Raw genomic sequence first — 72,089 nt, forward strand, 5'->3', positions numbered from 1 at the left:
TCCATTGACCCACACTCCCCATGGGAATGAGATCATGCAGGGGGAAGCACAATTGAAAAAGGAGAAGGTCATAGTCTCCTCTACTTATTTGTGGTTGAGCTGGCTTTTAAGAATTCATCAGTGCATATTTGTTATATAAAGCAAGGTGTTTCTGAGAGACATTCTGTTCAGGTACAACATGTCCTTTACCATGTTCACTTATTACCCTCTTCTGCCCCCATCTGTCTGCCTAGTGCCCCTCTCCTTCCAATTTTCATGCTGTGTGTGTGCGTGTGCATGTGCGTGTGCGTGTGTGTGTGTTCCACATAAGAGAACACATGCACTATTTGTCTGAGTCTGGTTTATTTATTTCCCTTAATTTTGTGACCTCTAGTTCCATCCATTTTCCTGAAGATGGCGAAACTTGGCTCTTCTTTATGGCTCAATGAAACTTCACTGAGTATGTCTGCCACATCTTCTTTATCCATGCATTTGTTATGAACCCGATTTCCATGCCAGACCTCACAGGCAAGGCTTCTTCCAGCACTGAAGGACGCTGTGTTTGGATCAGGAGGCCTACCTGTCGGGCATGCTCTTTGTACTCGGTAGGTCTGGAGGCAGATGTGCCTGCAATTAAACTGACCAAGGCCAGCTGTTTTGCCCTGTATTGGCTTCCTGAACACTAGGACACATGTTGACCTCTGTGACTTAGGAGTGACACCATCCCAGCTGTGTCAGGACACTCAGGACAGACGCAGCACTGCTTTCTCACTGTAGTCACTGGAATCTACATACGCGGGAAACACAGACATGGGGATGGATTATTCCCAGGGAACCCAGGGGTGGTGGCAAGCTAGTATTCTATCTGGCCCATACAACGACAGGTACCCAGTGGCAACAGCAGGGCTGTTCGTGGAGTCTCAGGTAACCATCATCCCACCTTGTGTTCAGCCCTCACTCTCAGGGTGGGTTTCTGTGGCTGCCCACAGTAAGATCTCCTGAACATCTAGAATCTTTAACCAATGCTCTGCTATCTTGACTTGCACTTTGTTTTCCAGAGGAGGAGAAAACTAGTTAAAAGATGTGACCTCAGAGGGTGTTTTTGATGTAACCTCCAGACCCCACTCCCTGGACTCTTGCTGGGCTGGGTGGGCTGGTGTTCTTGACCCTCTGCCATAGAAGCATGCATACAATCCTCACCTCAATGTTCCCACCTATCCTCCACTCAAGCAGTCTCTGAAAACAGCTGTTTCATCTCATAAACAGTGAGCTCTGGGACCTCATTCAGCTCTCAAAACTTGAGTATGACACTATACCCAGACATCATGGTGTGAACACCCAAAGGGTCCCGGTCACCCTCCTGAGAACAGTAGGCAGGTTGGCAACTCTGCCCCTCACTCTGCTGGCCACCTTTCTGGGAGCATCCTTCATGCTTGGTCTGTCAGCAGAATTCAGAGCAACAGACTAGGCTTTTCTGAGGTGTTTAGGAACCCAGAAAAAAACTTAATATAGGTTTCCTGTAAATTGTCACCACATCAGGTTGGTCTGGAAAGGACAGGTATTGTGAGAAAGGGTAGACAGTGGCTAGCCTCGCCACCCTAAGTCAAATGTGGCCCAACACTGCCTCCATGTGTCGCAGCCTCAGGATATAAACAAAGGAATCCTAACTTCAAAGTAAGTGCTTGGGATAAACAGTTCAGTTCCTACCAGCCACAGGAGTCCAACACCAGCCAACTGGAGATGGGATAGGGTCATAGAAGCTGATCACATCTAAGCTAGTTAGAGCAGCCCATGTTCCAGCCAATCACAGTAGTGATCTCTAGCCAGCCATAGCACAGGACTACACCATGCTCTCTCTTAGGGCTGCTTGCTTCATGAATTTGATCCAAGTAAGTTTAATTGACTTGGAGTTTTCTTTTATGGCAGTCTGATGGCTTCTATAACTAACTGCCCCCCCCCATTTGTGGTGGGCAGTTTTCTAAAGCTAATCATGGAAGGTTAAACACAACTGTTTTTCTGTTTGGAAGAAAAGTATTCAAAGAATATGTAAGAACACCTTCCCTGATCATTTCTTTTTTGCTGGTACAGAGATAAAAAATAATAAAGGACCAAGCAGGTCTCAAAGTGCCTGGGAGGCTCTGTCTCATTCTGGTGGTACACATAGCTGACATCTTAGCCAGGCCATGGTTTCCAAGCCCTTTCTACAAAGTTTCCATGGATCAGTTGTCCCAAGACATGCCTCCCAATGTCACTGAAAGCCAGCTGCTGACTCTGCATCTACACAGCTGCCTGTTTCTGTAAGTATGCAGAAATGCTGCTTAATAAACATTCACAAGTTCTCTGAAGCAGCCACCCATCCCTCAGAAAGGTGTACTGGCAGTGACGGCTCCTGAAACACATCTACCTAAGTGTTCCTGGCCATATGGATGAGCCTCCTTCCAACAGGCAGACTTTTAGTGGAGAGGTTGTTTGGCATAGCCAAGCTGCTCACATCAATACCTTTTCAAAAAAAGAGCAGCAATTCCAAACATTGTGGACACACACATATCATTCATATCTACTGTATGTTTTCCAAGTGGGCTCAGAGCAGACTGCCCTCAAAAGGACAAGTCCATCCCCTCCACAAGCAGAGTGATGTCTTTCTTGAATCTCTTCCAGAGATCACCCTGCAGCCCTTGCACATTCTCTAAGGTTGTTTGGTTATCTTTGGCAAACTGTCCCTGGCACAGCAGCTGTGAAGGCTGCTCGGCAGCTTTGGAGAGTAAACACAAATGAATATTGTTCTTGACAAGCTAAGAACATGTCCTTCTCTTGTAACAGCGGTAAACATGGAGCCTTCTGGGCCTCTTTGTGCCCGTCTTCATTTTTAATGACTGCCCCTGAAAAGCAAGAGGGGCATGATGTCACCGCCATATCTCACCCTGGGCAGACAGTGCCCGGTGCTTTTACTCAAGCATCCCAATGCCCATGGGTTGAAGGAGAAGCACGGCTCCTTCTCCTTTGTGGATGGCAGAGCCCAGGTAGGAAAGCCCTGTCTCTATCTGTAAGTGGAAAGGAAGATTCCTCTTACTATTCCCAATCTGTGGAACTACCACAGACACTTGAATGAAACCATCAATGGCCTTTGAAGTCACCTCTATCCTGTAACACCATGGCATAGCCATTCCAGATGCAAGGATGTCTGTCACCAGGCCAACAGTGATCTGAAGAGGGACATCTTTTCCCCTCAGGTCATTGAAGCACACATGGCACAGAACTTTTAGGCCCCTGGGCTGTACCACTGGGTGAAGGAAGGCTGGTACAGATGTAGCCCTGCCATGCTGACTTTCTCCTTGTCATGAGGTTTCAGCTCCATGGGATGTAAGAACATAACAGGTGCATGATCAGGGTCCTGAGGCACCACCTACCCCTCCCAACAGAGCCATCCCTCTACTTCTGGAAGGAAATTTCCTTTCTTTTTTTTTAACAGGTTAACGAAAATGAACATTTTTATCACATAGGTCTTCTTTGTTCAAAAGCCAAATTGTGGTTAATGTCTCCCTATGGGGCCAATCTGTTCTGGGTGTGAAACAAAATTGATATAAACTAAATTAATAACTGAATGTACCAAGTGAAAACTTGCTCCTTTGGGATTCTCTGTTTCTTTTTCTTAAAGTCCTTTCCAAGTGTACAGGTAAGTATAATTTTCATTATTACAAAAAATGTTAATGGCAAAAATATTTAACCAATTACCCAAAAGAGTGATAGATGCAGGTGTGAGTACTGAAGAGGCTGATCATGCTTGCTGGTGTGAGCGCCTGAAAGGACATAGCCCCTGGAGGAGAATGTGTAGCAGGTCTCAGGGTACTAGTGATGGGTGCCCTCTGTGACTAGATCTACAATCAAGCTAATGATCCCAGAAAAGAAAACCTGCAGTCAGATGAGACCCACAAGAAAAAATCAATTCAGCTGGGTCTCAGCAATCCCAAAGTGGAAATGACCCAGATTATCTCCAATGGCCAGATATAAACTGCTCCTTATGGCACACTGGGGAAGGAGGGAACCAGGTATCACTCAGAATGGTCCCAGAACATCTGACAGCCAGACCCACCTGCCATTCAGAATGTCCACAGGACATTCATAAAATGATGGGCACGATGCAGGAGCATTAATGCTGCCCAAGGCCAGGATGGGGAATAAGGGTGAGAGTGTACACTGAATACCACAGGTCATTCTTTTCCATGGAATGAGGTAGGAGCTACATGTGTGAGTCAGCTGCTCAGACTAACTACACATAGTCACATGTGCCCACACGTAACCACACATACATATACTTACCTGCGCATGTGAACTTTACACATACCTGCATGTTGCATGCCACACACACACATGTATAAGAGCAAACACAGTGAGCTGGCTCAATAGGTAGAGGGGATGGCTGCCAAGTCTGCCCACCTGAGTTCAATCCTGGGACCCACATGGTAGAAGAAAAGAACCAACTCCCACAAACTGTCATCTGACTCCCCCACATCTATGCCAAAGCACATGTGCACCATCTCCCTCCCCCACAAAATGAGTAAACACACAACAAAAAATTAAAAAGAGCACATGCTGTAAGCCTACAGAAGTGCTGTAAACTAAGGATATCTAAAATCCTGTGCGGATTGTGGAAATTGTAGACCCAATTACACTCTCTGGATATGACATGTCCTGTTATTGTGTCACCACTGGGGACCCTGTGTGAGACATGCAGAAGGACCATTGATTTAAAACTGTATCATAATCTACAGTTACTCAAAGACAATTCTTCTATATTCTGGGGGGTAGCTATGCACACACATTGTACAAATAGTACACATATGCACAGATGTGGTGTGTGCCCATGCCTTAAGTGGCTCTTCCTCTGTCTCACTGAGTTGTGTGTCCAGAGGAGTAGAGGTGACAGGGGGTTCCAGGGAAAGTAAACCCAGGCAGGGCTTCCCATGGTGTTGCTTCTCACTCCCTACAGTTCTACATCTATTGAGCAGGTGGGGCATGTGGGTAAGAGCAAGATTTAGGTGTAGGCAAGCTCCAACACTGAACCCCTAGACCCTAAGCCGTAGTCACCTGCAAACTCTTCAGTTAGCCTCATTCCATCCTGTCCTATCGGACCTGAGCCACCAGCACACTCCACAAGCAACAGAGCATTGGAACCATATGTCTAAGCCTAAGCTTTTAAGACTGTGTTTGAAGCATAGATCCATGCCGAGTTTAGAGACATTGGGTCTCAAGTGTGGTGTTGGATTCTTCTATCTACCTAATCATGAAGTGAGAGTATCCATCTTGCTCCAGATAGCTCAACCCAAACCCATATGTTCATGTGCCTCCTCCCATCTCTTTCTTCTAATTGAGGCCTCTCTAAAGACAACACTGGGCTCTTCTCCTCTGTAAGCAAAGTACCCACAGCTCAGTCTGTAGATGTCTCTTTTCTTGGGAAGCTCCCTTCTCTGGACTTCCATCTCTGTGTGGCTCCTCCAAACTCCAGGCAGAGACGTCCCTTGCTGGATCCATTTGTCATAAATGAGTGTCCCCCCCCCCAACAAACTGCCAGCACCCTAAGGCAGCTAGTGCTATCATTATTACTGAAATCTTATTCAAGGCCCACAAAGTGGCTTCCAGAGTCACAGGGTGGAAGAAGTGGGCAGTGTGGACATCTCTCAGCATGTTGCTCTTAAAAGGGGCATTTGATCCCATGACCATTCCTACTGCGTGTAAGCCAGATGGATATCTTAGAACAGGCACTTCCATGGCCATCCTGTACTTGCTGTTGGCCAGTCTCTCAGCTTGGGCCTCAGTCACAGGAGTATATGCCACTGTCCCACACTGCTCTCGCTGGTAGGACCTAAACAGACTAGGAATATAAAGAATATGACATTTTGAGACATCATTGCTGTGTCTTGATCCAGATATGCAGAAGGGCTGTGGCATGGGTGCTGTGACTCCCCTGTCTTTCTGCCACTGAGGGGTTCTCACTGTGATAGCATCACGCCCATATTTCTGCCCTTTGCCGGCTGACCTGCTCAATCACATCCCACCCTCAGCTAACCCCAACTGAGGAAAGTACCTCATCATGCAAGGTCAATTCTTAGGGATCATAAGGACGATAAAATAAATGAAGTAAGCTCAGTGACATGACGGAGCAAGGGCCTTCTCTTCAGCAAAGATCAGTAAGCAGGAGACCTTCCAAAGTATGGCTCCTCTCTCTCCACATACTGCACCCCCAGCTCTGTCTTTGCTGTGTAAATTACAAACCAAAGTCCAGGTAACAATGCACTCAGCGTGTCAGGACAGTGAAGGGTCCCATGACTCCCTGTAAGAGCACAGGGATTCTCAGCTCTTAGGGTTTTTGTCATTACCCCACAGAGGGTAAAAAGATATTACCGACCTTGAGATTAGGGAACATGCCCCAAGATGAATCTAAAATTAAGGGAAATAAACCTGAGTGTAGTCAGAGAACTCCTCACCCATGCGGCAGGGGAAGGAACACCCAAGACAAATAAATAAACTGGTGATTGGAAACAGCTACATTCTGTAAGGTTGTTTATGGCATTTTCACATCGAGCGTGTCCAGAGAAGACACACAACAGGGACCAAAACCCTGCAGGGAGTTGAGGATGTTTGTAGAGAGTTCATGGTCAGCACAGGAGACACGCCAGACCACTCTCTGGTTGCATCATACTCAACTGTCTCCACAGCTCCTGAATAGAACCACCCAGAGACCAGCTCCATAATAGCCCTGCTGGCCTTTAGCATGTCTGAGTTCACCATTCTCTCAGGGGCAGCCACCAAACTACACACCACCCTGGGTATCTTCTCTGCATGAACTACCCTTGCTCTGTCACACAAGTCTACACCAGATGGCTTACCTTGTAACTCACAATTTCTTCAGTTCAAGCGCATGTTAGGGTGTTGGAGAGCCCCAAACTCCCAGGAGGAGAATAAATGTTGGATTGCCCACTATGGAATGTGGGCAGGGGATGTTGGTCACCTGACCAATAGCACTTCCTGTGAAGAGATATTTATCCTTTTTAGACTCTACATTGTATGCGTCAGGTGTACACCTGACTTATGCCCAGCTACTCAATGAAGTACAGGCATATTTTCTTGTATTCTGTGGTGATAACATGAATGAACTAAAACAGATGTTATTCTACAGTTATATTCTAAGGGAATATGCTTCTCTCTTGGCTTTCTGGAGTCAAAGAAAAACTTCATATTCCTGGGTAACATGTCACCCTATCAACTCCTTGCTAGCTGAAGCATTACTCCATGGTTCGTATGACCAAGGATGCTGGACCAAGCCCCCCAAACCTGGTAGAGTTTGTTTATCTACCATACTCTCGCCCATTTTTCTCCCTCCATCCATTTACTCATCCATCCTTCCTCCCTTCTATCCATCTACTCAATTATCTATACATTCACCCACCCATCCACCCATCACTTATCCTTTCTTTCTTTTATCCATCAACTCATCCACCTTTCCATCCACATGCCCTTCCATCCTTCTTTCTGTCTACTCACTCATTCATCAACTGGTTCATCCGTCCACTCTTGCCTTTCCACCTACCAACTTCTAATCATTCATCCATACAACTTTTGCATCCACACATCAATCTGTCTATTCACCCAGCCACCATTCTAGTCATCTGTCCATTCATCCATCCATCCATTGGACCACTCATTCTTCCCCTCTCTCACTCAGGAACTTCCACAGAATTTTTGATTGCTCTGAGACACATCTGTACCTGTATTCCAGAGGGAGGCTGGCACCTTGCACTCAGAGGAGAATCCTAACCTCAGTGTGACCAGACAGGAGGAATAAACCCTGTGCCCAGGAACATAGAAGGGTCTGTGCCTCCAGGATCCTGGGCTATCCAGGACTCTTGGGCACAGAATTCATGGTCAGAGTTAAGAGTAAGGCGGCATTCTTCTGTTTAGTAGCACAGGCAAAGTCTTGGAGGTGCAACATCACAGTGAAGGAGGACCACAGGAGTCCGCCTATTGACCCTTAATGAACACACCAAGTCCCCAAGCCCATCTTGGACCCAGCGCCTTTGTGTATAATGAGATGCAGACAAGCAGTGACATGGCCCTTGACCTCTCTATAATGAATGTGATGATGTTCCCTGTTCCTTCTGCCCGCGAGGTTCAATGAGACTCTAAGTAAATACATAAACAAATAACCCACCGAGGAGGCCAATTACTCCGTAGCTCTACTGAGCTGCATAGGAACACGGAAGCCAGATGCTACCACCAGAGAATCTCAGTGGATGCTGGGGTCTTCACTGGTCCAAGCTGCAGACAGTGGGCCTCAAACCTGTGCCCCATGCATGATCTCAGCCTCAATATGTATGATTCTTCAGTGAAGGGCAGCTTCTGGTCACTTTGGGGAGAGCAGGAAGAAGGCCCAGTGAGTAATCTAATTGCTTCTCCTCCACCCTCAGGTCTGCATATTATATTATATTGAAAAGTAATTATGCAGTAAAAGTAAAATGTCAGCGGTACTGTCTGGCAAGCGGCGGCACAGATGTGAATTATTCTCTTCCCTGCGTCTTGCAGACATCTCTATACCTCTCTCGTCACACACCACGGTGTGTGCTCATGGGCCCGAGTATTTATGCACACAAGATGAGATTTTCGTTTTTTTTTTTTTTCCTTTCTTTTCTCCTTGCAGCATCAAGATCCCAAGCTGAGTGGCCTCGTTGGCAATGATTGATCACCCAATATCTAATTAAACCTGATCCAATCACTTATTATGCAGAGTGGAACAAACAAACTGAAGGCAACTGTCAGGCCGGTGATTGATGATGCGGCCAACCCGGCTTTTGTGGCTTCTAATGTCCCGACGCTTGTTACAACCAGGCAGAGCCACCACGCTGGACCAAGCGCCTGTCACCTCCTCCCCATCTGAACTTTAAGATGTGTGCTGGATGGGAGGGGAGCGGGGGGCCTGGCTGGTCCCGAGGACAGGCAAGGTTCTGTTGGTGAGTCCCATAATGGGGTCAACACAGCCTGGAGAGGGTCCCCAAGCAACCACCAGTTGGGAGAGGTTCACAGGCGCACAGTGGGGTGTGTCTATGCTTCTGTGTGGAGCATGGTTGTGGAAAGCAAGTGTATCCACTGGGTTGTGTACTCTGTGAACCGATTTGTGCACCCAGAAGCTTAAGGGACCAGCTGTACCAGCGGCTGCCCCTCAGGGAGAGTGACAAATAAGACATTAGTTTGACCCTAGTGGGGTAAAAATTTCTTTCCTATTGTCTGCCAGGCAGGATTCTCTTAGCGACACTCATTTATAAATTTTTCAGTTTTAATGTTTTAATTATTTAAAATGCAAATAGGCTCAAGAAGAAAGCAGAAAAAGTATAGCTTCCCTTGTGGAGGCCTCTGAGTGGTGTGGGCTCCAGCCTGTTCCACCCAGTCATTCTCACACACTGTCCTGAGATGCAAGGTCCCTTTGGGAAGTTGATCAGCTTGAATGGTTGGGGAAAAGACAGATAGATGCCCAGGAGTAAGCCACACAAGCTGGGAGACTGAATGCATCTGAAATTAATTCCATATTGTAAGCCAGCAGATCCTTGGACCCTCTGGGTTACACAAGGCTCCTTGTCCCACCCAAATATGATCAGAACGACACACACAGTGAGATTCCTCACCTCAGAGCTGCTCCTGGGGAATGTGGGACTCTTCGACTCAGCGCCGGCCGAAAGTGTTTGTCCTCAGACCAGAGTGAGAGAGGGATTGGTGTGCTTCAGAGGCAGGCTGCTGCCTGGGAAGCTGGCTCTCAACCCTTCTGATGTCCCCAGGGTGAAGCCTCAGAGACACAGGACCCTCAGACTCAGCCAGCTCTGTCTCACCAGGGGGCAGCTTGGAAAAGAACAGTTAGAGTCACCCAGAGATAGCTAGCTCCATCACGTCCCCTGTCCCTACATCAAGGCCATGGGGTGGGGGGCAGGGACTCCCAAGCCCATTCAGCATCCCTAGGAGACTTGATTCCAGGGCTACCTGCTCAGTCCTCAAAACATGTGTGAAAAGGAATCACAGTTGTGATTCTTCTGGGAAGAATTGGTTTTTGGGGTTTTGTTGGTTTGTCTATCAAATTATAAATGTTCATGTTTGATGCTGGTAGTGTACCCAGGGCCTCTTCGGACCTCACCAGGACAGCTTGCAGGTCCTGGCTCGTCATGTGGCTCCTCTGAATGAAAAAAGCATGGCTCTGGCACCAAAGACCCAGTTCACACCCTGACATCTTGAATTTGGGGCATTCTCATCATCCCTTAGAGTAGTTTCTTCATCTGTAAAATGGATGCATTTACCCAGAACCAAATGGAGAGAAGATGCTGTGAGCATAGCTGCTCCTTTCAGGGTTGAGGCTGAGGTGAGGAAGGTATACTTCAGCAAAGCATAGCTAGAGGCAGAGCTATGATGGAGCAGCTGTGAGAACAGGCATTTGTGTGAGCATGCAGAAAGAACTGCCTTAACTCAGTCAGTGAGCCTCACATCATCCTTTGCGGGGGAAGACAAAAAGCCACCCTGCATGACTGGCCTCAAAGTTCTGTTGAATGTTGGAAAGACACACTCTGCACAGCAAACTGTCATGGCTGTGCCCTGGCAGTGTGTGTCAGAGCTAGGTGGACTGCAGCATACGGTCATCTCACCTCCAGAAGCCCCACATGCTCCCCCTCCATCAGCCATTTTCCTTTGTGGGATCCCACTTTCCAGACTTGGGCTAAAACTCCTGATCTGGATTTGATGCTACCTATGTACAGTCTATTGCAGACCCACTTCTAAATTTCTTTTATTTACATCTTTTCTCTTTCCTTTTCCTCCCTTCAAACCCTCCAACATACCCCCCTGCTCTTTTTCATATTCACGTCCATAAATATAAGTCTGTCTAGTGCTACTTATGTGTACGTATGTTTTCAGGACTTCCATTTGGCATTGAATAACCAGTTGGTGTGCTCTTCCTGGAGAAAACTGTGTGTACCATTCTCAGATTTCCTTAGTTGCTTGTAGTTCTTTGTCTATGGTTGAAGCCTTGTGAGTCTCCCCACTTCTATGTTAGCAGGCCTGTTGGTTTCGTCCACATTCAGGTCATATTTAGGCAGCATGTTGGTAAGACTCGTGGGTGTAACTTCTGATATTTTCAGAATATGTAATTTCACAGCAAACTCCCTGCTTCTCTGGCTCTTGCAATCTTTAGGCCCCTTCCTTCATGATGATCCCTGAGCTTTAGGCAAAGTCGCACTGAAGATGTCTCACTTGGGACCAGGCTCCATAACTCTGAATTTTGATTAATTGTAGTTTTCTGTAAAGGTCTTTGTCTCTCTTGCAAAGAGACATTTCTTTGGTGAGAGGTAAGAACTACACTTATCTGAGGATATAAGACTAATATTTAGAGTGTAATTAGGAGTTATGCTACTTTAGTAAAATGATGCTGTAGATTCTCCTCCAAGATCCATGACTTGGTAGTTGGCTAAGTTTCTAATACCGAGTATGATTTCACTTTTGTTGAGCAGGTTTTGTTTTGTTTTGTTTTTGTTTTTCAAGCCAAGTTTTCTCTGTGTAGCTTTGGAACCTATCCTGGAACTTTCTCTGTAGACCAGGCTGGCCTGGAACTCACAAAGATCTGTCTGCCTCTGCCTCTGCCTCTGCCTCTGCCTCTGCCTCTGCCTCTGCCTCCTGAGTGCTGAGATTAAAGGCATGTGCCACTACCATCCGGCTAATTGAGCATGTCTTAAGTTCAATCAGAGAGCTGTTGGTTATCACCAAGGTGTGTGTGCCACTACGGTTGCCTTACAGTTATCATGTCATGCTGGTGGTTGCTGTGGTTCATAGATGGCATTGCTGGGTAGGATCATTGGTTGTTTCCTTCCTTTGGAAGATTGATCAGTTCCTTTTGGTGCTAGGAAAGCTGGTTGTCAAGGAGGAAGCTTTTAGGTCAGATGCAGTCCAAGACCTCTGGGCCCTGTGTCTGAAGTACATGTCTTCAGAAAAAGGGATTTACCGTCTGCCTCTGAGGAGCAACCAAGGACAATAGCAATCTCAAGGCTTATGTTTTTAACAACCCATTTTTTATATAGACGTGGGACAATTGGCTATATCCACCAATGTGCTGTAATCTGGACAGCCTGGGCAAGAGGAAACAACTAATTCAAACTCATATACAGATTTCCACAATACTTAGACTAAACAGAATCAGATGACTGGGTGAATTTGTTCAGAATGGCCCATCTTGGGCCCTGAGAAAACAGCCTTATCATCAGCGCCCCTCCTGAGAGGACCACACCCCATATGGCACAGGTGGCAGCTCAGCCGAGGGCCCTGGTCTGTCTGTCTGTCCTGCTCTGAAGAATCTTACCTGTGAGTTTCTGGCACATCAGATGGGGAACTCAGGAGTAGCAGCTTCTGATGAGTATGCTAAACACCTAGAGGCTTTGGAGTACATTCCCATGGGATGAGAATTGGAGGCATCTGGGAAATGCAGTGCTTCTGCACAGGGAACTTGTGAGCTGATTCAGGAACAAACACACCTGGCTTTCCCCTAATCTCCCCACAGGCTTGCTCTCCCTGGCCCAACAGGTGGCCCCTTCTTTTCATAATCAATAAATTAAGAGAGAAAATGAGTGTCAGAGAAACAATTTGGGGCTGAGAGGAAATAGAGATCCAGAGACAAAAGGCAGGTAGGAAGCTGAAAACAACTGCTTCTGTCTTTACTCGGAGCACTGGGAAGTGGGCTCCACTGGGCAGGTGAAGGTCAGAATGTTATTTCTATAATAAGTTGGGATCAGGAAGGACTTGTCTAAACTCTACAGAGCAAATCCTCTGAACGGAGGCCCTGTGGCCATAACAGAATCTGCCTTGAGAGAGATCCTGCCTCGAGAAACAAGGTGGGTGGTAGCCAATGAATGACAGCCAAAGATGTATTCTGACCTCTACATGGGTACACACACACACACACACACACACACACGCACACACACACACACACACACACACACACACTCATATACACACATGCACACACACTCGTATACACACATGCTCACACAAACATACACACACTCATATACACACACATACACATGTATGCATACACACAAACGCACTCATACATGCACACACACATATACATACATGCATACACACACACTCATATACACACATGCACACACACTCATACACACACATATACACACACACTCATATACACACATACACACTCACTCACATATACACACGCACATACACACACTCATATACACACATGCACACACACAAACATACACACACTCATATACACACACACGCGCACACACACACTCATATACACACATGCACACACACACAAACACACACACAAACATACACACACTCATATACACACACACACACACACACACACACACACACACACACACAAACATGCACACACACACACCCCTTATTGACACCAGTATTTAATGTGACACGTGGTTACTGACCAAAACCTACCAACCAAAGTATTTCATTCTGGTCAACCTGGGGGTAAGAGGAAAAAAAAACTGGAGCCTAAAGTGGGTTTTCCCAGCACTGCTTTGTACTAGGGCGGAGTGAGGCCAGCACCCAAGGATCACCATTTAACCCAGAAAGGTTACCTCAGGCTCGACTTCTGGTGACTCTCTCTAAATTTTCATTTCAATTAATCTCTTGCAATTTGGTGTCTGAGCCCCGTGACAGTTGCCTCTGGCTCCTTCAGAGTGACTGCCAAGGAAAAATTATCTGACACACATCAAACAAGCAAAGAACGACACTGGACAGCATTAATCAAAACTTTCTCATTTCCCGAAGAATTAACCATTAAATAATTAATCCCAGCACTACAGGCGGCTGTAAAAGAGGTCTGATGCCTCCCTGCTGCTAAGAATTTGTCCTTGTCTAAAGGACTAGATTGATATATTTATTATTTATCAGATTAATCATGGCCGGGAACATTATAGATTGGCAGCCGGACCCAGCCCACGATGATGGTGTCGGGTGCTTTCTGAAAGGGAGGATTATACCGTGGTGGTGGCAGAAGACTAGGGAGACCACTAGTCCCCAGCTCCCCTGTCCAAAGGAAGACATCCACAAAACATAATCCTTTAAGAAAAGGAAAAAGAAAGTGGAGAAAGAGGTGACATGGGGCTGCCACTCCCTAACACGAGCTGCCTCCAGGACTAAAGGGGTGAGGGGAGAGAAACATCTCCTGATGTGTTCAGAGTCCATGGAAGCAGGTGCAGGGCCGGAGAGCTGAGACGGGGGGCAGATGCCCAGATTCCTGGGACCCCTGCCATGTCCCCTCCACGGCCACCAGGCAGCTTCTTCCCTCCCTTAGGGAGTGGCACATGTCTGACTGAACCCAGGAGTAAGCAGGGCTGAGGGAGAGAAATGTCCAGGAGAAGATAGCTGTGAGACCTGTGTATCCTGCTCATCTGGATCTCACAGAAATGGCACCAGCTTCATCGTCCACTCCAGAGAACGGCTGTGATGGACTTCCAGCTACCTCTGCTTGACTCTGAAATGAGCACGGTTCACGCAGACAGGAATGCAGGGTCTGGGGTGTCCTGTGGGAGAAGGGATTGAAGCCTTAAGGTCTCAGGGCCTATTCATAGATTTTTAAAGCAATTAAAATCTTGGGCAAACAGATTCAGGGAAAGTAGGAAAACAGGTTTACATGGACTTCTCAAGGCCTTTGACAGCTTAGAGGCTTTGTGGGGCTGTGGCTGGATTGACACACAGCACTTTCTCTGTGGGTCCAAGGACACAGTTTTGGCCTTTGGGATGGATGGTTAATCCCTGTAAAAATTCCAGTCTCTATGCCTCACTTTCCTTCCCCTAGGCCAGGAAGATCAGGCCACATCCTCTACCAATCAGGGGTGACACTGTTGATGAAAGGCGATTTAGGACACTTTACAGTGAAGAAGCCCTGTTTAGATATTTGTTCTCTCAGGAGACCAAATGACTACCTTGGCTAAGTACAGGCAGTACTTCCAGGGTCAGCTACAGTGCTTCTGAGAGACTCCAGGGAGCTCAGACACACTTCAGCCAAGTAGGAAACTACCCTAGGAGGAGTCTGATCAGCACCCTAATTCCCTAAGTAAGAAATACAAATACGGACATATCTATAGCATAACCCTATTGTGCAGCATTTGCACCATATGGGAAATGCTGGGGTATATATTTCATGTTTCTATAATCACCGTCAGGGGGGATGAGTGGGAGCCAGCTGCAAGACATTGCCTTATAGAAGACCCTGCAGTGGCTGCAGGCTGCACAGCCTTTATCCCGGGAACTAGTCTTGCCCCAGCTCTGCAGGGATCAGCAGAAGGCATACACTCCTTTGGAATGGTCTTGGAGAACCCCTGAGAGTAATCCCTGCACTCCGAGTGGGAACTCAGCCTGCTCCTACTGCTCAGCTGTGGGCTCTACACAGTTCTCAGATATTCTTTTTCAAAGGTGAAGGAAGGTCAAATAAAGTATTTAAAAGGTTTATTTTATATTTAATTTTGCATGCAGTGGTGCTTGTGACTATAGATGCCAGAGGCATTGGGTTCCCCTGAAGCTGGAGTTGCATGTGGTTGGGAGTCATCCATTGTGGGTGGTTTGGATCCTCCTTAAGAACAGCATGTGTTCAGAACCATAGAACCACTTCTCCAGCCTCTGTTTTTTGTATTTTATCTTATTTGTCTCTTTATTTCATTTATTTATTTATGTGTACTTGTGTGGTCACATATAGTTGCGCACATGCCACAACATACCTGTGCTGGTCAGAGGACAACTTTCAGGAATTGGTCCTTAACTTCCACCTTGTGAGTTCCAGGTCACCAGACGTGGCAGCAAGTGCCTTTACCTGTGGAGCCATTTCAGGGACGCTAAAGTGTTTTTGTTTTACAGATAGAAAAATCAAGGTATCAACAGCTGAATGTGAGTCTCAGGGCCATGAATTATCCAGGCTTAATTCAACTGGAGGCTCACCCTTGACTCAGTAAAAATGGAATTGATAATTGCCCGTTTCAAAGTTAGATGGAGAGTCCTCCTGTGCCTCTGGGGACTGTGAAGGAATCATAGGTGAATTTAGAAAGGGGTACAGATATGAGCATAGGAACTCCATCACCCAGGGAATTTGAAAATCTTTTTGAGACACCTGTTTTTCTTCTCCTCTAATACAATAATGGTAAAAAAAAAAATAATAATAATACATTTTTACTGGTGTGTAGGTGATACAAACAGGTGAGGAATGTGGCACAAATTTCTGTTGCTGTTTGCCACTGAGCCTGCCAGATGAGAAGGGAAGCTGCAACCCTTGGGAGGGCCAGAGGGCCAGGCCCTGGCCACATGAAAATGAACAGTGAAGGGCACACTGGGTGGAAAGCCATTCAGACAAAATCCAAAGTCCAGAGTCCAAATGCCCTTGAGGAAACCCTGACAGCCAGAACATGAAAACTGACAGAAGTAGGGGCTGTGTCACAAAATCCCTTTGCATCCAGGACCTTATAGAGTGTGCCATTGGGAGAAGCGGGTTGGTTTAGTACCACACCAGAAACCTGCAGGAAGTCAGCTCCCTGGCTCCTTGTGTGTAGAAACAGGTTTAGAGGAACCTACTGAGAACATTTGGGGAACCACCAGGGATGCCAGCTGGACCAGATCTGAGAAGTTAAAGACAATTAAAAAGCTAACAGTTAAAAGTGAAACACACACACACACACACACACACACACACACACACACACACACACGAGACAAAGAAAGAATTAAACATGTGGTCTGCACCTCTAAGATGTAAAGGCATTTGCAAATGTGCAGCTTGAAGAAATGTGAACATGTGCATGTCACACATGTGGCTGTGTAAACAAGGAGCATGTCCACATACTAAGAAATAAAACTACTTAAAAGGCACACTATGAACACATTGCATCCAACATGATTAAAAAATCTTTAGGGGCTGGAGAGATGGCTCAGAGGTTCAGAGTACTGGCTGCTTTTCCAGAGATCCTGAGTTCAATTCCCAGCAACCACATGGTGTCTCACAACCATCCATAATGAGATCTGGAGCCCTCTTCTGGTGTGCAGGCATACCTTCAGTTAGAACACTGTATACATAATAAAAATATAAATTTTAAAAAAAGAAATTTTAGAACACAGAGTAAGAAAAATATTAAGGCTTCTATTGAAGGGAGAATAGACACCAAGAACCAGAACATCTAAGAACATCTAAGAGAGATATCCCACAAGAAGTCAGCAGCACAGACTTACAGATAATAAAGTGGGTAAGATTATGGTCAGAAAAAAAAAAATCATTCTTGGGGTTGGAGATTTAGCTCAGTGGTAGAGCTCTTTCCTAGCAAGCACAAGGCCCTGGGTTTGGTCCTCAGCTCTGGAAAAAAAAAAAACTAAACTAAATAAATAAATAAATGGGCAACATCACTAAGTATTTGGAAAAGAAAAGGCATTCTTAATTACCAGTTGTGTAACTTTTGGGAAAAGAGAGATTCCAGCAGAACCCAGATGACCAAATATACCAGGTTGACCAATGTACACTTGGCTCCCATCTCCACGTTGATATGAATAGCTTTCAGCTAAACAATGAATCTAAACTCAATATAGAAATTCTGTTGTGGAACAGTATAAAAGGAGGAGGGTGAGATCATAAGGACACAGTTCATGTTTACTTTTCAAGTGAGGCATTTTGTATATGTGCCTGTGTCTACAGCCATATTTACTGTCTTTATGTATTTAGGAATTGTATGTATATTTATATACATATATTATGTAACAACAGTTAGTGAAAAAAAGAGGCCATAAATTTGAAATAAAGCAAGGAAAGGGAGATGAGAGGATCTTGAAGGAGATAAGGGACCATGGAAATAGTATAATTATATTTTAATCTAAAAGAAAAGAAATAATTTTTTAGAAACAGATGAAATAAAAATGCACTTTTTTTGGAATCATAAACCTCATGCTTATGCAGATAAATGTGTTTCTACAGAAACTGAGGTCATATCAAATGATGTATTTTTATATTTATCTTTTTGCTGCTATAATTGCCAAGTTTGCCACTCATTCTAAGTAGCCCCCAAAACACAACTGATGGCCTCACACCCCATGTTTGTGTTTCATTTAATTTGTTCTAATGTTGTCTGTTTAGGTTATTCTGCGCGTTTTCTTCTGGTAGGTTGTTCTATACTGAACAGCTTTCAACAAGTGTCCTTTATCACATCTTGGAGCTAGCCTGGTGTTAGGTGGAGACTGAGAGTACCCACTCATGGGAACCAGGAGCCTCCTTTGAAGGCCCCCATGGGCCAGAAGACCAGGGGCCTGAGAGCTCTGCAGAGTTGGGCCCGAGCAAGGCTGGCAGAGACCCCTCACACTCATCACACCCAAAGTGTTTGCTGTGCAAGAGCACTGAGCAAGGGCAGTGAGAGTGGAGCTTGATTCTCCCTAGTAGGTCCTCACAACACAGAACCCCAGGAATCATCACGTTTCCTCAGGAGCTTGCAGCCAGTAGATCCAGACCTTTCTTAGCTCAAGCGATGCTGATGGCCATCTCCATCAGCTCCATTCTCTCAGATGCACATTTCCATGGGAGATGTGGGAAGTCACTCTGTTCTAGCCCCACAATTATTGGCTCTCATAGACACCCTAGGTGGACATAGAGAGATGGCTCCATTGGTAAAGTGGTTACTTTGCAAGCAGGAGGACCTGAGTTTGAACTCAGAACTCAGCTAATTAAAAGCTGGGCTAGTGGCACATTTTTATAATCCCAGCTCAGGGAGTTAGAAATAGGCAGCTATCTAGAGCCCTCTGCTTAATGTAACTACTTGATGAGTTACAGGACAGTGAGACCCTATCTCAAAAAATAAAGCCAAACAACACCTGGAGAAAGATACCATTTGCCCTCTGGCCTCCACATTTACACCTGCCTACACACATACACACACACACACACACACACACACACACACACACACACACACACAATTTCCTAGTTGAGCATATGCACTATAGATTTTACTTCACCTGAACAAAATTCCAGAGCTTTCTTATTGGTACTTATTTAACTTTAAAAAGAACAAAAAGATGAGAAATGGGGCCGCACAAATTAAGATGATAAACCGAGCATTTCCATCCGCATGAAGGGAGCTGGGCAGCTGGTGCCTGCTTTGATAATAGGACTCTGATCTTATTTTAGTTTTAAGAAATAGGACATTCATCTTATTAAAAATAAATATTTTATACATGTTTTCATAATTTCCTTCATAACAGATTGCTGTTGGAATTGTTCCTCGCTTCTGTCTTTTTCCATTTGGCTCTGGTTACGGAGTTTGATTATTTCTTCATTGAAGTTGTTTCATCCCACTGAGCATTAATACTTTGAATTCGTGTCATTAATTTCATACCTGACCCTGAGCTATATTTTTATTACATTAAAGAGTTCTGGAGTAGATTGTATTCATTTAGAAATCAGGATTAGGGGGGAATCCAGCCAAGAATAGAGTGAAGCTTCTCTAGCCTCTGTGCATTGTTCCTCGCAGTGTGGCTGACAAAGGTCTGAGCGAACGTCCTACACAGGGAAGTTAGATGGGATTCCTGTCTCTTTGGACAGACAGATACTTGGCCCCATAAGCAGCCTAGGCTTTCCCCAAGTCTGCACCATCAAAGAACTTGGGTTACAACATATCTCCAAGGTAGACCCCTGTGGCACCACAGACACTAAAGATGCCTTTCTGGCTTCAGAGCTTCTCTTGCTTGGTAAAGACACAAAGAATAGGATGGAGACAGAGATCAGGGTTGAGGTCAGCCCATGAAATAGCTCTACCAACATTTCCAAGGAGGAGCTGAATGTCTGTAGGTCACTTGGGCCATGAACATCAGCCACTGAGCTGTGTCCTTCCACCAGGAAGTTTAATTAGCATTTAATCAGCACATCAAACAAACTTCAGTTGTGTCCAGCATGCATCACAGAATCACTTTTCTTCATCCCACTGTCCCTGGAAGTCAGCCCTTCTAGTGATCTTTTATGTGGCCCTTCAGGACCACGCAGGTGCTTCTGGGTTCTTGGGAGCAAGTGGCACATTTGAATCCAAAGTGCCTTAAATTATTGCCTCAGTGTGGATCAATATTCAAAAATACTCGTGAGTCCATCACCAAGCATGGGACCTCCTTCCTCTTCCTAGCGGTTGGCCTGGTGGATCTGGCTCTCTCTTGCCCCTCCCTACCCTCAACATGGGAGGGAGAGCAGTGTGTATGTAGGACAATGTGCAGCAAAGAGAAGGTGCTGTGAGTAATCCCTGCTAGGCACTGTCACTGCTTCGCAGGGACACTGATCATTCCATACAGAATGCTCAGGACAGGGATAGAAATTACAACCCCCTAAGGAGCCCTCACTGTGGGAACCTCGGCTTTGGCAGTCTGAGGTCTGCCATGCCCCAGTGGAAGCCTCTGCTCCAGGCCATGATTGTCACCACTATTTCCTAGCCTGGGCTCAGGTTCAGTCCACAGCCTGGTCCCCAGAACTTCCCAATGCAGTTAGCCACAGGCCTCCTGAAAGTGCCTTCTCCCCATCTCTGCTCATGGCAGCTGATCTAGGACTCTCAACCTCCCCCATTCTTGGTGCGACCTGCTTCAATTTGGGGGTTCCCCTCTATGCCAGTTTTCCATTTATCTTAAACTGAGTTTTCTGGCCCAGGTCTCCAGAAAGAACAGCTCTGCCTAGAGGAGGCAGCTGTAATATCTGTGCTCCTATGATGACCTCAAAGGTCCTTTCAGCTCCAGAAAAGCAGCCAACATCACAGTCAGTTGTGACCAACATACTTAGCCCCAGGGTGTAGACTCACACCCAGGTATGCACATCACATATACATATACAACACATGCAAGACACTCCTGCATACCACACACACGAACATATGCATACATGTGTACACATGCACACTCACTGTGTGGATTTTCCTGGAGAGATGTGGGTGAACATCTCTCCTTCCAGATAGGATACCAAAGGCAAGCCAGAGAAACAGTGAACCAGTGAGCTTATTGTAGTGAGTTACAAGACTCAAGACGGCCACAACACAGAAAAGCCCATCTTATCCTGGGTAATGACCCCCAGAAGCTCATCACTGGAGCTCCCAGCACAACTGGCAGTCAGCTCTATGGAAAAAGTATCATCTCCCCAGCAATAATTTACAACTTTTATGACCTTAGTGTGGAGTGAATCTGGCGCAGTTTCTCAGCTTCTAGAGCCTTGTAAATTGTGAGTGCCCTGATTATCATGAGTCTCCTTCCTCCCTCCAGGAAGGAGTATTTCACTTCAGAGGAAATCACTACACAATAGTTCATACTTGCCATGAGCATTCTCACATGCTATGCACACTTGTGCACAACATTCACATACACCAGGTGTACAAATGCACACACATTTACATGTGCCTCGTACATCTTCACATGTGTTGTGCGCACACACACACACACACACACACACTCACACACACACACAGTTTCCTTGTCTTTTCTGTCCATAAGAAACCATAGAAGAGCCCTCCTGTTGACATCCTATTCCCAAGAAGGATATGTCACAAATGGCCATTGGTGGTCCCACTCCTCCTCCCAGCTTCTACACAAAGATACCATATTGAAGAGGAGTTCCACCATATCTCCTTGATACATGCATGACCTCTAGTAACCTACCCTGACCTTGAAGTCCAGGATGTAATCTGGAAACTCCACACCCACCTCTCACCGCTCAGGGAACCCTTTTCCCCTCCAAAGATGAGCCTGCTACCCAGGAGCTGGGGATAATAGCTTACAGGAGACCCAGACTGCCCCGCCACCCAGGGTCTGTTGAACATCACAGCTCCTTAAGAAAACTCTGGACCTTCTCCAGTTATTGATATAAAGGCCTGGGTGAGACATTAGTGAGATGAAGACCGGTACAGAGGGCCATGATTGGGGAGATTAGTAATTGTCCCATCCCAGACATGGGGCGCTGGCCATCTGAGCAATGCAGGAGTCCACATGCCCTGTGTCTCCCCTATGTGCCTGAGAGACAGCACATCCTGTCACAGGGTGGGAGACCCTGTGTGTCTGAGAACCTGCTGCTGGTAATTCCTTAGGCAAACAGCAGAGCTCTGCATGAAGCACCAGAGGGGGCACCATCAGACATTCTATTTACAGACATTTAATTACATTTTCCATTAGAATTTGCTCTTCAAAGAATTCAAGCCAGTAGCATGGCACCACCATGCCTCTCTGTGTCCCCAGTAGCCTCATTCTGAGCACCAGGCTCTCCTGGGTTTCTGTGTATCATCTTTGAGCAGTTGAGGGGAAGGCAGGGGGACACCATGAGATTGTCACAGCTCTGCCTTCCAGGGCCACTTCTGTACCACTATCCGACTTTCTACTCCCTGTTGCCAAGTTCTGGATAAATGCTTCACTCGCCAAGACACACACCCATGAATCACACATGTGTACCTACAGACAACTGTGCAGATACACAGGTAGTCTCTCATGCATGCATATGTGAGGATGCAGGTGACTGACTGGTCTACATGGGCATGAGGCTAGTCCTGCAGTCAGGAGCCTATTCCTCCTACCAGCTCCATCCTGGATCCTGAAGAAGTTTCCAGGGCCTCTGCTATGTTTGGCACGGCACTGAAAAGGGAAAAAAAAAAAACACATATACTGTGCACATGTGGTACAAGAGTGCCCACTCCTTGTGTACCCATGCATACACATGAACATGCACACACATGCCCATATGTAAGAATTTGATCCATTGCCTGACAGGGAAAGCCTTTGGCCGCTATTCCTGAGTCTGCTCATCACCACATATCTGTGAATCGAGCAAACTGGGTAAGAGAGTACACTGAAGAGGCTTTTTGTAAGGAAACAGGAACGATGCTTCTGGAAGTCAAACACTTCCCTAAGAACAAGAACTCTACAGTCAGTGCTTGCCTTGAGTATTCTGATCTCTATCCATCAAGGTATGACTGCCACCTATGGAATGAAGTCAGAGCCATGCACTGCCTCCCACACAGTCACATGATGGCGTTGGGAATCAGGGAGGAACTCAGAAAATAAAGTCATTTCGCTTTTACCTCTTAAGCCAATTTTTTTTACCTGTATCATAAGGGCTGCTGTCAAAGTTTTAAATCATACTTCTTAACTTACATCATAAATTAAATTAAATTCTATATAGAATGGTTTCAATATTTTTAAAGAAAATGATGAATAAGCAATGAACAAAATCTTACACAAATGTAAATACTGGAGAGTATAATTATAAAGATGTATTCAAATATGTGAAAGCTTTGTCTTAAAAAACAGCCTTTGAATCTGTTTCAGCCAAAAAGTAATTACACGAAGTCTGATGACTCTATCCTGCTTCCCAAGTGCACAGTAACAGAGAGTCCCCTGTTCATTTCATTTGTTGTCTAATCTTCCCAGCATCCTCCAGTACAAGCCAAGAGGATCTTTCCAGCATCTTCCAGTACAAACCAGGAGGATTTTCCCAGCATCCTCCAGTACAAACCAGGAGGATTTTCCCAGCATCCTCCAGTACAAACCAGGAGGATTTTCCCAGCATCCTCCAGTACAAACCAGGAGGATTTTCCCAGCATCCTCCAGTAGAAGCTGAGAGGACACAATGGCACAGAGAAAGCATCTCCTCACTCTACTCCTCCCTGACTCCCTGAGCAAATGATTTCTACTCATTGCTCAAAGGATTCTGACGGTGGGGAAGAGACATTGGCACCTGACTGAATCCTCTCTGCTGGTCAGAGGCCCTCGGCTTTCTGACGTCTTTCACCCATGATTTTAATCATAACTATTTTTTGTGGGAGGGGATAGCATAGGAAGCAGAGGGCAGCCTACCACACAGGAATACAGACGCGCAGCTGCACACACACAAACATACACAGGTGCACATGCAACAAAAGGAGGGGAAGAAAGGAAGGAGGGAAGGAGGGACCATCAGAAGAGTTTGTGTCATTTTTTTAAAAAAATCCATTTATGATCACAAATGACACACTTCCCGTCTCTTAATGTGTAGCTTGCTTGGTTTTATTACCAGCCACGCAAAGCAAGACCCTGTCAAAAGAAGCGCTGTGTGGAGGTCCCTGCTTTCCATTAAAATAATTTCAAAAAGCTTTTTTTCCCCTCCCCTGAAAGAACCCATTTTGCAAGATGATTTAGCTCAAAATCTGCTGGGAGTAACCCTTGGCATAAAGTCAGATTGTGTTGGAGTTAGGCCTAAATTCATACATCAATTATTTACTGTCGACGCCGATTGTATAAGTGTAGAAAATTACTAGGAATGATATTTTCTCTCAGGCAGAAAAAATGTGATACAGCAGGCCCGCCCCTCCTAATGTGCCGCCCACTGTCCAGGCCCAGAATTATTTATGCATTAGAAAACAGTGCACCGGGGCAAAGGGGAAAAGACAGGGAGAGACAGACACATTATTTTAAACCTTTCATAACACCCATAAATATTTCATAACAAATAAATAAAGAATGTCGGGCCGTGTGGAGACAGCTGTAGAGGCACGGTTCAGTGCTCCGCCAGGCTCCGGGGACCCCGCGCTTAGCCTCGGTTAAGCCCCCATTTCTTTTTAATCATCCACTTAGTGCATTATGGGTAGGGGCTCTGCAGGTGAGCGGGAATGCTGAAGGTTACAGAGAGAGTGCCGCTTTCCACGGGAACCAGTGTTTTCCTTTCCCTTTTAATCTTTCAGACAGACACACAGGAGGGGAGCTTTTTACCATCCGTAGCTCTACCAAGGGATCTGGCTTAGGGTTTTCATACTTCCCCCCGTGGCACTGAGGTTTCCCGCTAATAAAACGTACTGACTTGGCAGTGAACAGCGTCCACTTCAGGGAGCAACAGCAAATGAAGGTTGAGGTTCTGTGCAAGGATGACCATTGGTGAAGGTACCTTCCTGTCTCATGGAGGTTTGAACCTGTGGTGACACTTGGTGACCAAGAAGTAAAGATTAAGAAAAAAGGAGGAAGAAAGGGAAGTACACAGACCTTAGGGGTAGTTCACTCTCCTGTAATGGAGTGCCTAAAGGCTAGCAGAGCATATTGTAGCTAGCCAGTGTGCACTGGCGGTACTGCTCCACACATGAACCATGGGCATTGTTCACCATGAGAAAGAGCCTGGAACACTGGCCACCCTGCTCACACATGTGTGTGCTATGCGCTTTGTTCACCACGGAGCAGAGGCATGGTTTTCAAATGCATAGAGAGGAAGTGCCCTGTGAGTCTGGCATCAAAGATCTTCAAAGGGGCCTTCAGCAGTGAGAAACATGCATGGTTACCCTTAGCAGAAAAATCTGCAGGCTGTGGCCTTACTCTCTCTTTCCACAGTCCAGGGAGTGGTTAGGCAGGCGTTTGCACAGCTCATCTCACAGGTACAGTGTCTGGTAGGGTAGCTCTATTGTGACCACTCAGCATCTGACTGACCAGGACAGGACTCAGGAGTGACTCTCAGGCTTCTCTCCTAGAATGGAGTCTGGATCATAGGAATGAACTAATTTCAGTGATGTACAGCACAGCTCCTTTCTGTTGTGATGTAAGCATGTCAGGATGCAGGAATGCTGGGCCACAGGTGTGCTGAGCCACAGGTGTGTTGGGATGCTGGTACACTGGGATCTAAATGTGCTTGAGTGCCGGTGCTCTGTGTTCCAGGTATGCTAGGCTCCAGGTGGGCTGGGCTGCAGGTGCACTTGGCTGTACTTGACTACATATGCACTGTGCTCTAAGTGTGGTAGGCTTCAGGTGTGCTGGGCTGCAGGTGTGCTAGGCTGTAGGCATGCTGGGCTGTAGGTATGCTAGGCTTCCAGCATGCTAGGCTGCAGGTGTGCTAGACAGCAGGCATGCGGGGCTGAAGGTGTGTTATGCTGCATGTGTGCTAGGCTACAGGTGTGTTATGCTGCATATGTGCTAGGATGCAGGTGTGCTGGGCTGCAGGCATGCTTGGATGAAGGTGTGTTGGACTATAGGTGTGCTGGAATATAGGTGGCTGGCTCCATGTCATGCCTGGTGTCCTGTTCCAATAAGACAGCCTGTACCTTACTAGGACTTTCCCAGGCCCTTAGCTATCAGCTTCCCGTGGTCTCGGGTCTGTGGGAGCTGTGTCTGTACAGGATCTGATCCTAGATCTAGTAGACATGAAGCACAAGGCTAGGGTCATCCTGAAGACCAGGTCATCTCCCCACGGGCCACTGACTTCTTGTTTTCATCTGCATAGAGAAGGCTCCACCAGGCTCTCCTGCTATGCTTTTGTTAGGGATCTCTTAATCCTCTCCTTGAAAGCTGAGTATCTCTATCCCCAGGGGACAACCAGGCAACACTTGTTAGAAGTGAGTCAATCATAAGAATGGGCCTCATGTTATAGACCTGGCACAAGGCTAACCCACCTCTCTGCTCTTTCAGAACACCGGAGATGAACACCAGGAGGAGAGTTGGAAACACATCAGGCTGACATTGACCACGGCCTCCAGAACCCAGTTTGTTCTTTACCCCTGGGCCTACCCTCTGTGGTGTGCTTTTCACTGCAGCCCTGGCTACACAGCAGGCCTGTGTGTGGCTACTCCTGGGAATATGCCCTGCAGTGGTAAGGTGTGTATGTGGGGGCCCTCTGATAGAGGTCTTCAGTTACCAGGATGCTTTCATTGTGTTGAGTCCTTCTCACTGACCAAAGTTCAATGTTCTGTGTTTCCAGGACCAAATTCCAGCTTTGTACAGATTCTTAGAGATGCCAATATTTGGCTGCTGGCACTGCTCGGCATCTTCCCCAGAGATGGCCACCCTCCTTGCAGCATTTGGGTCCCTGCTCTGGGACTTTAAGGAGAAGGGTCCATTGTGAAAACTCCTTTACTGAGTCATAGCTTGAAGTTTTAATAAACCTCTCATTACTTTTTAAACATCAGAGGATGTAATAAAGATCTCAAATAACCTGCTAAATATTTATCTCATTAATACTTTATCACACATTTATTTCTTACTAATTATCACATGTGTTCCTGAGGTTGTTTACCGGGTCTCATCAGCAGTGACATCAGCTTAGGAGAAAGCAGACCATGGGCATGGGGACCTCCTGTCTCCAGCCCTAGGGCAAACACTCTGGCTCTTCCTTCCTCTGCTGTCACCAACATTAGAGACTGCTGTCCCCGTGTGTAGCACATATAGAAAAATTAGATTTAGGGAACTATTGTCAAGGCTCATGACTATTTTGCATACTTGTGGTCCTAGAAAAGAGAATTTATAAAGTGGGAGGATTTGTTGTATGATATTTTGTTTCTGTTCTGACAAATAAAGCTTGCCTGGAGATCAGAGGATGGAAGTAGTCACTAGTTAACCAGGTGTGCAGCACTTGGAAGGAGGACACAGGAAGATCAAGAGTTCAAGGCCACCCTAGGCTACAGGAGATTGAATCAGTCTAAAGGAGAAATAATTGGGCATGCCCTTAATCCCAGTACATGGGAGACTCACACTTTTAATACCAGCACTAGGAAGGTGGAGACAGAAATATGAGGTGAGTAGAAACAGGATCTTGGCCTATTCAGCCTGAGGATTTGTAGGCAGAATTGCCCCCATGTTGGTAAGAAATGACTGTTGGCTGCTCTGCTTCTCTGATCTTTCAGCTTTCACCCTAATATCTGACTCTAGGTGTTAAGACTAACTAGGATCATGCTTCAAGGATCTCCAAATGTTGTAAAAATGAAGGAAGGGAAACATTGGAAGATAAAAAGTAGTGACAGAGAGACCAGGTTCCTAGCCAGCCTGGGAAATGCAGGGTTTGCACATGACCCACATGGTAGAGTCCTTGCAGAGCAGGCCACTGGCTGGCTGCATGCACAATCGCTGCTATTTCCTGACTTCTGTTTCAGAATGCTGCTGTCATTTACAGACCAAGTTTTCCTGAACGACCATTTCAAACACAGAAAGTTGAAGGCAGTGGCTTGAAGTTTGCTGATGTCCAATTCAAACTCTTTCTCTATCAAGAGGCACTATTTACAGAAGAATATTTCAGAGAGACTGAAAATTAGGAAGTGTGGTGGATCAGGATTTGGATTTTTTTCCAAAGCTTTTTGCTATATTAGCAAGATTCGGTGGTGGTTTTGTTGTCCCGGTGTGGCAAGACCCCCAAACAAGACCACCACAGAGCTGCTGATATCCAATGCAAACACACAGAGGTTTATTGATTATAAGCTGGAGCTTGGACCATCGTATGGCACTCTGATGCAGCAGGTGGAGGAGAACAGCCCTGAGCTCTCACAGTAAGGGGGTTTAAAAAGAACTGTAAGAGAAAAACTGTAAGCAGGGTGGTACAAGCCTTGGCGTCTCAGCATTGGGTGAGGGTATGTAACCTCTGAATTCACTGGCTGGGGTCCAGATGAATTTTCAACAATAATGGTTATCAGAAGGCCTTAAGGACATTTGGAGCCCTGCAGATGTTGTTTACCAAAATTACTCATTGGCCAGCCTACCCTGGTGGGATCGCCTTGACCAGGACACTGGCTGTTTGTGATTTTTCTTGGAACTGTTTGAAGTTTTTACCTGAACTAAGTTCAGCTTCTGGCCATGTGCTGTTAGAAAATGGAATTTTCATGCCTGTACTGAATCCACCAGGTTTAAATGAATCCCCAGGGGTGCCTTGATCCTGGAGGACATGGGAATGGAGGGGAGGGGCTGGGGGGAAGGTGGGGATGGGGCGGGAGAGGGGGAGGACAGGGGAACCCATGGCTGATGTATAAAATTTAAAACACATAATAATAAAGAAAAGGAAAAAAAAAGAGTGGATTGGGGTAAGGGAAAGTGGGGAGGGGGAGGGGCCTGGGAGGAGTGGAGGGGAAACTGCAGTTGGGATATTAAATAAATAAAAAGTAAAAATAAAACAATGAAAAAAAAAACAAGCAAATGGAATTTTCTTTACAATGGAGTTTGTCTTGATCACCCATTCCCTCCTCTTCCTATGAGAGGCCAATCATGGGTCTCAATTTTCCTGGTCTCATATTAGTTCTATCCAACCTCTTAGCTGTCTTTCAGTCATGGGCTTTCCCCAAAGCATTTGTTGCCGCTGGCCAGTAACTGGACTGGGCGACCACTAACTAACTGAATAGCCTCAAGTCTCTCTTTCATAAATGGTGCCAGTCTAAGGTGCAAGGACGGACCAAAAGGTAGGAGCAGTGGCAATATAATCATGGGACCCAACAAAGTAGAGATTAGAGCAGTCAGCCAGGGAGAAGCGTCAGACCACGATTGGAGCCATCCTGGTTTGCCTCTCGCTCCCTCTGCGCTTCACCAGCCCCTCCCTCACTTTGGCCCTTGAGGCCTTTATTACTCCTGAGTGGTCTATATAGAACCAGCATTCCTCATCCAGAGCTGCACAAAGTCCTCCTTGCTGAAGAAAGGTCAAACGCAGCCCCACTCTGTTCTGCAATACAACCTCAGCTAAGAATGCCAGAGACCCTTGGGGATGGGAGATGGAGTTATATCCAAATCTATGGCAGGGTGCAATCTGGAATAGTGCTGGCTCTGTATGATCATGAATGCGGTCCTATTTTCTAAACCAGTCAGCCTGGCTCCCAGCAGGATACTCAAGAGTGAGAGCTGCCATGGGCTCTCTCTTTTTTTTTTAAATTTTTTATTTTATCTTATAATTTAATTTAATTTTTCATATCAGCCATGGATTCCCCTGTCTTCCCCTCTCCCACCCCCACCCCTGCCTTCCCCCCCCCAGCCCACCCTCCATTCCCATCTCCTCCAGGGCAAAGACTTCCCTGGAGATTCAGCTCAACCTGGTAGATTCAGTAAAGGCAGGTCCAGTCCCCTCCTTCCAGGCTAAGCAAAGTGTCCCTGCATAAGTCCCAGGTTCCAAACAGCCAGTTCATGCACTAAGGACAGGTCCAGGTCCCACAGCCTGGGTGCCTCCCAAACAGTCCAAGCTATTCAACTGTCTCACTTATCCAGAGGGCCTGATCCAGTTGGGGGCTCCTCAGCTATTGGTTCATAGTTCATGTGTTTCCATTCGTTTGGCTATTTGTCCCTGTGCTTTTTCCAAACTTGGTCTCAATAATTCTCACTCATACAATCCCTCCTCTTCCTTGCCAATTGGGCTCTCTCTTAATACATTTTGGGGATGTAGTTTTTAACTTGTAGAGTAGCTCTTCTTCTGAATGGGAAATCAGCTTCGGAACAAGCCATACCACCACACAGAAGCTTTTTGTACTGTTGAGAACCTGGTTGACCATCCCATTCCCTTATGTTCTCATCCCTCATCCCCTACCCTGCACTGCCCACCCCTCATCCCCAGTTTTATCATAGAGATCTCATCTATTTCCCCTTCCCAGGGCAATCCATATGTTCTTTATTGGGTCCTCCTTGTTAGCTAGCTTCTCTGGAGCTGTAGACTGCAGTCTGGTTATCCTTTGCTTTACATCTAGTATCCACTTATGAGTGAATATATACCATGTTTGTCCTTCTGATTTTGGGTTACCTCACTCAGGATGACCTGGGTATAAATGCAGGGTATAAAACCCATGGAACAGGCCCACTATGTATCACTGTAGGAATCAGATAACTTTGGAAGTTTCAGAGTGCAAGGGTTTGGTTACAGAGGGTTTGTTGCCCCTGGGGGACTGTCTCTATACAGAGGCTCTGGCCTATGACTTGCTGAGAGTCAGCAATGCCTTGGACTGCCGGTGGCATTGGTTAGGATCAGTGACTTTGGTACAGTTACCCACAATGACAATACCTTCATAGCTGGGGTAGGGGGGTGGGGGAGCTGTGTCATAGCAGAGACAACAAGATGTAGCCAAGTTAGGCTTGGTGGAGTTCAGGACCAGGAATGATCAGTCAAGGAGCACCATAAGCGGATCTCCTTCCTTGGTTGCAGCCGGACTGGTTACTGGAGTCCTGGCGGCCAAAAGGACCAACATATCTGATGGTTGTGGGGTGCAGGGGCTTAGGGCACTTTTCAGGGGTGTGGGTTTGGAGGTTGATGGTGGGTTTACTACATGATTGGGCTCTATCGCCACCCTAACTGGGTCTGAGTGTGCCCAATGGTAAATATCTGGTGTGGTAAAGTCTTAGTCCCCAAGTCTTAACAGTTGTCCAGTCTGTTTTCTTTCCCTGGTTAGTGAATTTGATAACTAACAAGTTACAGTGCCCCCTGCTGATGGCCCATGGGTATTCAGGGAAGTGCTCCTTCTCAAAACATAGTCCACAGTTGATGCACTACTGGCCCATGGTACATACTCCCATCCCCAGTGCTCTCATGGCTTCTGATCAGATCCACCCATACTGGATGTCCACGCATCCATCCCATGGACTCGCACCCCCAGTTGGCAGTAGGTGGTGGCCTCAGGGCCTCCTCATTTATGTTGCTGTTCCTTGGTGTGGCAGTGAGCAGGACAAAGAGACTCCTGGTCTTACTTCCTTCTCCAGGGGAATTGCAACTGTACCCCGGAAATGGTTCCTGGTTGGATGGGTCCCAGTTTTCCCCCACTAGGTCACATAAATCCACAAAGAGGTCAGGGAACCATGTGTTGAGGGGGTGCTGTTAGCAATGGCTTCCGTCTCAGCATTCACAATCTGATCATCCAGGTCTGATTTCAAGGTGCATATGGATTTCCCACAGCTCAGGTCCCGGTGGGTAAAGTCATCAGAAGGAGCCACGTTACTACCTGTGTCACATCTAGAGCTTGAGGGGGTTGTCTGGATCCCTTGAACCTTTCCATCCCTCACCCTAGGTTATCTTCCTTGAATGTGAAGGGATCTGCAGGTGTGATGTGGGTGTAGTGGATCCAGGTAGTTACACCATCAATTTTGATGGCAGTGGGTATAGTTAGCAAGATGACAAAGGGCCCCTTCTTTCTGATGTAGACTCAGTCACCCAGCTGGAACCTGTGGGATTCAAGAGTGACACCAGACTCATAAAAGGCCCTAAGCTTTGGCCACACATGATTGTGTGTCCACTGGACTCCTTGTATGGCATCAAAAAGATCCTGATCATCCAGTTCTGCCAAGAGTTCTGTCTGCAGGATGGCGATGATGGGGGTGGGTACCAAACATAATTTCAAAGGGTGTCAGCCCCATTTGGTAGGGAGAGTTTCTAACCTTCTGTAAGGCAAAGGGGAGAAGAGCCATCTAGTATGGGCCAGTCTCTAAGGCCAATTTAGTTAGGGTCTCTTTTAGACTTCTGTTCTTGCATTCTATCTGTCCTGAACTCTGGGGTCTATAAGCACAGAATAATTTCCAATCACTCCCCAGAGCAGTGGCTAAATTCTGACTCACCTGGGACACAAAAGCCATTACATTATCTGACCCTATCAAAGCAGGAAATCCATACCTGGGCAGGATGTCTTCTAGGATTATCTTGGCCATCAGCTGTGCTGTTTTGTGCTTTGTGGGGAATGCTTCTCATGTGGGGCCTCATCAAAGATGGTGGGAGAATTTTTGAATCCTTGTGGCAACCTAGTACATGTCAATTGGCCTCTAACTCCAATTTCTGGGTCATGCCACTCAAGGGAAAAGTACTGTTGACTCTTGGGGGCTAGAGGAAGACTAAAGAAGGCATCTTTCAGATCTAAGACAGTGTACCAGGGTTGATCAGTGGGTAGAGAACTGAGCAAGGTGTTTGGGTTTGGGATGGTTAGATGGATGTCAATGACCCTTTCATTGACTTCCCTCAGGTCTTGAACTGGCCTATAATCATTGGTATGAGTCATACTGTGTGTCCAACTCATGTGTCTATCTAGATTAATGATAAACAGAAAATCAAACTAGTTTTTACAATGAAAAAAATAGAGGAAATAAAAAATCATAAAATGTTTGATTTAAACCACAGAAATCAGAAATAAGAGTCACCAGCAATGAACAGACAATGGTAACAGACACAATTCATTTGACCCCAACTAAGTTGTAATTGCTTTGAATTGAATGCCCCACACATAACAAAGAGAGACCAGCAGAGTTCAGTGAGTTTAGAAAACAAGACAGATAAGACTGAGCTTCATGGGCTGCTTTGTAAAAATCCATGTTGAAAATGGAATCACAGATGGACCACATGGAGGTGGCTGGAGAAAGGCCTTGTATGCCCACATGGATTGAGAAGAGCTGAGAGAGTAGCAGCAAGTTCAGCTGAAGGACAAGGACTACAGGTGAAATCAACTGCATTGCACATAGTGGGAGGAGGCAACTTTCCAAGAAGATGTGACAATTCTATAAGACTTTGCCCAGACAGCCAGTCCAAATATGTGAGCTAGAAATAGCAGAGTGGAGGGATTCTCACTGTCATAGCTAGAGACCTCAGCAACCTGGTAGTCATTGGTAGGTTACCAAGAATGCAGACAATCTATAAAGATACTGTCAACTAAACAGTACTGTCAATGAGCCTAATTGAATGAGAGTTTATAGGACATTCAATCCACCAGTAAGAAGACTGATTCCTCTCAAACTCAGATGGGGCATTCTCTAAGAGTGGCAGCATTCTGGCTCACAGAGCACCTAACCCATCCATAAGAGTGGAATTCCAGGGGTAGGGGGTGTTCTCAGATGGCAGTATAATTGAAAGAGACGCTCATAGCAGAAATAGTTCCAAATACTTAGAAATAATGTCTTAGAATTGTTTTAGCTGGCATACAAAATAATGTGTTTCAATATGACATTTTTATACACACATCATTGTACCTTACTCTGATTTGCTCCACACTTTCCAATCCATCTCCTTGAAGGTGCTTTTCTCCCTCCACAAATAATGGTGTTGGAGTAACGTACAGGCAACAGAACGATCATGATAAATGTAAAGATATTTTGGACCAAATGAAAATGAAAACACAACAACAGCCAAAGATGCAAGCTGTAGAGAATCAGATCTTAGAGAAACATTTATAGCAAAAGACCAGTGTGCTAGAAACACAAGAATAAATGAAAATTAGTGTGCTTAGCTTCCATGTCAAGCATCATAAGCCTAAAAGAAGCTGAAGAAAAGGAGCAATCAGATGAGGGCAGAAACTTATGAGCAAGAAAATAAAAAACTTAAGGACATGAAGCCAATTGGCTCAAAAGACCAGAAGGACTTACACATCATATCACAAACCTCATCTGAGAAACAGAGTAGAGGGGGGAAAAGGCTTGCCAGTGGCTCTGGGTCTATCGAACGAGTGACTGGAGAGTCAATAGGCTTCCAAAAGGAAAGCACAGGATCCGTTCATATCAACAATGAATCTTTCCAAATACGAAGTCATTTCCAAAAATGACTTCAGTGTTTCATATCTTTCCAGAAGCTATGAACAGAAGATAACACTTTCCAGCTTATTTTATGGCACCAAACCACTTAATAAACTTGATCAGAACTTCAGGAAGGGAAACTACAAAATAATATCTACCATGAAATAGATGAAAAAGTCCTAAATTATTAACATATCAGCCAATCAAAACCAACAATGTGTGAAGGCAATTAGACATCAAATCCATGCAGGATTTGTTCCCAGTATGCAAATTTATCTCAAAATTTGAAAATATAAGGTTCTGTATAAGTAGACTAAAAAGATAAAACATGATTATATCAATTGGTACATTGGCAAATTCCAATGCTAATGCAAAGTAGGAAAAAAAGAAAACTGGCAATCCAAGAATAAAGATAATTTTCCACAATATGATTTTTTTTTTATTTATGGAAAGCACACATGTCACACTACCCTAAAACGAATAAAAACTGGACACTTTCCTTCTAAGACCAAAGGAAGCATTGTGTATAATTTTACTGTACATATAAATGTGTTGAAAGAAAGTTTTAGTTGGTAAAATAAGACACTTTTCCCCAAATAAAAACTAACCTAAGTAAAAAGCAAAGCATGCAGACTGGGGGAAACTATTTGTGTTTATTTACCATGATATGATAATTTATTTAGAAAATGTGCAATTAAATATAAATCCTAAAGTTAACAAATGAATTTTACAAAGGTGTAAGCTAGATGGATATTAAACAGAGTCTAACCACACTCTCATATTACAGGAAAAAAATGAAATTTAAGGTTTAAAATAAGGCTGCTTATCATGGATGATCTTATGAGTTTCTTCTCACTTATTCTGTTTTCCAGATGAGATTTGACATAACTCATTACAAACCCAAAGACATATCCAGGGGCCCAGAAAGCTACCTGAGAATGAGTAGAGGCAAACCAGATATAAATAAATGGAGAGGTATTCCATGTTTCTGGACTAGAAAATTCATAATGTTAAGTGTTTATTGCCTGGATGGAGTATTTCTACAACATCCCAGAAAAGGATTTCAGAGAGAACAAAGCTGATACTAATTGTATATATAAAGCAAACATTTTAAACAGCCAAACCACTCTGAAGAAGAACAGAGCAAGGCACAATTTTGGGTGTTATCTAGGGGACAGCAGAGTCCAGAACAGACACAAAAGGGGTTTCCTGGTCTTTGACAAAAAGAAACTCTGTGGAGAACAAATAGCCATTTCTATCAAAGGGGCTAGAAAAATATGTCTGTGTGCACAAAACACACTATAGGCTGTGCTACTTTTAAAATTGTCAGCTTAAGTTGGGACACATTTCTAGACACAAGATGGTGAATTATAGGACTTTTTGACCCTGGTGGTAATTTGTTAAATACACTAATGACCCAGTCCGCAAAATAAAAACATGTATCTTATGCTTTGTTGTGGTTTTCTTTTCTGTTTCTATGTAAATTTCTCTGTCAAAAGCAACTTGAGGAGGAAAGTGTTTATTGGGCTTACACTTTCAGGTCACAGTTCATCCTTGAAGGAAGTCAGAGCAGGTACTCAAGGCAAGAACCTGGAGGCAGAATCCCTTTGGCTCATGTTCACCTAGGTTTCCTATATACCTTAGGCCCTCCTACCTAGGGATGGTATTGCAACGACAGGGAAGAGAAACCCTTTGTCTTTTGTCAGCAGAGAACTGCAGATGTGAACAAGACAGAATGGCATGAGCAGAGCTCACTCATCAGCATGGCTGTGTGAGAAATGCAGGACTGTAGAAGTAGCATTGCAGGAGAGGCGAGCACTGAGCAGGTAAACCACAGAGGTGGGGGTTGCATTTAACTTACTAATAACAGAATTACATTGCCTGTGGTTCCAGGGGTTAGCAGGTCCAAGATCTGGGCACCTGTAGAGTTTCCAGGAAGGTTTTCAGGACACAGGATAGTTACTAATGTTATTGTCATAGTGAATGAGAATCATCATGCATTTGCCAAAACCCACAGAGTATCACAGAGCTCAGTAATTGATTGATTCAAATTTTAAAAACTGCCCAATTGTTGTGATGAGATGGCATTTTACCTCTAAAGGTTTCCAAAAAAAATACTATATAGTTTCATTATGAGAAAGACATTACACAACTCTCAACTGAGGCACAATCTTAGTTAGGGTTTCTCTTGCTATGATAAAACACTGTGACCAAAAGCAAGTTGGGGAGAAAGGGGTTTATTTGGCTTACATTTTCATATTGCTGTTCATCAATGAAGGAAGTCAGGACAGGAACTCAAGTACAGCAGAAGCCTGGAGGCAAGAGCTGATGCAGAGGCCATGGAGGGATGCTGTTTACTGGCTTGCTCCTCTTGGCTTGCTTGGTCTGCATTCTTTTAGAACCTAGGACCACCAGCCCAGGAATAGCCCCACCCACAATGGGTAGGACCCCTCTCTATTAATCACTAATAAAGAAAATACCCTACAAGCTTACTTATCTACAGCCTAATTTTATGGAGGCACTTTCTTGATTGAGGATCCCTCCTCTCTGATGACTATAGTTTGCATTAAGTTGACATGAAACTAGCCAGCACAGGCACATTTTATAAATACCTCAAAAGTGGTTCTCAAAGCTCTGGGCAAAGGCATTAGTTCACTTCTTATGATTATATGAAAATTTTGAGATAATAAATTTTAAAAAATGAACCATTCATTCTGGCCCATCGGTTTGGTGGCTGCTATATCATGGAGAGGTTAGGAAGGGCATGTGTCCGAGGAGAGCCGTTTACCTACTGACTGGGAATGAGAGAAGTGGGATTGGAGTCCCACATTACACCTCAAGAGAATGCCTCCAATGATCTAAGATTCTTAATAGCCACCACCTATCAATGTTCTACTAGCATCACATATGGGTACCAATTATTTGATGCTTTGGACTTCTAGGGCTACCTAATACCTAAAATATAGCAGGAAGGGTAGACAGAAGGCAGGGAAAGTAGAAAAGAGGAAAGAGAGGAGGGAGGAGAAGAGAAGAGAAGGGAAGGATGGTGGAAGGGAGGGAGGAAAGGAGGAAGGATGAAAACTGTCAAAAAAACAAGTGGAGCTAAGCTGAACTCACCCAAATTAAATATCTACTAAGTGAAACAAAGATGTCTGGCTCTCACAGGGGCACATATAAGAATTCACAATCATCCTGATAGAGTCTACATGACTTATTCTATTTAGTCTAGAACACCATAGAGGAAAAACACATGAAATTAAGATCATTCAAGCAATCCTGACAGTTGTCAGGCTAACAATGCCATTTGCCAAAAATAACCAAGCATCTCCACTTGCGTCCCAGCCACTGGTGACTCTCAAGCACCAAGCACCTGACCTCAAATGTGTCCTCAAGCTGGTGTGCAGCCTGGGCCTTGATATTGCCTGTGACAACTTCTGTTTCCTATCCATTGGGCTGTCTTGGTGAGGGACACAACACAAAGTAGCCATTGCTCCACTATAGCTTCAAGGATCACACCAAGGGTACACCAGGACAGATCCATCCTGAGCTCAGCAAACAAGGTGACTTTCTGTAGAGATCCTGAGACCAGTTATCAAGCCAAGTCTTCAGTCCTCCAGCATCCATGTGCATGGAGCTAAAGAGCATAAGACAGCATCTGATTGTCTTGGGAAAAGTCTTTGGATCTAGGGGAAGGTTCAGTAAAGTGCATCCTGTGCAAACAAGAGGACCTAGTTACATATTTTATGTAACTCGTGTTCATGTAAGTATCTAGGCATGGTGGCAAACCTTTGTAAGTTCATCCCTAAGGAGGGCATGATCAACTGGATACCAGGTGCTCATTGGCCAGCTATCCTCACCACTCAGTGAGCTGCAGGTTCAGTGAGAGACCCCAAATTTAAAAAAAAAATCACTGGAAAGTGGGTGACTGATTAAGATAAGATACCCTCTGTCCTCCACATGCATATACATACAAGTGTGTTGGACACTTTTTTACATATATGCATATATCAGATAGATAGATGGATAGATAGATAGGTAGGTAGGTAGGTAGGTAGGTAGGTAGGTAGGTAGGTAAGTAGGTAGATAGATAGATAGATAGATAGATAGATAGATAGATAGATAGATAGATAGATTCAAACAACACAAAAAGGAGGAGGAGTCCTTGTCTGATCTCATTCTTTTCAGAAATTTGAACTTCCACTGAGTTCTAGCCATACATCTAAAGACTGCAGATGGGCACATTAGATTGGCACATGCTGCTAACATCAGGTGCTGCCTGCAGAATGAGCCTCAGAGCCTGTCTCAGAACTGGCTACTATGAGGGCTCAATTTGGAAGTCTAGTTACAGGGTATGGAAACCCTCAGCTCAACTTCAGCAGTTTTTTTTTTTCAGATTCTAGCCTGGGGGTATGACTTAGTGTCCATAGATTTAACCACAGACTGAATCAGTGATCAGGGAAGGATGGAGGTTTACAGAGAACCCGAGTCACCTCGATTCCATCGCACATTCTAGAGCAATGAAAACAAGAAAACTGTCATCTTCCACTCCCCATGCACACACCTCTTACAGGAACAGTTTTTCACTCACACTGAAGATTTTAACACCACTGTGTTTCCAGAACTCAATAGAACTGATGGCTGAAACCTCACTAAGAATATGAGTTGAGAAATACGACTGACATGTATATGGTTCCTGGAAACAGGAGAAATTACACAAAGAACCTCTCAAGCAGAGATAACTCAGCCAGTGGAATAACTACTGGGACTGATGGATTCTAGCACACTTCAGAAGAATGGGAGCCATGTAAGCCTATCACAGTGACACCCCGTTAGAAGTAACACAACAGGAGTTAGATGCCTGCTTTATAAGCTGTCAAATTAAAGCACTTACTTCCAAATCATGGCTGCCTAAAATGGAGTCAACTGGGGTAGCTCTCACACCTTCCCCAAAGTTCAGGGAAAATAATGGCCGACAGGGGGTGGGAAGAATATAAGAGCTGAGTATGAGAAGGATGTGCATCAAAAGTCGTGTCCTGGCCATGGCATAGCCATCACACTCACTGCAGTTGTGGCTCTCCTCACAGGGTATTTCACAACATTGGGTTTGTCAACAATCCCCCAAAAATTTATTATATAAATGTATGAAACTGAAGACAATTAACATTGGAAAACAAAATTATAATAGAAACTGAAAAATAGTTTAAACTCAAAAACAAGCAAATGTTGCCTATGGGGATTCTGGTATGAGAGGTGACAGAGGATGCCAGCTTGGTTCTGCATGCCTGTTTCACCTGTGAGACACCTCTGGTATGAGAGGTGACAGAGGATGCCAGCTTGGTTCTGCATGCCTGTTTCACCTGTGAGAACTTGACAACAAGAGACAACATTGGGAAAATGCCCACAAGTCACACTTCGGTTGGACACAGGTGTTGGTGTGCCTGCAAAGGCTACCTAGCTGAGGAACACACCCTGTGAACCTGAGAAGGCTCATGTGCTGCACTGGCCAGGATGAGGACTCAGACACATGCAGAAGAAGAAGGCTCACCCTTGACATGACCAAGGCAGGGGTCTGGATGAAAAGAATAGAATCATGGGGGCAACATATCATAGGAAGTAAAAACAAATATGCTTTAAGAATCCAGTGGAGTCTGAGGATAAGAATTAGATTTGTTCATGCCAGTCCTAATCTTGGCTTTGCTCATGCCAACCCTAATCTTGGCTTTTCAATTCACCCCAATTCTGCCTCTACTTGCTGATAGTGGATAGCATCAAGTCTCACCCCTTCCACTGGTTGCAACAGTGCCTTACATGCATGGTCATGAATACAGAGAAGCCCCTGAGTGAGCCAGAAAGCTAGGGAAGACCAGGCTACTCTCGGCCGTCCCACCCTGGTGCCTGCTGTTGGCATTACTGTGCACTCCACTCACTCTTCCACTCAGCTACCCATGAATAGAGGATCTCAGAGAACACACATGGAAATTACAGGAAAACTATGTGCTCAGAACATCCAAGAAGGCTGTCACCAAGACTCAGAGTGGCTAGCTGTAGCAGGAATCTTAAAAAGTCTTAATAAAATCAAACCTTGAGCCAGGTATTGGGGTAAATGCTGGAAGATATGAGAAGCAGAACAAGCCACAGCTTCCTCACCTTGTCAACTTCTCAGCTGATTCTGTTTCCCCAGACTGGAAGCCTCTCAGTCCTCATCCCGAATGAATCTCAGCTGAACTGCTGCTCCAAAGCCTGAAAACTTAACCAGCCAAATGCTTCTAGTTTCTGGTCCTCACACCTTATATATCTTTCTCTCTCTGCCTTCTACCATCACAAGATTAAAGGCTTGCTTTCTGGGATTAAAGGCGTGAGTCACCATGCCTGGCTGTATCCTTGTGGCCTTGAACTCACAGAGATCCAGACAAATTTCTACCTCTGGAATGCTAGGATTAAAGACGTGAGTGCCACCATTTTCTAGCCCCAGTATCTAGTGGTTTTTCTGTTCTCTGACCCCAGATGAGTTTATCGGGGTACACACTATTTTGGGGAACACAGTACCACCACAGTTAGCAGTTATTTGTACAAAGAATAAGTTGCTAGTCTGAGTGTAAGAAAAACACTTGTTTTGAGGCTCAAAACAATGGATAGTAACACCAACATTTTATGAGGCAATGCATTTCAAAATTTATTCAAGCCCAGTTTGATTTCAGTGAGGATCTCTCCTCACTGCTTTCCAAACCTCTGCTCTTCCTCCTAGGGCTTGCCTACCATCTTGAGGCCTTCCTCTTGTGTATAACCTCCATACCTTCAGAGCACATGCTATAATTCTCCCTCTTTCCCTTTATCTCTTGTTCCTACAAATCAGCTTGAATAAAGGAGCCATTATCAGCAGGCCCACAATGGGGCCAGACATCCTCAGTCAAGATGTTCCACAGATGAAATATTGATCCATCCTCTCTGGGCAATAACACTCCATGAAAGAGCACATGGAAGTTAATGGGTTTGGCCACACAAGGTGCAGATGAGGCATTCAGCCACTCCAAGAGGCCAGACCATGGATCATAATCAGACCCCACAACCATAAACATCAGCATTGTGTTTATTTATGGTCTACAACCAATGGTCATTGTGAGAGATACACTGAAAACTCATTTTGCAAACCAGCATCCCAAGAGGTGGGTGGGACCCTTTGGCTTCTTCAGGGAGTTCTGAGAATTAACCCTTAAGCTGCCAATGGGCCCTAGTACTCTGTTTTCTGCAGAAGGAGACTAGGATCTGAATAAATGCCAGAGCCACTAGGTATCAAAACCCAAAGGACAGCAGAGCATCTAATCCTTCGAGAGGCACCCAGAGAGGAATCCACTCAGGATGCAGAGCCAGGGGCCTGTCAGAGCTGCCAGCATGGTACTCTGTGCGAAAAGCTTACCTGTCCCAACTACACAGACTAGAAAAGTACCAATCCAACAGTATAAAGATGAATCTGGGCAGGGCAGAGGACTAAAATCAGTACTATCCTCACAGGCACTGGTGCTCCGTGTGCCCCAGAAGGCCAGAGATGGCAAAACTAGACTTAGAGATAACAGGTGAACCCTCTAAAAGATACATTCAGATGGCAATCCCCTATGAAGCATGTCTCATTCTGAGAGAATCCTGATGCCTGCTGTGGTGTGGATACAAAATGCTCCCAAAGCCCAACGTCAAGAACTTGGTTCCCAAAGTGGCGCTTCTGGGAAGTGGGAGAACCTTAAAGAGTTGGTGCCTAGTGGGAGGTCATCAGCTCTTTGGCATTATGTTCTCAATGTGGTGGGAGGGTCCTCAGCTCTTTGGCGTTGTGTCCTCAAAGTGGGCTGTGGAGATCACCTCTTTTTGCTTCCTGTTTAAAATGCTCCTACTTGTTCACTCACAACACCTAAAGCTCCAACTAGAGGCCAAAGAGGAAGGATTCCCTGGTGTTTGGCTTCAAACCTCCAGAGCTACGAGCTGCCTCTTCTTTTGCCTGCTTTGGGCATTTTATTATAGACGATGATTTACTGCCATTCCCTGAAAGAGGTCCATTCAGGGCCAGTTCAGGAAGCCACAGGTCTCCAGATACTTTCATCTTCTCTTGATTCAGAACATCATCCCCATCCCAGGGCAGCATCCACTAGCTGATCTAAAGTCTCATGGAGTTCTTCCTAGTATTCCAGGAGCGGGATACCCTAAAAGCAAGGAGCATCCCTATGTAAGTCACCTTTTCACCCCAGAAGAGACTGGGGATCCTAGTCAGGGAAAAAGGCACCTGCAGGTGGAGGAGAAAGGACCATGACCACTGCGTGAGAGCTGGGAGCCTGGCCGGAGTGTACTGAGTGCTAGGAAGTGCCAAGAAGCCTCACAGTATGGCTTTGGCCTCCAGAAAACTCTGCAAAGGGCCAGTTGGACCATGTGGACTGAGGTCCATGTGGTTTGCTGCTACTCTGCCCAGCCCCCAAGGATGGCTAAGTCTCCAGTGGCCTCCACTGAAGCCTATCATCTGGGAGAGCAGGTCGTGCCGTCTCCTGACAGATGAACTGAGTGAAGGATAAGAACTCAGTTTGCATAGTGACTGCTTCTTTCCTGACAGGGTCTGTGGTCTGTGAGACATGGGACAGGTACTACCATAGGGCATTGGAATGAAGCCATTGGCAGTTAATTCCAAGGACAAGACACTGACAGGAGCTAGCAATGAGTTTAATTAGTTCTGGGTCCAGGTCACATGGTATTTCAGAATTAAACACCTACCAGTCTAGTTGTAGTGTCCTACCGTGTCTTGGAGAGGCTAGTGATGCAGCCTTCCTACAAATTCAAGAAGAGCCATGTTCAAGCCCAGAGCTTCCTATCTGGGAGATGATGAGGTATGCCTAGGTTCCCAAGGGTGGCTGATGATGAATATTCCACAAATATTCATTTGGTAAATTGAATAGATAGGTACATGGATGGATAATTAAATACATCGATGAAAATATGGTCAGATGTATGGATGGACAGATGGGTAGATAGAAGAATAGGTATATAAACAGATGGGTAGGTGGGTAGATGATGTGTAGGTAGGTAGGTAGACAGATAGATAGTAGATAGATAGACAGACAGATAGACAGATATAAGGGAATGGATGGATGAGCAAATGAATCAATGACTGTGTAGATATACAAGTGGGTGGATGATAGATGAATGAGTAAGTGGGTGCGTGGATGGATGGATGCACAAGTGGATGTAGAAATGTGTGGGCAGGTGGATGGATGAATGGATGGATGGATGGATGGATGGATGGATGGATGGATTACTGAGTGGATCCTTGAGTCTAAATTTTTTCAGAACATTGGTCCACAAATACCATTCCTCTCCTGTTTTCCATTTAAATATAACACACACACGCGCGCGCGCGCGCACACACACACACACACACACACAGAGTGATTGAGATTAGATCACTTTCATGGCTATACCAATATATCTGATGTCCCAATGACAGAGAAGATACACATACAAAAGTGGGAATAGAATTTACAGGAGGGTCAGGGCCTGAGCAGATTCTCCCTCCAACATCAACAGGAACTAGCCTTCCCCTCACCTCCATCTTGGTCTTCCAGACTCCATCATTGGGAGAAACATTTTTCTGTGATTTAGAAGTTACTAGTCCTGTGGTCTTTGTCAGAGTGACCCAACTAAGACAGGGTAAGAATGGATGGGTATGAATGAATCAAAATGGGCTGCAAATTATTGAGGCTGGTTGACAAGCCACAGGGCTCAATCCACACCTTCTGCTTGGTGCTGTGGGCTGAGATATCCCTCAAAAATCCACTGGGTTCTGACCCATCTGGACATGGACCTGTGAGGAACTGAATAAAATTAAGTGAGATTCTTCAGGTGGGTCCAAAAGCAGCTGACCAACTGTGTCCTCTCTCATCCTTCAGACTTGCTGGCTCATCCTGAAGGGATGGGGGGCGGCTATAGTGAATGGGAACTGGGTTCAGGAAGCCAACTGCTCCGAGGACTAGCCTATGGCTCTCCTGAGTTCTGTGCAATGATGCTTGAATGAATTTATCAGCCATTTCATCCTTCCCATCAAAGTCCTGGTCTCTCCTGTCCTGGCCTTGCTATGTCAATATCCTGATGACAGTGGTAAGAAGACTAAGTAGAACCAGTGACTCCTACTTGTCAAGTGGAAGGAGAAGTTCTTCAGGGATCCCTGTACTCACAGGGTCTCCAGCCTTTCTGTGACTATCATTTTAAAGTTGGACACAAAACAGGCCATTTTTAAAATTAATTTTTAATAATGTGTAATAATCTGAGTGGCTCTGGTCTGTGTGCAGAATTAGAATTCCTCTGATAGAAAGGGAATATTTGTGCAGAGTTTTATGAGCAAAATTGACCTGAGGCTTCCTGAGGCTGATTGAGAAATCACAGACAACTTAACCCTTTCCTGCCTGGTTCCCCATTTCCTAAAGAGAGTGTCAAGTAACTTTGCTTTTATTGTACAGGCAAAGGCTGAAATGGACAAGCTTCCAGACATTATAAAAAGATCTGTGCTATTGAATATAGACCAGACTTTTAAAACTTCCAGAGGCCATAGATCACCAGTGAAAAATTTTCTCCACAAGCAGGAAGAGGTGAGTGGCCTCCCAGCAGCATTGAGTGGACAGTTTCCTGGTGCTAACAATGGATAGGAACCAAGTCTGCTTCTTCCTACAGATGCACAGGCCACAAGTGTTGGCACAAACATGTATACCCCTCTCAAATAAAGACCTTGGAGAGATTACCATGGGTTGCTGAAGCTCTCTAACTCTAAGCCACCCAGCCAGGACACCCCAGTACTTGTCCACATCTGTCTCCCCTGCACTCTAGAAGATGTACCATGGATGGCCTATCAATTACTGATAAGAACATTCATTAATAATGTCAAATGTTCCAGGAGTCCTGACTCTACACTTGGGGGTACAGCTTGGCGTCGGAAATTTTCTAGGCTGTCAGGCTCTAGGTTCTAGCCCCTGAACTGTGAATAAAATAATAAAATAAAAAATCAAGAATTGGAGCTGGGAGATAGCTCTGTTACTTAAGTGCTTACTTGGCAAGCTGGGCAAGCATGAGAACACCAGAGTTTGAATCTCAGAATGCAGGTGAAAAGGCTAGAGTGTTTGCATTGCCGAGAAACCCATGGAATCTGAGCCGGGGGAGACAGTGAGGCCAGCAAGGCACCTTGGATGCCACCAAGCTGCTGCCCTAAGATGCAGAACTGGTGATGGCTCCTCGGGTAAACTGTTTTCAGGCTCTCAATTCACTCCTGTGACCATCTCAAAGCAGTAACGTCGGTCTGACCAGGCTACCCAGGCCAACAGCCGTAGGAGGCAACCGCCACTCAGAGTCTCCTGCTCACCCTTGTGTTTCGGCTGTGTTCGGAGTTCTCACCTGTTCTCCTTGGCTTCGCTTCTGAAATACCTGCACCATCAGGGGCTGCTTCTCCAACACAGGAAGTCAGACTTGGCATCAGGCCCAGAGGAGCCCAGTTCATGCCACTTCTTTCTTCCCAAGTTTGTAGCAGAGTCTGGTCTGAGCCTGAAAGAGTGATCGACGCCCTCCAACAGAATCCTTGGTGACTCTGGTGTTTAGAGTCACAAAGCAATAGGCTGCCTCCACAAGGGAAGCCAGGTGCCAGGTAAAAATCACCAGCTAAGAAGACGGAAATGGCACCATCCCGGGGGGGGGGGGGGGGACTCTGCTCTCATTCCTAGTGAGCCTATGCTGGAGCAGCTCCATCCCACATTGGAGAAAACTACCCAGAGCTGCAGGAATTTATGGTGGGAAGAGAGTACTGGCTAGGCCTAGCTGGAGGCAGAGGTGAACTCAGAGGGCTAACCAGGTAGGAGTTCTCTTTAAATGAGCCTATTGTCCAGGCTGCAAAGGCGTGCAGGTTGATTTTGCTTTTTCTGTGACAAAAATACCCAACGAAATCAATTTAAGGAATGAGGGCTTATTACAGTTTGAAAATATGTAATGGGGAGGATATTCATCGTTCAAGGCAGCTGGCAACGCTGTAGCCACAGTCAGGAAGCAGAGAGATGGATGATGATGCTCTGATCACTTCCTCCTATTCATTCAGTTCAGGACCTCAGCCTGTGAAATGGCGCCCTCTGGATTCAGGGCTCATCTTCCAACCTCAACCAACCCAATCTAGAATCTCCAGAGGTGTGTACCATTGATGATTCTATTTCCTGTCAAGTTAGCGATCAATATTCATCATTACAGATAGGAAATGAGAGGGACTCGGTCCACCCAGGCCTTAGTGGCTAGAAGAGTCTTCAACAGAGCAGTGGGCATGTGGGACCAAGCTGCCCACCTTGCGGATGTATGCCCTTCAGGGTAGAAGCAGCGGCAGGCAGCTCTGCAAGAAGCAGCTGGGATGTCCTCCTGCAGCCCTCAGGAACCTCTCAGCTTTGACCTTGGCATTGGTTAGATCTGACTGGAGGCAGCTTCTTAGGTGCCTGGTGGATGCAGGACTTGGAGCAGGTGGAGGGGAGCCAGACTGTCAAGGGTCAACCAGAGTCTTTGAAATAGTTGTTGAGAAGGTTTCATGATCATTAGTTTAAAAAAAAGTTAAGTAAAGATATAACAGGCTCATGTAATCCTGGCATGAGAGAAGAAACATCCTAGGTAACGCCAATAGCACCGTGAACAAGCAATGAAAATGGACCTCAGGGGGTCCAAGCCCAGCCAAGCTTAACCCACACAGCCGTGTCTCACACACGCTGATACACACACACACACACACACACACACACACACACACACACACACACAATCTGTTTCTCAGTGCACTCATCTTACATGAAGCCATAGACTTCACAGGAATAGGCTGACTCAAACTCTTTAAAACGTCACTCGTGCTATGCATGGCCTTGATAGGCAGTGCTTTCTTTAAACCCATTTACATTCATATGCTAAAGGTAACAAAGTCTAACAAAGCAAAGTGTATTGCTGCCAGAATGTTACTGCCCCACATCAAAGGCCAGTTGTCCCTGTAAGCTTGACAGTGGGTTTTGAATTCTGAGCTGAACATGGCTCTGGAGGATCCAAATGCCCAGAATAGGCAAGTCTCTTAATGGCTGAGGAGAGCTGCTTGCCTCGATCCAGATTTCCCAGACTGCAACCATAAAGCTTTGTATCCTTAAAAATGAAATGGTTCACCAGGCATGGTGGTGCACACCTTTAATCCAAGAACTTTTGAGGCAGAGGCAAGCAGATCTCTGTAAGTGTCAACCCTGGCCTACATTATGAGTTCTAGGCCAGCCAGGACTAAATAAGGAGGAGGAGGAGAGGAGACAGAGAGAGAGAGAGAGAGAGAGAGAGAGAGAGCACTTTAACCACAATGAAATGAATCAAGGCCACAGAAGCAAACTACTGTCTACATTCAACTCTGCAAAGTATAAAACGTTAAACAGATGTGATACTTACACATGTATTTTAACTAAAATGTTCAGCTAAACCTTTACTTACAGTATCAACTTATTAATTACAGTGAGAGGGAGGAAACTTTCTTAAGAATAGAACTACTCTATTTTCAAAGGGCCCAGACTGAAGTGGGCTGCTGACAGGACACAGGATCCAAGTACTTCACCAAGAAGTAGGAAGCGTAAATGCAGAATCAACAGTGTTTACTTCTCACAGCCTCCAGTTGCACTATTACCTCTCTGAGGCTTTCCTGGGAGAATTCCAGATTCCGGGAGTCCAGGTGTCCTCAACCTCCCTGCCAGCAGAGTGCATTCGTCCTTCTTCTGCTACTTCTGCCCTTGACTGCCCTACCCTCACTTCTTGGAGAGCAGAGCAAGGAAGTCTTCCCTCCTTCCCAGTGCAGCCAGCCAGTGACCTGAGTGTGGGTCCCTGAGGAGAAGATGGTGGCAGGCTCCAGGAGGATGTGTGGGACAGAGCCACCTGCTGGCTGGGCTGGAAGGACTGCTGCCAGCCCTGGTGCTCAGGAATCAAGAAGGACTTGGAATTTGCCCTGGCCTGGGGTGGTAGACAGGCATACACAGGTGTGCAGCTGTGCAGGTGAGTTCCAGGCATAGTCCAGACAGATCCAATCTGCAGCCTGTTTTCTGGAGCCAGCTACAGATAGAATCTACTCAGAAAGGAGAGGGCCGTCATGAGGATCTAGGGCCCTGTTTTTTGGTGTTTTAGTGTGTCAGCTATGCATTTAGGATGAGCCACAAAGGCTTTGAGATTATTCTGTAAGTGCAAACCTCACCCATACCCTGAAACCTAAGTCTTAGAGAAGCAAGGTAGGCAAATGTGTGTTAGGCAGCAGGGCTGGAATCTGGCCCAGGGTGAGAGGTGATCTGTTCCAGGTCTTCCTCACTCCATTCTGCACCATGCTCAATCTGCTAGTGTAGAACATGATGCAACTGTTTCCAGACATTGTTGCTGGCTTGCCCCTATCAGTCAGGTCAACATCCCCTAGAAACAAATGTGCCTTCAGACTCTACTAGGATGGCAAAAACCTGTGCCTTGTGCATCCGAGCTCATGAATTCCTTGTGTGAGTGGCACTTAGCTTATTTTATAATGTGGCACAGAGGTTGGATTCCAGAACCCAGTGTCAGCAGTGGTTCTTTCTGCCAAATGACATGGGCACACAGGCATGACCCAGACTTAAAAAAAGGAGGGTTGTGTCTATGCCTTTTCTCTGAAGGGCATCCACAGAGGACCTCTGGTGTTTTCTTGCTATATGATCAACTCTACTGTTAGGTAGTAGTCCCCGTGTGTGTGTGTGTGTGTGTGTGTGTGTGTGTGTGTGTGTGTGTGTGAATGTTTGGGGGTGGGAGGATTCCTCAGGCTTCAGAATGATCCTCCTAGAAGCATCCCTGCAGCTGCTGGCCTCCAGGATGTAAGTCTGTACTTCAGCACTGGACTTTTTAGGGTTCCTGGAGTGGGGACCCATGCCTCTCTTCAGCAGCAGGGACCCTGGCTGCCACCTCAAGTCCAGTGGTTGGAATGTGTTCTTAGATAACATTAGGCAAAGGTTCCCAAGGAAAACTAACAACAAAACATCTCACCACCCCACAGAGGTGCTGAGTGCTGAAAAGAGTGCCTTTGGGAGCCGTGCCTTGCCCTGAATAGACTTGTTAAGTAGCATGGCTGATGGATGCTGTGTGGGAGGGAGGCCAGGCCAGCTGAGCTGAGCAGGACGGGCCTTCCACGCTCCTTTGGAGGTGGACTGAGAGCCAAGCTCGGCCCCCTCCGGTATTTTTCTCCATTTCTGCCATGCAAAGATAATCAGGTTTATGTAAAGTATGTGTGCTCTTTTGACAGCCCTGTCCCTCATTAATTCAATCACCCCCATCCCCATTGTTCCCCGAGTGTTTGAAATGCGGATGGGGACCCGCTCCTCTAATCCTGTCAATCACTGTTAGCATTTTCCCGCAGTTGCCATGGCTGGGGCCAAAGTTCATGAAAACACAGAATGAGAGCCAACAAAACAAGAATAAAGACTTATTTGAGGTACTCTTTTTAAAGGACATCGACCATGCACAAAACATGGGAAGTGAATGTAGACAAGTTTGGACACTCTGTTCCGAGAGAGGAAAGAGGGCAGAAACAGAATTTGAAAATCAAATAGGCCCATGAAAACTTGACCCAAGAGTCTCTGGGAAAAACCCGGTGAATTGCTCCCTCGTAGAACAATGTTCTTTCTTTCGTGTGTTCTTCACGGGGACAATACCTCATATATTATAACACATGCCACCGGGGTCTTTACACTGTTGTAAGCCAGCTCAGCCCCCCGAGTGCTGATAGCGGACAACAGGAGATTGTGTGTCTGTAATGCGCTCTTTCTCCGGCCCCACTAAAAACAAGCACTGGGAAAATTATTCATGCATAGAGGCCCAACAAAGCAAGATGGAGATTTGAGATGTCACACAGTGAGATCATGTGACACCCTCAAAAAAAGGGGGGTAACCAACATGCATTCACCCAGAGACATTGTTAAATTCCCATTTCATCTGCATCAACATTCTAGCAGCCAAGTGGCTGCCTCCTCTTGGGGCCTAGGGGGGTGGGGAGGGCAGTGATTAGGGGTGGAGTAAAAACCTGGTAGCAATGGCCAACTTTTCTGTTCCCCAAGATGTTTGAGTCCCAAGTCCCTGCCCCATAGCCCATACCACCTTCTGTAGGGTACCACTGCCTCCAGCCCAGAGGCCTGGTGTCAGACAGGGTTAGAGACTGAGCTCCTCCAAACCACTGCTGCCTCACTGCCATGGAAATCCTGGGGCTGCCTGCCCTCTCTCCTCTTGGCCACTCTGGCTCCTCTCTGCCCCCTCTGTACCTATGTACATGTGGCTTTCCTGTCCCTGGAGTACAGACTGCTGTCGCTGTCGTTCCCATGTGCTCAATGGCTGTTCCTAGCTCCCACAACCACCACAAGGAACTCTCGGGGCACAGCAGGGGATCCTCTGTCTAACTCTTGGCTCACAGCTCACCTCCTATCAAAGGGCAGGTTAAGCACAGAGCCTGAACTCAGTTCTAGTGCACAAGGTTGCTGGTGTCTGGGGACTTTATGTAGTGGACATTCTGTGTACAGCTCCTATTTTTGGCAATGCTGAGGTTGGAACAAGGTCTTCTGATATGCTAGGCCTGCACGCTGCTCACTGAGCTACATCAGCAGCATCCACATGGTTCTCTGCTAGAGCAGAAGCTCAACTCCACAGGAGCCCAGCCTGGGCTGCTGTCAGGTCCCTCCTCTCTGATCAGTTCAGTTTTTTACCTTCTCTTACCTGTCATGGCAGTGGCTGTGAGTCCTGATTTGGATCCAGATGTGGCCTGCAGATATCTGTGTTTATGGAGGGGAGAGGGGTGTCACAAACTTTGACCTAAGAATAGAACAAATTTCCAAGTTAAGAAAACAATTTTTAGTACTAAAAATTCTCTTCTTACCCATTTCCTTGCTAGAGTATCATACATGCACTGTGGGCTGCCTCCCCAGAGTCAGAACTCTGCCTCTGCCCCAGAGGATGTGCATGCCGCTTCTTATCCAGTGCTTTCCCGGTTTCTCCTTCTCCTCTAATGATTTTGTCACCAAACATAGTGAGGTTTTCATCTCTCATCTATAGCTGGCACCTCTGGGTCCTGAGAAAGTTCCTGGGGGCATTAGAAATCCTGGTCTGAGGTAGACTCCCACAGAACTAGACCACGGAGGAGACCTGCTTTCGAGGGTCCAGACACTCAGGAACTTCGTAACTGCAGACATTTCTTTCCATCTTTTCCTGTTGAACAACTAAAAAGAAATACTAACCCAGCTATTTCCATATGTTTTCACTGGCTTCATCATTCTTATTAAAGCTTACAAAGTTCCATGTTTAACTAAATGGTATGTCAGTTTAATAAAGAAAAGAGAAAGAAAGAAAGAAAGAAAGAAAGAAAGAAAGAAAGAAAGAAAGAAAGAAAGAAAGAAAGAAAGGAAGGAAGGAAGGAAGGAAGGAAGGAAGGAAGGAAGGAAGAAAGAAAGAAAGAAAGAAAAGAAATGTTCCTATTCATTTTCACACTCAACACTGGCAGGCTGTTTTTCAGTCTGGATTTCTCTATATCTATCTTACAGAGCTCAGAGCTCCTTGTAATAGATTCTCTGAGGGCACATTTATAATTAAATACTTTCCTCCAGTGCTGACCTCTCCACTCATCCTGGGACACTGGCCGAACTATTTCCACTCTGCACTTCCCCTCCTCCTTCTTCCTCTCCTCCTCTTCTTCCTCCTTCCTCTTCCTCTCCCTCCTCTTCTTCCTCCTCCTTCTTCCTCTCCCTCCTCTCTTTTCTTGTTCCTATTCCTCCTCCCACCTCTTCTTCCCTCTCCTCCTCTTCTTCCTCCTTCCTCTTCCTCTTCCTCCTCTTCTTCCATCTGCTTTTGGGGACAATTCAGCCAGGTCTGAGTTTCTCACAACCACCAAAGAAAGGGAATATGTCAATATCCTGGAAACACAGATGCTCTCCAAGATCTCATATCTGACTTTACAAGGCCTTGAATGTAAAGTTAGAGTGTTCACGACTTTAACGTGTGATCATTTGGAAAGCAGCTGAGTTAGCACAGACGCTGACCTGGCAGTGAGGTGCATTTGTGGATATTTACTTTAAAGTAGTTTGCAGATCAAATTCTATGGATTTTCATTTTATGAAACTGAGGTTTGGCAGGCCTTTTGAGTTTGAGAATCTGGAAATAATCTGGGTGGGATGAATGCTAACGTGTTTAAATTCATTGCAGTAGAAATGGGTTTGCACACAAGTTCCAAAGGAAGGAGGCCAGTTCACTGGAGTGCATTGGCCTTACTGATGGATATGAAAGTTAGTCCTTAAACACAGGCATGTTTTTATTATGTCCCTATGGACATTATGTCCCTATGGAAGCCACTATAAATTCAAAGTACCTGAAAAATGTGCTAAATACATCAAACTTACTAAGTATCATACCTCAGCCTCTATGCTTCTATTAGTTTATAATTGGGCAAAATTATCTAACAAAAAGCCAAGTTTTTGATCAAATATTAATCATCTCATCTACTAGATGGGTGTTTTCAGGACATGCTGGGAAACACACAAAATACAATGTCCCCTCCCCCAACGCTGGTGACACAGAACAGCAGAGTGTCTGGCTGTTACCCTCACAGCTGCAGAGCTGGCAGGGGCTGGGGTTGCTGTGCTACCCAGTGCAGCAAGTTCACAGTGCATGTAGCTAGCCCAGATAGAGAGCAAAGTGCAAAATCTGAACCACAGGTTCTCCCGAGTGTGAACTGATTTTGCAACATCACAATCTAAACCATCTGTAGGTCAGGAGCCAGAGCCCCTGCCCTGTCCGCCTTGCTCTGGCCGTCTGATGACCACAGCACCGAACAGGAGCCACTTCGTGACATTCTTTCAGGAAGCCACAGGAAGGTCACACTGGCATCTGCAATCTGAGGGAAGAGGGGCCGCCAAGGTTGGTGTGACGCTCCCCACAGCAGCTGTCTGCATTCTCCTTTCTCTGTAGACCCTAGCCTTTCTTCCTACCTGGCTTGACATATCAGACAAGAGTGAAGAAAATGCCAGACAGTCCTAGGACCTGCCCTCTGCACTTTCCTCATCCTGGACCCTTCACTAGCTCCCATGTTGAGCTGAAACCAAACACCTGATCCCCCCTCCCCGAAAGGAAACTAGAAAATGCTAGCTTAAATTAATGGCTGGCCTGCCAGACTAGACTATGGCTGTGACCTCACACACACATATACCAGGAACATGATTGAGAACCATGAAGAACTGCCCAATGGATTTAGATCCATTAAGAAGAATTTAGATACATAACAAACTGTCAAGAAATGAGTCGCAAGTTATCCAGAAAAAAAATCTGAAAACATTGTCATACATTTTGAGAAAGTCTTCTACTCCACCTCAGACTGCCATTAGCCCACTCAGTCCAGCACTCCTGATAATCCCTTGCAAAGAGAGGGAATAAGAAGGCATCCTCCTAGGCACAGTGGCTCTGGCACATGCAAAGGGCTCATGCCAAGTATGGTCAGTATTCTTAGCAGTAGCCCTGCATGGTCACCTGATCTCTTGCCCTACCACATAAAGGAAGTTAAGTCCTAGGGGCCAGTGGTTTGTCTCTGAACCTACCAATCTTGGGTGAAGCTGGACTCTGACCAGGATTCATCTTTTCTACTTCCTTCTGCTACCAACCCAAAATGAGTGCCAGGAAACCACCTAAAATGATAAATGCCTGAAGTGAAATACCACCTCAAAACGCATCTCCATATTTGCCAATATGCAGTCCAGCTGGGGAAATACTTTCAGGGACAGTTATACAATTGCAGCTGGATACCAAGAGCCAAGGCACCAATGCCAGCTCAGAACACCCAGCAGATCCGAGGAAGGCCCAAAGGTAGCTGCAGTTGTCCCCAGGAAGGTGGGCATCTAGGAGACAAAGGCAGCTGAAAAGGGGAAGACAGAGCTTGTTGGGTCCTCTGGCATATCTGAGGCCCTGGTAGACTGCCCATGACACCCATGGGTCACACATCTCTCTCAGTAATGGGCAGTGTCTGTACAGAGCAGGTAGTGCCTCCACCGGATACCATGAGGAGCATAGATATGCCTACTAATCTACATGAAGACGGCTAGATTAGGGTGGCCGGACTGGCAGAGAGAGTGGAAAACCCTACTTCCTCTTCCCTCAGAAGCAACGCTGGCTTGGCTAAGGTTTGGGGGTGTAGTGGTTAGTTTTATGCCAACTTGACACAAACGGGGTCATCTGGGAAGAGGGAAACACAGTTGAGAAAATGTTTCAGATTGACCTGTAGGCAAGTCTATGGGGACATTTTCTTGATGAGTGATGTTGGAAGACTTAGCCTACCTCTGGATAGTGGTCCTGGGCTTGTGTAAGAAAGCATTCTGGTTAAGTCATAAGAGCAAGCTAGTAAGCAGCATTCTTCCATGGCCTCTGCATCAGTTCCTACTTCCAGGTTCCTGCGTGAGTTCCTGCCCTGACTTCCCTGTGCGATGAACTATGACCTAGAAGTATAAACCAGGCGAGTTCTTTCTTCCCCCACTTGTTTTCCATCAGAGTGGTTGATCACAGCAGCAAAGTAACACATAAGGTTTCCAGGGAAATCTGTTCCGTTTTCACAGGAGGCAGCTAAGACTTAAGAATATCCAGGAATAGAATGAACCAGACCCATGTGTCAAAGCTGGTGCCTTTGTTAAGACATTACTTATCTCACTGTGGAGAAATATAATTGATAACTCATGTTCTGCATTCTTCTGTCCCCATCCATAGTCCCTTTAAAAAGATGGCTGGCCCTGCCTGGGCAGCACCAGATCCAGGTGGAATTGTATCTAAACAAGGGGAAGGCTTGCTCTCTAGAAACGGAGTGTAGCAGGAAGGAGCTGCTTAGCTGGATGGACAGAGATTTCCAACTCTGGTCTTCATTGCCCATGCTATGTGTTCAGAGGCCCTTGCTGCCCCTGAAGGGACTGAGCAGGGCAGTCAATAGTTTCCACTCATAGAATAAATGGGGGAAGCTCTTCCTCAACTGGCACCTGTGGAGCCTGGCTCTCACTTAGCTGAGTAACAGTGAGCTTCCTTCCAACTCTTCCTCACCAGCATGAGAGCAATTTTTTTTTCAAAAAAAAAAAAAAAAAAAAGGGAGCCTATTAGTCCAACTCCCACCGGCTCAAGCAGTAGACATAAGAGTTGGGACCCCCAGAGTGCCTGGGTAAGCTGCTGGCCCCAGCAGGTCCAAGTTTTCTGGGCACCTGTTCTTAAACAGTCTCTTCTCTCAGAAAGTGTGAGTGGATGATCCCCCTGATACCATGTTCCTCTAGCACTCAGCAGGAAACAGAACCAACTTTGGTGATTTGTGTCACTGAAGGAGGGTCTATTCGACTTTTTGTCACTGAGACAAATGTCCAAGAGAAGCACTAAAAGGAAGAAGGGCTTATTCTGCCTGTTTCCAGCCCACGCTTGGCCAGCTCCCCTGCTGGCAGGCCTGTGTCAGGATAGACATTATAGAGGAAGGGCATGAGAGCAGAAAGGTTCCTACTGCTTGCCAGCCAGTGAGCAGCAAAGGGGCACACCCTCCATGACTCAATTTCCTCCAGGTAGGCTCTACCGCCTCAAGTTCCCACCACCTCCTAACAGAGCTGCCAGCTGGGGACACTTCACAGCTACGAACAAATGCAAAGTCTTCCTGAAGTCACTCACTCAGGGTCCCCAAACTCTATGTACAGTGTTCTATAAACCTCAGACATTTGCCCCCCAGGAACCCACTGCAGACCCTGTAGGCCTCTGCACTTACAGGACCTGTTTGTTTGCTTTCTGGGCTTCAGGAAATTTCTAGAACTTTCTCTAGCCCAGTCAGTGAAGGTGCTGAGTTGACTGACAGCCAGGTCTGGAGAAATAAAATCCTCTTGCTGAATTCCAGAGTCTTATTATGAATTGCCTGCCTGACCATGAATTTAATAGCCTGTTCTCTGCCCCTTTGGCTTCTGAGAATATAAATGACACCCAAAACAAAGTACTTCTTCTGCCATCCATAATATGTGAACACAGGAAGTAGGGCATAGCCTGGATTGTTCAGAATGCCACTTGGGCTCTTCTTCAGAAAGTATCTTCTTCAGAAAGTATCACCTTGGAGAAGGTGTCTTAAACTCAAGATCACTTGAGAAGACTGATTCCATACCTATGCCCCATAGGTCCCAAACCCACAGGAGCCAGCAGGGAGCTATGACGGGAAGAAACAGGCCATCTTCTTCAGCCACCAGTTCTCAGCTGAAGAGGCAGGGTGGACGAGGGCAGCCTTGAATATGAGCACCCCCATGTCACATGACCCTTTCCCCAGCCTTTGGAGTGGGTGTCACTTCTGGTGGTGTTTGAGACCCCAGCCCCATTCCCCATTGCTCTAGGTCCTCTGCTTCCTTGATCTTCAAACCACAAAGCAGAAGGTAGACACCATGAACTGCTGATGCACAGCGGCTGCTTGGGTGTGTGTTCTGTGTTCAGCCATGGAACCAGGCTAGGACACATGCACTATTTAGTGTAGGGCTGGGAACCAACTCAGAAGAGGCTGTGAGATACCTCAGGGACATCTTTTCTCCCAGAGAGACCAGAAAGAGGAGAGAACATGGTGGGTGCGTGGATGGTGCATGGATTTCAGGCACCTTGATTACTTAAAGAAAACGGGGAAAGGCTGCTCAGAGCACAAGCCAAGCCCTGTGGGGGAGGGGAGGCAGAGCTGGATTAGCAAAGCCAAACTGTGTCCTCTTTGAAGAGCCCTTGATGCCATTCGACTGTGTCGGATTGTTAAAAAATGCTAACATTGTGCCTGTTCCTTTTCGTCACCTGCTCTTGATTAATCCCCTTCTAAATGGCATCTGTAGACCCTGAAATCTCATACCACTTAATTAAATTAGCAACACATTTGTCTCCCCCGTTTTCCTATCAAAGGGTTGTGCTCAGGAGAAATAAAACCTTTGTTCCCCGCTACTCCGTATAATTTACACTCTTTTCTCCCCTTCCCTCATCCAGCTCCTGGCTCAGATGCTAAATTGTAGCTGGTAATAGGGAGCTATTAGGGGTAGCGAAGCGTGTCGGGGAAGCAGCCAGTGGGCCCTGCTGAGAGAGCTGGGCTCCCAGGAAACTGCAGGGTCAGGAGTCTTGTGCCCACATCACACAGCACAGTCTTTGTATCCATAGTCACACCTTGAAACCAGGACGTGTGACTTCCATGAGTTGAGGGAAGAAAGCTGGCCCTAAGCAGAGAGAGTAAAATAGAGATGTGTTCAGGGGTAGAGGTGCAATCAGCTGGCAGAGAGCTACTCCTGAACAGAGGCAGAGGCAGAGGCAGAGGCAGAGGCAGAGGCAGAGGCAGAGGCAGAGGCAGAGGCAGAGGCAGACTCAGCAGGCTGGTCTACACTCAGCCAGTACCAAACAAAGATAGACCTGGGCTTTGCTGCCTGGACGTTCCCAAATGGCCATGGAGGACATTGTGCAAATTCGCTTAAGCATTTTAGCCCCTAATAATTCAGACTAACAACTAATTAGAACTGTAGTTTAAGTGAATGGAAACAAATGTTCTTCCACAGGAAGTTCTAAAAAGCCTGTGCATTTGACCATTAGCCTGAAGATATGCATATATGTAGATATGTAGAAGGCACTAAGCTCCACCCCTCCCACCCACCATTCACAGCTCACAAGTTCAGGAACTCAGACAGTCTGTGGCTGGCCTTTGATGATCTTTGTGTTGTGAATGCTGAATATACCTTGAATCTTCTAGACCCCCACCAGGATTCTAACATCGTCCAGCAATTTCTACTTCTTAGCCTAGTACAAAGGGGTATTGAGACAGTAGGCAGAAACTGTGCTTCTACATATAGGGAAGCCACTAAGGCAAAGGTTCTCTATGATCTTGGGGTCATCAGCCATAACAAAGACATACAGACATTTGTCAAGGCAGGGTGGTGTCTGTGATTGGCCTGCCTTTTATCCGATGAAGAAAGTCTGGAAGGAATGTCAGTGCTGTTCCTGGTCTTCCCAAGTCCCAGGCTACCCCAAGCAGACTCACAAGATGTCCTGGCATTCTGGAGGGACAGCAAAGGGGTCCACTCCTGAGAGCCTGGGCCCCATGTCTACATACTGCTGGGTTACCAGGTATAGAACCAATTATAGTGCAGTACACACCAGTGTGACATACTAGACCTATTCATGAATAAAAGCCCAGAATGGAGTTCAAACAGATCCAGTCAGAACAGGAAAGCAAAACCACACACAAAAGGCAAAAAATAAGGTTAGAATAAACCAAGTTACTGTAGTGTGTGTGTGTGTGTGTGTGTGTCAGAGGAGACCCTCAGGTGCCATCCCTTAGTGCTGCCTACCTTCTATCAAGACAAAGTCTTTCACAGGCCTTGACTTTACTGACAAGGGTAGGTTAACTGGCCAGAGGGCCCCAGGGATCTGCCTGTCATTCTCCCTAGCACTGGGTTATACACATGTGGCACTACACTTGCCTTCCTATGTGGGTCCTGGGGATTGAACACAGGTCCCCATGCTTGCAAGGCAAGCCCTTTTCCAGTCACTGTGTTCCATCTCACAGGCAAACACATGAAATCAGGGAAGGAGGTTTGTTGACAAGCAAGGCCAGCTTGGGGATCTGCTTTGAAGAGCCATATACATGTTGCCATCCCCTCTACACGGCAGTGATTCCTCAGAGCCTGCCACCACATCTATGTGACAGCAGCATGCCATGTCACGTCACTTCCTCACAGGACCTATTCCCTTAGGAAGACAACTTGGCATCAGTGTTTCCTAAATGGGAGCATGCTGTTCTTACTAACGATAAAATATCATTGGTGCCATGACAAAAGAGCTATTGCCTACTGCTTATCTGACAAATGGTGTCCCCAAATAGGGCTTTTCAGAGGCACTTTGGAAATACACTAAATTAAGTCCTGTTCATTATAAAAGCCAAGACACCCTTACTCATTACTTCAAATCAAAATGCAATTTACTAAAAGGAACCCAGTGGCGAGCTTGCAGATTTGAAGATACACAGTGGTGATGATGGTAGGGGGGAAATGGAGTTAGGAACGTATTCCTAATATAAGATGAAGCAAAAAAGAATGGGGGAAATGCTCCGTTCACTGCAGGAGCACTAACCTCAGAATGGTTCTCTGGGCAGCCAAAGAAGGTACAAAGTAGCATGCTCTGAGCTTCAGTTAGAACAGCCAGAAAATGGATGGCAGTTCTAGATGCTCCCCACCATCTAGCCCCACCAGTCAGGGTACAGGACTCCAGTCTCCAGGTGGTGGTTTGAAAGCAAATGGCCCCCAAAGGGAGTGGCATTATTAGGAGGTGTGGCCTTGTTGGAGTAGGTGTAGTCTTATTGGCGGAAGTGTGTCACTGTGGAAGCAGGCTTTGAGGTCTCATAAGCGCTCAAGCCACACCAGTGTCTGAGACCACTTTCTGTTGCCTGCACAAAGATGCAGGAAACTTGGTTACTTCTCCAGTACCTTGTCTGCTTGCACGCCACCATGTCGCACCATGATGGTGATGGATGGAAAATGTAAGCCAGCCCAATTAAATGTCTTATAAAAAAGAGTTGCTGTGGTCATGGTGCCTCTTCACAGCAACAGAAACACGCTTTAGGAAAATGGTGTTTCTCCAACCTCTCCCCTCTGACTCCTGGGGCTGTTTCTGTCTTGCAGACCAGGGCTGTGAGGAAACAGCCTCTGCAGACAAGAGCAAGAGGCTGGGAGAGAGGAAGCTCTTCTGAAGCCGAGGCCATCTGACAGAGTCAGGCCTGTGGCCTCGGCTCGCTCAGATGCGGGGCAGAGCATGCAGGAGTTTGGGGTTGAACACCAACACCAAAGAAGATGGGATGGTCCAAAAGTTGTTTCGACAACTTGCTGCCAAATTGGGTTCTTTTGTTGTTGTTGTTGTTACCCCACAATACAATGCTTTCCACACATCAGAAGGAAAAAAAAATCTACATTTTTTCTTAGAAAAATAACTTCATCCACGCTTACTGCACATCTTCAAGAGCATTTGCTATTCTCAGGGCCAGACCTCCACAGAGACTCTGATACTGTCCTCTGCACATCCGACTTTGCCGGCACACAGAGACTCTGATACTGTCCTCTGCACATCCGACTTTGTCAGCACACAGAGACTCTGATACTGTCCTCTGCACACCCGACTTTGCCGGCATCAGCTTGTGATTCACACGTCCCATCTCTTTCCTGGGCTGACATCCTGCTTGATGGTGTCTTCTTGCTGCAGGTTAAATGCTCACCACGCCACCTGAGTTTTCACCAACCCCACCTTTGCACCAGGAACTCTGCTGGGCTGCAGAGTTTGCTGCAGAGACCCCTGATGACCCAGAGTGGGCACTAGAGAGGCCACTGAGCCTTTGTGGGCTTTCACTGTGTTTCCTGAACACAATTCACTGTTTGATCATCTCACATCATCATTTAATTGCCCCAGTCATCAGGATAAAGTAAGATTTCTTCTTGCTGAGACTTGTGTAGACTTCCTCCACTAATGATCTTTTTCTTTTTTTGCCTGAGAAATACTTACACTTCTCTGAGTACATAGGTACATAAAATAGCCAAATAAATCAAATATTTACTGATTTTAAAAAATTACCAAGAAATGTACTTTAATGCAATTTTGCTATAGATATAATTATATCATTTATTAAAGATGAAAGCAAATTTGCATTCTAATAGGTTGGATGATCTTTATTTTTGCTAAAGAATTAGATCTTGGCTGAATATTTTATCTTATTTCAGGACACAGCATCTTTAACATTGTTCAGAGTTGACTGATACTTTCATTTTATAATTGTAAATGTGGAGATTATGGCTTCGTGGAAACACGAAGTACAAAATGGCAGAAGTGTATTTAGAGCCATCTTGGTAATTTTTGGAAATTCTGTCCTAATCCTAAACCAAAATCTATTTACATATTTTAAATAAAATTAAAGCCAGAAACTGAAATTAAAATGTTTCAAATGAAACATTCTTAGCTGAGAGGCCCAAACTCATGGGCTGAATAACTATAGGATTCTTGATTTTCTGTCTTGAGACACCCATTGGACTACCCAGACCACAGCCTACATGCCAGTTTAACAAATCATACACACACACACACACACACACACACACACACACACACACCCTATCCATTCTGTCCTTTACACGACCCTGACTAACACAGGAAGCTAACTTTTCAATAGGACATCTCTCAAGCATTCTGTTGGTACAGTTGCCTTCTTCCATGAAAATAATACTTTTTATTTTTTGAGATTATAAGATAATTATGCCATTTCCATCTCCCCTTTCCTCCCTCCAAAACCTCCCATAATCCTGTCCTTGCTCTTTCAATTAATGGCCTCTTTTTTCATTAGCTGTTGTTACATACATACATGTATATTACTAAGTACACAAACACAACCTGTTCGGTCTGTATAGTGTTACTTGCATGTATGTTTCCAGGGCTGACCATTCAGTATTGGACAACCTGTTGATGTGCTCTTCCCTGGAGAAGACTATCTTGCTCTCGGCATTCCTTAGGTGTAGCTGCTGACATCTCTGGGAGTCTCAATGTCACAGCAACTTGTTTCTCTGGCTCTTAGAGTCTTCTGCCTTTTTCTCCGCCCCCCCATCTCCCCCACCCCCCCCACCCCCCCCCCCCCCCACCCCTTAGGTGCTGGAGTTGTTTTGTAGATGTGGCAGGAGGGCTCCACAACTCTGCATTTTGATTGGCTGTGGTTTTCTGTAATGTTTCCATTTGTTGCAAAGAGAAGCTTCCTTAACTGAAAGTTCTGCCACCCTCTGTTACCTTTTAATCAAAACTATGAGCCAGATGGTGTCCTTATTCATGGTCTTCTGTTAATGGCCTGGCTGCTGCCTATTTTCAAAGTGATTTTTTTTTTTTTTTGCTATAGTTTGGAAAGGCCCGTGTGTTGAAAGTTTGGTTTGGGGGTTCTGTGCTATTGGCATGGGTGTAACTTAGGAAACTGTACCTTAAGAGAAGGCCTGAGGTCACTGGGGACGTGTACTCTTAAACAGAATTGTGGAACTCATTCTCTTTTGATCCACTGTGTTTCCTGGATCGTGAGGTGGTCAGTTTTGATCCATCAAGTGTTGCTTTGTGCTGTTACAGCTCACCAAAAGCAAATGAGGCTGATCAACCATGGTCCGGAGCTTCCAGAACTTCAGCCAAAATCAATCTGTTCCCTTTATAAACTAACGACAACAGGTATTTCATTACAGTGATGGAAAGTTAGTAATGTGCCTCTCCCAGGCTCTGTATTTAATCAAGTGTGTCTGATGAGAAAAGGGAGCATGGGGGAGTAAATTGCATGTGTGTTTGTTACACACAATAGGACAGAGGGACAGATATCAGCATCCCACCTCGTCCAGGTAATAATGAGTATCACAAAGACCAATAATAACAAATGCGGGTGAGGATGCTGGAAAAACAGCATCACTGCTGGTGAGAATGTAATCTCATGTAGTCTCTATAAAAACCGTGGACATAGTAGATGATCCAGACCTACCACCTCTGGGTATTTTCCAGAATGACAGATGGTGGACAGAGTGGGAGGGGAAAATGGGATGGAGAGAGAAGGGGGTTTGAGGATGATCATGGTCAAAATACACAATATACTTGAACTTTATGAACCTAGCGTTGTGTACAATGAATGTGTGCAGATAAATTAATGAGTCAGGCAGAATGGCAGGGCGTTGAGATGTTCATGGAATTAAAAAAGGAGATAGAATAGAATTCATGAAGAAATTGGAGGAGGAAAAATGCAAATAAAAGTAATAGAATAGAAAACTCTCTAAAGCTAAGAGTTTTCCAATGAAAACCCCACAGCCCCAAACCAACAACAAACCCAGCAAAATGATAAACTGGGAAGCTGAAGAGCTCCCAAGCACAAGACCCAGACTAGAGAGTGTCCATAAAGAAGCAGTGTGAGGAAACTCCTCCAATTCCAAGGCAGGACTAAACATCTGGATTGTAGAATTCACCAGAAAATATATCCTTCCATACCTGGTGAAATCTGATTTCTAAGAATGAAGAGTAAATTCCAGATGCTCCCAGAGGTGAAAAGAAACACAATTATCTACAAGGAAATGGAAAGACTTTGGGAATCACACACCACCTGGACACTCCTCAATGGTAGGGCAAGGTTGGCAGTGTTGTGACAGACACCAAGGTCAACTTCAGCAAGCCAGTGATTCGATACACACTAATAAATACATTCTATTACCTACTTTGTTTTGTCCTCTAACAAGAGCCCTTTTTAATCCTTGGTCTTTTTTCTTCTGGATTTCTTTCAGAACCCTTTGCACCCTTTCCCATAGCTTAGCCCAGTATGCAGATGTTTGCATGTGTCTACTTGTACATATTTGAGCCTACACATATGCACATATGTGCAATGGTGTGCAGGTGTGAGCATGTGTATGTATGTACATGTCTGTTTCTGCATTTGTGCAAGTGTGTATTATGGTGTGTGTGTGTGTGTGTGTGTGTGTGTGTGTGTGTGTGTGTGTGTGTGTATTTGGGTGTGCGTCTGCATCCATAAATGTGTGGCATGTAGAATGCATGTCTGGGAGGTCTACAGGAGCATCCATGTGTGCTTGGGTTTATGTGTGAGGTGTGGATATAAATGTGTGCACGGTAATCAGAAGACTTCTGCCCAACCAAAGCACAGTAAATCCCAACTAGGTCAGCAATCTCTGAGGCAAAATAGTCACCTCTGGATTCTAGACCCTGTCACAGGTCCTAACTGGAATGTGACACTTCCAGTTATACAGGGATGGACTAAGACTGTCTTGTGTGTCAACTTTCTCTCTTGACTCAGTTCTTTTCAGGTCTTTTGCCATCTCCACTGGCATCTAAATGTTCTGACTTTGGTTTATTTTCCATCCTTCGCTCACTTCACCCTGGATGTTGGAGTTCACTCACTCCACACTCGAAGAACCCGTTTGCTGTCTCTAGGGGCTGACTCAGTGAATTTGGAAAGTTCCAAGGTTAGGTGAGGGCTGACTCAGAGAGTTTGAAAAGTTCCAAGGTTAAGTGAGCTATAGCCAAGACCATCTCTCCAGATGCAGCTATGGTACCACCAAGAGCTCAGGGTCCTTCTTGCCAGGCCTGACATGTGTCTTTTGATTCCTAATATGGAAAGGGAGCTTGAAAACCCCCCAGAGGCTGAGTAGTCAATTTACTCATAAAAGGGTCAATGTATTATGATGGAATTCGCCTCTTCAATTGGATGCTGAGAAGGGAAGTTTTAAAAGTCACGTATAATTTGATTTAATAGGGTTGCACTCCTGCTCAGCAGGAAAATGGGATGCAGACGGAGTGTGATCCTCATTTAAATATCTTCATATGAGAGATGACGTGCTCCATCAATCTTCCTATGACAAGGAGGCCGGTGGGATTATTGATGTTTAGTAGCCACAAGACTATAAACGGGGAAATTGAAAGTGATCCTTAATTGACAGGGCCTGCCTGCCTGCTACCGTGGGAAAGTGGTTCTGCTCCCTCAGGATATGTGGGGGGACTTCCAGGTGCATGGCTAGAGCAACACTAACAGGAAAGATCCAGTAATGGTTTACACCCGCAACACCTGCCCATAGAACGTGCAGAGCAAGATGAAGTTCCCTTCCCTGATGGCATAGATACTGGAAGCTGAGCTTTCTCAACAGTGGCTAGTGCAGGTCAGGAACACACCTGGGCTGAGGAATGCTATCCAGATCAAGGCCCAGGGATCTGAATTACCCATGGCCCATGATTAAAGTGCCTCCAGTGTCTCTGTCCTTGGATGAGGTTCTGAACCAAGAGCCCCAGGACCCACTTTTGAATTCTTACTGCTGAGTCCCAGGATTTTAAGATATTCATAGCTCTCATCCTACCCAGTGAGTTTCTATGCAGGTAAAGACCATGATTAAGTTATCTACAGAATTTATGCACAGACATGTAGACATAAACGGCACCCTGCTCAGACATTGGGGACAGTGTCCTTGGGTAGGCAAAGCAGGCATCTTGACAGCATCCAATAGAATGCCTCTGCCCTGACCTGTCCGAAGTCCCTTCACTGACAGGACCATCCCTAAAGAAGACACTATAAAACATACTGAGGATCAAAAGAATGAGACCCCTCAGGACAGATGGACAGGGATTTAGAAAGCTTGTGCCTGCCAGGGTCCCAGACTGCAGGTGGCCCAGATTAGCAAAAGTCCATGTGGAGGTCTTTTAAAACTCAAGCTTTAGGATATGATACAATTTAGAGGGGTTGTCATCTTTGAGAAATCCACCTGTCTCATTATAAGAACAGAGCAGGCGGGTAGGCACAAAGGCTGGGTGATCTGGTCATCAGGAAGCAAGACAGGAGCTGGGCATCAACAAGCTGAGGGGTTTTCCAAAGGTGTCATTTCTAGACTGTGACTCCTTAGAACCAAGGAGCCTTTTCAAGGACCTGAAGCTGAGCACCATATGGACACATCTGAAGTACAGTGTTAATAGCACTATGCAAGTTGAATAGACAAGATCCCAGCCCACAGGCTACCCAGCCACAGAGCACCACTGGAGAGGAGCTAGCTGGTGGATGAGGCTCCTCCTTGAGGAATCTTTAAAGTTACTAGAATTCCTGTGTAAAGGACAAAACATACCAATATCTGCTGTCCCTATGAATTTTATTAATTTTATTTAACACTACAGGGTGTTGTCATCCCAGGTGGATTAACACCCTCCCCCCAACTCTAAGGATCTGACCACTTCCTGGGAAATTTTCAGAGATTCTTCCTCTGTAATGTAGCTAGCCTCTGAGACACCCCCACCTATGTGCAGGACTCCTTGTGTAATTAATATGTTTATGAATCAGAATCTTGTGTGAGGTGATGACTGAGCACAGGCCAGAACACACAGTCACAAGCTTTAGAATAACATTCATGGTGCAAGGGTGGTGGGATCAAGAACCCCGGGACTCCAGCATCCAATACATCAAATCCTCTGTCCGTCCCATTGACTCTTCCTGTGGAGTGCCTTCCACATCTAAGAAAGAGCCGACAGTGATTGAGTCTCTGCCCAGCCCATCAGCCCCCGTTAGTGTTTCATAATGCTAACATTAATTACAGCACTTCATTAGCCATTTTCCTATGCACAGAGGGAATAGGGCACCTCCAAGCTTTGGAAAAGTAAATATAGTTGAAACAAAGCCTGACTCATCTCCTTTCCACCACCAGGTAAAGAATCATAAAAATTTCTAAGACTGTTATAGGAAAGAGTTGCAGGAATCTCTCAGAACAAAGGCTCACCAAACAAGCCGCTGGGCTGTTGGGGGCAGAGATGCGCAGATGGATGGCACACTCACGGGTGGAGTTTCTGATTCATAACAGTTGAGGCCAGGCTTTTCAGATGTGATGAATGACTCTGTATTTATCCACAGATGTCTACTGGCAAAGTTAATGGAAGCTCTACACGGCCATAAAAACACCACCCAAGGGCACTATGGTGCAGGCCATCTCCTTCCTCTTTACCTTCTTCACCTTAGTCTCCTTTCCCAGCTCACACCTGTACAGTAAAGCAGGATGCTGCTCCCTGCACCTGAGTCCTGGAGGAAGCATGCAGTACTCTCCTCTGGGCCAGTCTCTCCCTGTGGGTCCTGAAGACGAATGTCCCCTCGACCCGTGTGTTTCTCTCCTTTAGAACAGATGAGGTTTTTCCACCACAAAGTGAAGTTCCTGGTCAGGTGGCAGCCCACAACTCTCATACTGCTCAAAGACTTCTGGGAACCTCACCGACTGTCCACTTCCTCCTTGAATTTGTCACCTGCAGAGCAAAATCCTGTTTGTGGCACAGGATTTGTTCATTTGGAAAAAGAAAAGGTTCAAATCCAGATCATACCACAGTGGCCTGAATTAATTTTCACCACGTTTTTTATGGGAGTAGGGGTGAGAAGGATTGCCAAACCTCATTCTCTCCCCTGAAAAACGTCAACCAAAACAGCATCATTACTCAGAACTCCAGGAGAATTAAGCCAGTCATACAGTAATTGTCACTGGGAGGTTTTCATCACCACTGAGACCTTCGAAATGATTGACACCTATATCTGGACCCTAAAATGCTTCAAAAGTTTGGGACAAAACTCTGCAATGAAATTTTCCTTGTTTTTCCTTTATTCCTCATGTGTGATGGATCCAACAATAAATAGAATTGTCCTGTGACAGCTTAGTTTGGAGTATTTGGGATATCTCGTTCCAGCCCCTGGGCAAGACAAAGCTCTACATTGCCTAAGTAATGAATCATGACATTTATCCACCTCAAAGTTGAGCATTTGTTTCTTACCATGGACATAGGTGCTTAATCAATGTAAGGACAAAGAGATGGGTCCTAAAGGAGCTGAATGGAAAGGAGAGCAATTTCTCCCTCTTTTCCTGGAAATGGACTTTTTTCTTACATAATATATCTCAATTACTGTTTCCCCTTCTTCTACTCCTCCCATTTCCTCCTAGGAAAGGAACTCAATCAGGGTTCAAACCCTGAGCCAGGAGTTGATGCCAAGGCCATAGAGGGGTGTTGCTTACTGGTTTGTTCATGATGGCTTGCTCAGTCTGATACTTCATAGAAGCTAGGACCACCAGCCTGGAGATAGCACCACCCAGAATGCCTTGGGCCCTCCCCATCAATCACTAAGAAAATGCCCTACAGCTACATTTGTGAAGGCATTTTCCCAATTGAGGTTCTCTTCTTTCAGGTAAGTCTAGCTTGCATAAAGTTGACATAAAACTACGCAGCAGAGCTGGCGTTTACACATCTCCTTTTGAAGCGTGCAGACAGCCTTTCTGTGTGAACGATATTAGCACAGGTGAAGGCTTCGTAGAGGAACCAATTTGGCTTCTCCATGTTCAATGAGTTGTGTTGGTGTTCTCGTCAGCAACGGGGCCTCGTAATCAGGTTGTGGAGAGCAGCCTATCGTCTTGGCAACCACTTGGATTGTTTGGAGGTTCCCATGGAACCCGTTTGCCCAACAACTCAATTAGATGTAACCCACTCTCAGTACTGGAAACTTTATGTGGTGACAAGAGATGTCCAGCTGAGGCTCTGACCCCACCGTTGGTGATTTCATTTAGATCACCTTCATCCATGTATATATTTTAGGAAACATCTACTGTTCCAGGTTTCCATACTACCCCTCCAATAGCCTTAATTTTAGCTATCTCCCCTGGTATTCCACCCTTGTTTCCATTTTCTCTCCCCCTACCCACTTGATCCTTGATCTTCCCATTACAGCCCCCTCATCCACCCATATCTATTTCCCTTTCCTAGGAAGATCTATCTGCCTCCTCCCTCCCTGTCTTTTACTCTATGTTTAACCTCTGTGATTCTATGCATCATAGATGGTTATTATTGACTTAACAGCTAATATCCACATATAAGTGAATACATACCACTATTATCTTTCCACATCTGGGTTACCTCACTCAGGATGATTTTTTTTTTCTAGTCCTATTCATTTGCCTCTGAATTTCATGATTTCATTTTTAACATTTGAATAATATTCCATTGTGCAAATGTTCCGCATTTTCTTATATTAAGGTTGGGGTTATTTTGTTTTGTTTTTTTTGGTTTTTCGAGACAGGGTTTCTCTGTGTAGCTTTGCACCTTTCCTGGAACTCTCTCTGTAGTCCAGGCTGGCCTTGAACTCACAGAGATCCACCTGGCTCTGCCTCCCGAGTGCTGGGATTAAAGGCATGCACCAAGACAACCCGGCTTCCGCATTTTCTTTATCCATTCTTCTGTTTTGGGACATCTAAGTTGTTTCCAATTTCTGGTTACTGCGAATAAAGCAGCAATGAACATAGCTGAGAAAGTGTCTCTGTGGTAGGATGAAGTGTCCATTGGGTGCATGTCCAAGAGCAGTATAGCTGGATCTTGAAAGAAATAGATCCCCATCTTCCTGAGGAACCACCACACTGATTTTCATAATGGCTGTACAAGGAAGAATGTTCCCTTTGCTCCACATCCTCACCAGCATGAACCGTCATTTGTTTTTTATCATAGCCATTCTGACAGGTGTAAGATGGAATCCCAAAGGAGTTTTGATTTTCATTTCTCTGATGGCTAAGGATGTTGAACATTTATTTATTTGTTTGTTTGTTTGTTTGGTTGGTTGGTTGGTTTGGTTTGGTTTTTTTCAAGACAGGGTTTCTCTGCAGCTTTGTGCCTTTCTTGGAACTTACTCTGTAGCCCAGGTTGGCCTTGAACTGACAGAGATCTGCCTGTCTCTGCCACCTAAGTGCTGGGATTAAAGGCATGCACCACCACCACTCAGCTCATTGGAATGAATTTAAATGTTTCTCAGCCAGTTGAGTTTTCTCTTTTGAAAGTTCTCTGTTTAGATATGTACCTCATTTTTAATTAGGTTATTTGTTTTTGTGATATATAGTTTCCTGAGTTCCTTACATATTTTGGATATTGAGCCTCTATCAGATATGGAGTTGTTGAAAATATTTTCAGTAAGCTGCCATTTTGTCTGAACAATGGTGTCCTTTGCCATGCACAAGCTTCTCAGTTTCATAAGGTACAATTTATTAATTGTTGATCTTAATGTCAGCACTATGGGTGTTCTGTTCAGAAAGTTGTCTCCTGTGCCAATGCATTTAAGGCTATTCCCCACTTTCTCTTCTATCAAGTTCAATGTACTTGGTTTTATATTGAGGTCCTTGATACATTTAGAGCTAAGTTTTGTGTAGGGTGGTAAGTATGGATATATTTGAATTCTTCTACATGCAGACATCCAGTCTTATCAGCACCTTTTGTTGAAAATGCTGTCTTTTTTTTCAATGTGTTTTTGCTTGTTTCTTTATTTAAAAATCAGGAACCTATAGGTGTCTGGATTTATGTCTCAGTCTCCAATTGATTCCATTGATCAATGTGTCATTTTTTATGCCATACCATGCTGTTTTTATTACTAAAGCTCTGCAGTACAATTTGAGATCAGGGACAGTGATACCTCTAGCAGCTCTTTTATTATTCTGGATTACTGTTGCTATCCTGGGTTTCTTTGTGTCTCCATATGAAGCTTAAAATTGTCATTTAAAGATCTGTGAAGAACTGTGTTGGCCTCAGTAGCTTCCAGGGTTCTGTTTGTTAACCATATCTGAGCCCTGTGCTCAACCAGACTGGGGAAGTAAAAGCTTCATCCTCCAGCTAAGAAGCCAGGGCAGATATGGCATTGAACAAATAATTTGTATCTCTGGAATCTCACTAAGACTAGAGAGTGATGTCTTCTGTGAAGTTTGGGTGGGGGACAGTGATGGACACAAGGTGCCTGGCTCACAGAGGAAGGGACTAAGACAGGGTGATCTTCTAAACAAGCAAATAAACAAAAATTCCTAGTGGTGCAGCCTACTTATATTTAGATCATACTGAAAAATCATTAATTTAATGGGGAAAATAATATTATAGCAAAGTCCTAAGAATATAGAAACTAGGAGACAGAGCCTGCCAGCACTCAACTGGACTAAGAGGCTGAGAATTTTCAGATATGAATGAAGCATCAGAGTTCAACATACAAGAAAGAATTGAAAGGAGACACTTTGACTGTATTTCGCTTTACTTGCTCACAAGGATTCTACACTGGAGGGAACCATTGGAGAAGAGGAGAACAGCATGTAGATGAAGCTGTAGTGTGGATCACAACACTCCCACACCTGCTGATGCAGGAGAAGGTTGCTTCTCAAAGGCTGGAATGGTTGCATTTTGACTATTTGGTAATAGGGTAATGATTTCTTCTTGGGAACTAGTTTTCTATGAAAACAATGCCAATTGAACAAGATCCTGAAAGGAATTTAAGAAGACAGAGAGATGCAATTCAGACTCAGAAAACACCACATTTTCTCGGTTCGCTCAGCCTTTCTGTTGTTAGTCTAGATCACTGTCTTCAAGCATCTTATTTGATGGACCTGAAACAGAATGTTTGACCAAGGAGAATGAATTATGTTGAATTGCCAATCCAAGCACTGTGATTACCTAGTAAAATCTAGGGAACTTAAAATGGGCCTTAGACTTTCTGGGGATAACTCTTCATCCAGGAAAGAGAAACTATATAATTAACACAGTAATGAAATAGAACCCGGGAAGGGAGAGTGGAAGACAAGCTAGAAGAGTTAGGAAAGATTGGGTGGATGTGTGTGATTTTTTTTTTTGTGCTTGTCTTTGTTTTTTGCTTTTCAAGACAGGGTTTCTCTGTGTAGCCCTGGCTGTCCTGGAACTCACTCTGTAGATCTGGCTGGTCTTGAACTCAGAGATCTGCCTGCCTCTGCCTTCTGAGTTCTGGGATTAAAGGTACCTGCTACCACCTCCTAGCCTTGAATGTGGTCTTAAATGTTGATTAGGAATTGGAGAGGAACAGGAGGAAGAAAAGAAAATGTAAGTAGGTGCAGCGGGCACCATTATAAAATTCATGTGCTGAAGTTCTAATTATAGACACATGCAGGGAGAAGGCCGTGTGAAGACACAGGCTTAAGAAAGCCACCTGAGGCCAAGGAAGGAGACCTGAAAACAGTCCAATGGTGTCAACAGACCCATCTCAGTCTCCTGGCCCCCAGTGTTGTGAGAGAATGAATTTATACTGTTGTAGGTTTGCGGTGCTTTGTTATAAGAGTTCACTAACACAGGGGAAGGTTGTGAGCATGGTTGTGTCCAGCCATAGTCATATCCTTAGAGGGCTAGTAAGAAATCAATGGCTTGGAGCTTCACAAATGGGTCAGCTGTTAAGAGTGCTGTTGCTCTACAGAAAATCCAGGTCAGGTTTTAGCACCCTC

This window comes from Onychomys torridus, chromosome 15 (genome assembly GCF_903995425.1).
Source record: "Onychomys torridus chromosome 15, mOncTor1.1, whole genome shotgun sequence".
NCBI classification, from domain to species: Eukaryota; Metazoa; Chordata; class Mammalia; order Rodentia; family Cricetidae; genus Onychomys; species Onychomys torridus.